This window comes from Sciurus vulgaris (assembly GCF_902686455.1).
Source record: "Sciurus vulgaris genome assembly, chromosome: 11".
NCBI lineage: Eukaryota > Metazoa > Chordata > Mammalia > Rodentia > Sciuridae > Sciurus > Sciurus vulgaris.
Genome location: NC_136472.1, coordinates 24,980,520 through 25,052,608, shown reverse-complemented (window position 1 = coordinate 25,052,608; position 72,089 = coordinate 24,980,520). Strand labels below are relative to the sequence as shown.

Here is a 72,089-nt window from a genome sequence, read left to right as displayed (position 1 = left end):
ATCTATGCTAAGCCCATGGCTAATATCATTCTAAACGGTGAAAAACTGAAAGCATTCCCCCTAAAAACTGGAACAAGACAGGGATGCCCTCTTTCACCACTCCTATTCAATATCGTTCTTGAGACTCTAGCCAGAGCAATTAGACAGACCAAGGAAATTAAAGGAATACGAATAGGAAAAGAAGAACTCAAACTATCCCTATTTAAGGCTGAGTTCATCTTGTTTCCCATTTTCCTGATTGCTACCAAAGTTGCCATATTTTATCATGTCTGTCAGGTGTTCATTGTTCTATGAAATGTGTTTTTATGACTTTTCCCAACTTTTATGTACATTGTTTTCCCATTATTATTAAAGTACTGCAGTTCTCTAGGTGTCATGTGTACTAATTCTTTAATTATTTTTGTAATACAGTCTTCTCTACTTGTGTGTTTTCATTTTTACCCTTTTTCATTTCATTTGATGAACAGTATTTCTTAATTTTTTATCTATTTATTTATTGGCACTGGGGATTGAACCCAGGGACACTTAACCATTGAGCTAATCCCCATCCCTTTTTATTTTGAGAGAGGAACTTTCTAAGTTGCTGAGGCTGACTTTGAACTTGTGATCCTCCTGTCTCAGTCTCCGGAATTGATGGTATTACAGGCATGGGCCACAGTGCCTGACTCTTTATGTATGTAATAAATTGAGAAAACTGCACATATTAGTGATGTATGCATGTTGCTTTGAAACATGTTTACATTATAGAATGGTTAAATTGAGATAGTTTAGACATGAATTACCTCACATAGCTTGTTTTCGTAGTAGGAACACATGCAGCCTCTTCTTTGAGTCATTTCAGGAACACAATAATCCACTGTTAGTAACTACAGAGAGCATGCTGCCCAGTGGATCTCTGGAACATTCTCCTCCTTATTCCTGAAGTGTCGTGTTCTTTGACCGCACATTCATTTCAGCCCTGGCAACCATCATTCTGCTCCCCTCACCACTTTTTAAAAATTTCCACATCTAAGTGACGTCATGTGGCCTCTTCACTATTGTGGGCATATAATTTTTTGAACGTGTTTGTTATTTTGTATTATATGTCTAATTTTTGAGCCATCTAGAGTTTATATTGATATAAGGAGTTTAATTAGGGATTGGATTTCAATTACTTTATCTAGGTGAATATTGTATATATGCATAATTATTTTTTCCACTGTTTTATTTTGAAATTGTAACTTTATTGTATTCTAACATCTTGCATGTGTTTGGATCCAATCCAGGATTCCATTCTCTTCCACTGATGTATAAATACATCACATACGTATATCTTCTGATATAAACTATACTTTGACATTTGGTAAATCCAATAATCCTCATTTTCCCTCATCATAATTATGACTATTCTTGCATATTTGTTTTAAATGAACTTAAAATTTTGTATCTAGTAAAAATCTATCAATAGTAGTTTCAGTGAAATTTGATTTAGAAAGAATGATTTAGTAATAGTTTATAACTTTAGAGAACTTAGATTCTCCTGCACAAAGAAGGACTTCTCATTTAACAAGTATTCTTTTATAGTTACTGGTCCTTTATATTTTATTGATGTATATCTATGAGATTTCTTTTAAATCCATTCTTTTGGAATTTGTCTTTTATGTTAGTTTTGTAATTGGGGTCTTTTCTTCTATTTTCTTAGTGTTTGTTGTTTAAGAGTAGGGATTTTTTCATTTTCAATACTCTACAGCATTCCTAGTGTACAGCTCATCCCTTTTAGTCTGCAGTTCTATGGATTTTGACACATAATTACAGTCATGGAGCCATCAGGGTAATAATGCCCACTGTTTCATCATCCTAAATTATTTCTCTGTAACCTTTTGTATTCAACATTTCCCTTTCCTCCATGTCCTGGCAACACAGATCTGTTTCTGTCTGTGTCGTTTTGCATTTCCCAGAATGTCATATGTAAATAGCTATGAATGAATCATGCAATAGGTGGTCTTGGAATCTGGCTTCTTTCTCACGGTATAACTTATTCATTATACTGGGTATGGTAGACCATTTAATTTTATTACTGGTTAGTTCTTTCATATTAAAATGTATCTTTTTTTAAAACCCTTTTCAAGTTAGAGTTACTTGGGTTGTTTTTAGATTTTTGGAATTATGAAAAATTGTACATATATACATACCTATACATATATATATATTGTGGATATACATACATAAATATATATATGTATATACATTTTGTTCAAATGTAAATTTTTATTACACTTGGGCAAATACCTAGGAGTTGAAGACCTGAGTTTTTTGGTAAGTGTATGATGTTTAAGTTCATAAGGAACTGCCAAACTATTTTCTGAAGAGCAGACTTTCATTTCCCAGTTAGCAAGAAATAATATTTTCAGGTAAGGTTCTCTCCAACTTTGTCAGAAAATGGTATTGTTAAGGCTTTTAAATTGTAGTCATTCTTACTGGTTTGTAGTGATATCTTGTTTTGCTTTTAATTTTCATTTTTGAATAACTAAGAATATTGAGCACTTTTTCACATGCTTAATTGTCACTTATGTATCTTCCTAGGTTAAATGTTGCTTTTATTCTTTGCTCATTTTATGTTGAGTCATTTACTACTATTGAAAATTGGGAGTTTATCATATATTCTACAAACACGTCCTTTATCAGATTTATGATTTGCACATATCTCTGTGTTGACTTTCATACTCTTAAAAATGTCTGAACAGTAGAATCTGTCTTTTTTTTGTAGAGTACAATGTATCATTTTTTTCTTTCATTGATTGTGGGTTTATTTCCACATTCAGGAAAACATTGCCTAATCTGAAGACATAATATTTTTCTTTCATGTCGTCCTTCAAAAGTTTTATAATTTTAGGTGTAACATTAAAGTCCATTAGCCATTTGGGGTTAACTTGTTTGTGCTGAGGTACTGATCAAAGTTCACTTTATGCAGATGAATATCCAATTACCTCCCCATCGTTTGTTGAAAGCCTTGTATTTCTCTATTGAATTGTCTGCACTTTTGTCAAAAGTCATCCAATGCGTGGGTCTGCTTCTGGCTATCCTGTCTCATTGATCTATATGTACATCCTTTCTACAATGCACAGTTCATGTTACATGTAGAAATCCCTTGGTGCAAGTCCTTCAACTAAGACCTGTTTCGAACTGACTTTAGCTATTTTAGTTCTTTTGTCTTTCCATAGAAATTTCTGAAAAAAACTTGCTGCTTTCTACAAAGAATATCAGTGGGTTATTTTTTGAATGACTTTGAAGCTATAGATCAATTAGAGGAGATCTGAGGTCCCGATGAGTCTTCCAATTCATGGCTATGACACATTTCACTGCATATTTTGACTATTTTGATTTCTATCATCAGTATTTTGAGGTCTGAACATACTAGTCCTATAGCAAGTCTGGTCCTCTTCTTTTCAAAAGTTTTTTGAATCCTCATTCAACCTTCTTATTTATTATCAGTCTGTTTAGGCTATTTCATCTGAATTCAGTCCACATAGGTATTGTGTTTCTAGCACCATATCCATTTCTTTTTTAATTTTTATTTTAATTGTTGCATTATAATTATACATAATTGTGGGATTACTGTTGCAATTTCTTTGATGTTATCTAATTTGTTGGCGTAATGTTTTAGAATAATCCCTTCTGATCCTTATAATTTCTGAGGTTTCTATCATAATGTGTCTTCTTTCTATTCTGATTTTATCTATTTGAACTTTACCCTTTTTTTTCGTAGTCTAGTTGAGGGTTTTGTCAATTTTGTTTGATTTTATGAAAAATCAAATTTTTGCTTTATCAATTTTCCTGTTATTTTAAAATTCAATATTTGATTTATCACTGTTCTAATCTTTATTTTATTTATTCTGCTTTTGAGTGATATGTTCTTTTTCTTTTTCTCCTCCTCCTCCTCCTCCTACTCCATTTCTTCTCCTTCTCCTACTTCTTTGCTTTCATCTTCCTCTTCTTCTGTAGGATTTTATTGCAATAAGCATCCCTGTTAGTACTATTTTCCCCTTATTCCATAAATCTGGTAAGAGAAGAATACCAAAACATTTTTCTTAAACCAAGAACTCATAAAACGTAATAGCAAGAAAAAAAATCCATCAAAGAAACAGAAACAAAAGGGTAGGAGGAAGAGAATAGGAAAAAAATGAGAGGAAAAAGAAATTATTTCCATAGGTATTTTCAAAAGAAAACATATAAATGACCAGAGGGTATATGAAACAGAGGTCAATGTCAACATTATCAAAGGAAATCAAACTCAAAACTGCAAGGAAATATCACCTCACATCCATTAAAAGAGTTAGTATGAAGAAGAAAATAAAGCAAATGTTGTTGAGAATGTGGATAAAAGAAATCCTCATGCAATGTGATCGGAAATCAATCATTGTGGAAAATAATATGGAAGTTCCTGAGAAAGTTAAAAATAGAACTAATATATCCTCCAGCAATCCTCCTTCCAGATATTTATGCAAAGGGAACAAAACATGGATGCCAAAGAGATCTGCAATTCCGTGATCATTGCACAATAATCTGCACATGAAAACACCAGCATGTCCGTTGCTAAATAAATGGATACAGAAATATATAATACATACACATCATGTAATTTATCCTTAAATTGTGAAGATAATTTGTCATTTGTGACTACACATGTGTACACAGAGGACATTATGCAAGTCAGAGACAGAAAAACATCTAATGCCCATCTAACTTAAATGTAGAATATAAAATGCCAAACACATAAAGGCAGAGAGCAGAGTGCTATTGTTAGGGCCTGGGGAATAAAGGAGATCTGAAAGGCTCTAAGGAAGCCTTGGTGCTTCGTAGGTTGTGGTAAAGGCTACAGAGTTCCAGTGCATGAGATAAATAATATACAGCATGGTAGCTATAGTTAGCAAGATTATTTTGTATACTTAAAATTTTCTAAAAGGATAGATTTCTAGTGTTCTAACCACAAAAATAAGTGAAAGAAAATAATAACACTCTGAGGTGATTAGCTTAGTTGTGGTGATCTTTTCACAATGCATACAAATATCAAAAAATCCAGTTGTATACTTGAAGTATATGTGATTCCTATTTGTCAATTATCCATCAGTAGAGTTGAAAATTTAAAAACAGAAAAAAATTACCGATAGTACTGGTTAAAATATGACTACTACCCAGTGCAAATTAACATTTCTACACAGGTTTTTATAACTGTAAAATATATTCCAGTGAGATTTACAGTTAGATTATTTTTTAATTTATAGTTGCTGAATTACACAGAATGGTGAGTTTTGTTGTGGTGTAATTGCACAAACATAAAAGCAAAACGGGTCAATTTTACTCCCCAGTTCCCCCAAACCTCTTCTGTCTCCCCACCAACCTCCTCTCTCTCCCCACTCTCTCCCTGGACTTCAGTGGTGCTCACTCTTCTACCTGCAGTTAGATTATTGTGTTTCAAATTCACTTGGGTTGCTGAATTTGTAAATGATTAGGGAAAATTTAGTTATGTGTTTTGATCAATAACTAGTTAAGTTCCTTATTATCAGATGTATGTTCTATATGAGGGAAGTACTTGGAAATATTTATCAATGGGCGATATGCCCCAGTCTATTTTGGTGAACATTCTTTGAACACAGAGAGATATTTAGAGTCATCTTACACCTGTTTCCTCATTCCCAGATCCTGTACTAATACACGTTTTAACAATTGGCTCAATTGAAACTATGTGATAAATGTGAGTTTTTTCTTGGGGGTGAACCTTGCTTCATGTGCACTCGAATGGGCTTTTCAGTGACTTGTCTTGTTCTGAAATCAGTTTCCCTCACCTTCTGATTGTGGGTTCAGAGGTCAACTGAAAACCCAGAAGTTAAACTGTATATTCACTGAATTCATCTATTTAGGTCATGATTTTCGTAGGAAAGTTTGTATGATTTCATTTCTGTCCACACTAGACTCACTCTTTTTGGTGATTTGATCTCAAGTTGTTCATTTAGGATCTTTTCCCCAGAGACCATGTTTCTGTAAATCTTATTCTGTATAGTTATTATTTTTGTGGCATCTCTGGAGATGTAGAGTCTACACTAAGAATTATGTTGAAGGTCCCAATGAATTTAATTAGAGAAAAGTCACCCTCGGAGAGGCCGCTCTTGCATGATTGGACAATATCTGCTGTGGTTCAAATCTAAAGCACTCAGACCTCTGCCCTTACCTCAGAGAGTGTAGTCTACATCAGTATTCACCTGACTGCTTTTTAAATTGAAATGATAAAATAAAAACATGATAAAACAGGGATTAAAATTATTCTTCATTCTTTAGACAACCCAAAACTCAGTTATGCTGTATGAAAACAGACTAGTATCCCTGACAAAATCAAAATGTTTTAAAGGTATTTCATTATTTCACTTGTATTGCTATAAAACACAAATTGCAAATATTTATCTTAAAATATGTGATTCTTTCACAAAATTCATCTTTTTTAACCTCTAAATGCTTATTCAATAATTTTTTTTTTTTTTTTTTTAATTTTGAATAATTTTGCCAACAATGAAGGTTTGGGGTTTCTTTGTCCATTGTCAAGATTCAGATATCTTGAAATAGTGGCATCTTTTTTTAAAAAAAATTTTTTTTGGTTGTTGATGGACCTTTATTCATTTATTTATATGCGGTGCTGAGAATCAAACCCAGTGCCTCACACATGCAAGGCAAGTGCTCTATCACTGAGCCCAATAACAGCATTCATGATATTCATTTTAGAAATGTCAACAATTTAAAATGCAGGACTTTTTTTTCTGAAAATATTTAGTCATATTTCCTGCAAGCACGGGAAGACTTGGTCATGTGGATGCATCTCAAGGTTCACAGATGGTACATGTGAAACTGTTATCATGTAGGACCAAGGAGAAGGCACCACAATCCAGACCTTGGAGGGAATGACTGCTTATACAGGTAGTGCAGGAAGTGTATTTATCTGTAACCTTCTGAACTTAGCTTTAAGTATACAGCAGTAGATTGGGGATGTAGGAACACACAGATTCAAAACTTTCAAAATTTTCCTATTTAATTTTAATAATCTGTCATATTAGGGGTCCTTTGTGATTGCTAAAATATATGTGGCTTGACTCAAATTTATAATATCATTTTTGGATATTTTAATGTTATAAAATCCCAGAATAAACTTTTCTTCTCTAACTGCAATGTTCTTAGAAACTAATTTCAATTGTAACCATTTGGGAGATATTTTAATATACCGGTAGGTGGTCAGAAATCTCTTCATAAGATCAACTGAATTATTTTCTAAGTATGCCAAAAATTAGAGGATGATGTAGCATCTGTAGAAATTAAATAAGTGACTTTAAAGAACCCGTTTTAAAACTTAAGTCAGCAAGCCGTTACTTTAGATCAGAGGAATGGCAGCTCTGCTGACAAGACTGAAGGTGATTATTGAACTCAGTAAAGCAAAGGGGTGTGTACACAGGCCCCTGATGTGGAGTGCTTGCCTGAAAGAGGTGGGGGCCTCCACGGATCCGGATGTTTCTTAAATAGGCTGAAAGAGTTACGTAGAATAGGCAGGAAAGCCGATGGTACAGGAGATGAGGTGCAAATGGCAGGAGCAGTGTACTGAAGAATGGTAACCGAGACCAGATCTGTGGCCTGTGCAGAGAGAGGGGCCGTGGTTAGGAACACAGGCGATCCATGTTTATGAGGAGCCAGCCGGGCAGACTCTGCAGTCGGAGGGAAGTGACCCTCAAGAGAGGATTCTGAGCACTGATCGTCATGACTAGAATTATTTTAGGAGATAACTGGGCTAGTGAATATTGATTGTACTTATGTAGGAGTGTGTGTGTGTGTGTGTGTGTGTGTGTGTGTGCAGTCTCTCTCTCCCTCTCTCTGACTCTCTCTCTGGGTTGGATTCTCCTCTCCTGTCATTTTCATCCCTTCACACTCAGTCCCTTGCTTCTCCCTGCATCAGTAGCACAGATGTAAAGCACGTTTGCTACAAATCACATATCCCTCCATGGTTTTCCAAGCTCATATAACCATAGACATTTATAAGTGGATGATGTATGATATTTTTATTACTACTTTATAACAAGATCTTATTATAAATAATTCTATGCTTATTTATTTCTTACTCAACAATCACTCGGGAAAATGTCTTCAAGAATTATCAATAGCTATAATTATTATTTTAAGAGACTGTTTTCCATTTAATAGAAGTTCTATTTTATTCAAGCATTTCTTTAATAGCCTTCACTTTGAATTTGAAAGGTTTTTTTGAAAAAGCCATTATAAATAACACCTCAAAACCTGCCATGCAAATGTCCTTATGTACTAGGGATTTAATTTTTATGAGATAGATTTTATGGAATAGAAGTGTAATTACTGAGATAAAAGGTACATATATTTTCACTTTCAATAAAGCTTGTCAAATTATGTCCAAAAATGTTATACAATTTATGTTTCACTAGCAGTTTAAGAAAATTCCCTTTTCATTTTTACCAGCTACTTTTTTGTCAGTCTGATGGTTATAAATTAATGCCTGTTTATTTTAATTTTTTATTTTTTGTTAAGAGTTGAATTTCAGCATCTTATCCTGTTTTGTGGCCATATAAACGTATTTTTTCCTTTAATCACTTGTTTATATCCTTGCTCTACATTGCTATTGATTTGTCATTTATGTATTAATTACTTAGAGTCCTTTGTCTATTTTAGATATTACCTCTATGTATGTCTTTTAAAATGTACATCTTGGCTCCAAGTAGATTTTGTCTATTGGCTTTAATGATATCCTTTGCTAAATTATTGAAAATTTTTGATTTTGTCAAATGTGTTTATTTGGAACTTTATTATTTGAGAAAATTGCTCTTTTCCCTCTCTTCCTTTCCTCCTTCCTTCCTTCCCTCCTTCCTTCCTTCCTTCCTTCCTTCCTTCCTTCCTTCCTTCCTTCCTTCCTTCCTTCCTTCCTTCCTTCCTTCCTTCCTTCCTTCCTTCCTTCCTTCCTTCCTTCCTTCCTTCCTTCCTTTTTTATGGGACTGAGTTTGAACCCAGGGTCTCATGCATGCTGAGCAAGCACTCTATTGATGAGCTCCCTCCGTAGTCCACAGAGATTTTTCTAACCCTAGAATGTACAAAGGCATCTCTCTTTTATTAACTTGAAAATAAATGTAAAGTAAAGCTTGTTTAAGTTTATGTTAGACCTTTAATCCATTTTTATTTTATTTTTACTTAGAGTATTAACCATATGTGCAATTTTAATAACTACAGGTGGAAATCTAATTGTGGAAGACCTGTGTATTGAATAATCATTTCCCACATCTGCCTTTAATTTCTTATTCCTCTTTTCATTAGTGTATAAGATCTCTGAGGTTATGCAATATGTTTTAATCAGTCTTGTAATTTTAACATCTGACAGCTCTGAAACATAGTGAGTCATAATGCCTATTTATGTAATACACAAGCAAATTATCCTAAACTTTCCTAAAGTCACTAGTAATAACTATATTTGCAGATAATTTTGTTCCAATCAGTGAAATAAGGACATCCAGAAGGACATATGGCGCAAAGGAACAATGTGACTGAATTTGTTCTCTTAGGGCTCACTCAGAGCCTCCAGGGTCAGAGAATATTATTTGTGGTGTTCTTGGTCATCTACATGGTGACAATGGCAGGCAACCTACTCATTGTTGTGACTGTGGTGGTCAGCCCGACCTTGGATGCTCCTATGTACTTCTTTCTTGGCTACTTATCATTTATGGATGCTGTGTATTCTACTACGGTTACGCCGAATATGATTATAGACTTACTGTATGAGAAGAAGACTATTTCCTTCCAGGCTTGTATGACCCAGCTTTTCATAGGACACTTATTTGGTGGTGCTGAGATTTTACTCCTGGTGGTCATGGCCTATGACCGTTACGTGGCCATCTGCAAACCACTGCATTATCTGACCATCATGAACCAACGGGTGTGTGTTCTGCTGCTGCTGTTGGCCTGGGTCGGGGGCTTTGTGCATGCGGTAGTTCAACTCCTCTTTGTTTACAACCTTCCCTTCTGTGGTCCCAACATCATCGACCACTTCATCTGTGACATGTACCCCTTATTAAAACTTGCCTGCACTGACACCTATGCTATTGGCCTGACAGTGGTCGCCAACGATGGGGCAATCTGTGTGGTCATCTTTGTTCTTTTGCTCATCTCCTACGGCGTCATCCTGCACTCCTTGAAGAATCTCAGTCAGGAGGGGAGGCGCAAAGCCTTGTCCACCTGTGGCTCGCACATCACCGTGGTGGTCCTCTTCTTCGTTCCCTGCATTTTTATGTATGTGAGACCTCCTTCTACCTTACCCATTGATAAATCCTTGACTGTGTTTTACACTATTATCACCCCTATGTTGAACCCCTTAATCTACACTCTGAGAAATGCAGAGATGAAAAACGCCATGAAGAAACTGTGGACTGGAAAACGAACGCGAGGTGGCAGAGAAATGTAGACTTAATTTCAATGAGGAGATGCTCCTTTCGGGAAAGCCATGTGTGATTATTTCATTGTAGTAAGATTTCCCTCAGCTGTAGTAATTGTACATGATGAAAAACTTTCAGTATGTGGATTTTCCAATGAGCAACATAGGTTTTTAAGGTTGTCAGAAATTTTTATGGAAAAAACATGTTCATTTTGGGGGTATAAAATAGTTCTCTTGAGACTATAGATTTATGTGCCATAATTGATATTGTAAACTTATTTTACTTAATAGAAGATGTCCTCAATTTTTTCTTAAATAAAATTAATCATTTTTCAGAATAGTGCTCATCACACATTTTAAAGAATAAAATAAGAAATTGTAAATATTTTGTAAGTGTTTGTTTTATTCCTTCCCTCACTGACACACCTTAATAGATCATACTAGAGTTGAGGTACATACTTTATTTTTGTAAGACACTTCAAATAAAACCTTTTGTTCATATTACTTAGCATATTAAGATTGAAGAGGTATAATACTTCAGTTTTAATGTTCATGGTAAAAAGTTAAGTATACGAAAAGAATGTGAATGAACAAAGGCAGCAAAACAGCTAAATCTTACTTTACCATTTGGAAAATCACATGAATTCCTCATGTTTGGTGTCATATTTTCATAAGAATAAAAATACTCCATTAATCTTCCTGGACAGCTAGAATATCTGATGATGCCTCTGCCAGTTTTCAACATGCCCATCTCTTTCTTATATGTTTATGGCCATCAGAAAGGGACCAGGCTCTGCCTTTCATACACAAAGTTATAATCCTGGTGTTACAGGAATATAATGCAGAGATTGACACTAGATATTTTGGAAAATATTGTCAAGAAAGGTGTTGGCAATATATGCTGTTTTCATTCTAATCTCTGTATTTTAATTTCTTCAAAGTATACAAGTTTATGATTTATCCTAAAATTTTAATTCTACATATTTCTAGAAAATGTGTGATAATTTGATACAAGCATACAATGTGTTTATGTATTTCCATTTCTTTAAACTTGAAAATAATTTTGATTAACATGAAGAATTGTATGTATTTATGGGGTACAGTATGATTTTACACAAGCATACAATAAGGTACTTAATGTTCTATCTCCTTGTCATTAGTTTATGTTTGGAGATTTCAACATCTTTTATTAATGGAATGCGGATTATTAGGCAATAAAGAGTTTAGACACATTGTTTTATTTGATATAAATCTCATTTGTGTAATTTTTGTGAACCTTTTTTCTGATTCAGGCTTGAAATAAATATGATTTGCTCCTAATCTGGTAAAAAAAAATCAAAGAAACTAACTTTTCCTGTTTCCCCTGTTTAGTTTACATTCATAAGGAACTAAGACTTTGGAAAAATGAATGTTTTTCACTGGTAAATAACACTGTCTGAGTAATTTGTAGTATCATTTTTATCAACATCTTTATTACATGGGAATTTCTTAAATTATTTCAAATTCTTTCCAAATACAGTACTATTTCCCAAATCACATTCAATCATACCAATGTTTATACAATCAAGTCCTCCATATTTGGATATGCAATAAATTTTCAATTTTTTTGAGTTATAATGAATGATGAGATAAATGTCTTATCCAGTTTTCTATTTATGTTCATTTGTCTATAAGTTTCCTGAAGTCAGGAAAAATGACTTCTCTGTTCACTCTGTTCCTTGAACAACATTTGGGACATAAAAAACACTCTTATGAACTTTGTTAACTGCTTGTATGCTTGAATCCTTAATTTGTTGGAGTCAGAATTAATTTTGACTAATTTCGCTGATTAAATTTGATGAACTCTTTCTGTGTTAGATATGCATATGTATATATTCGTCTTTAACATGCGTGATAAATATTTACCTTATTGTGTTATCATTGAGTCTTTTTTATACAGATGTTTTTACCTTAATATCTTTTAATTTTCAGTGCTACTATCAATACACATGAGAAGATTCCATTTCCTGCCAGCAGTGTTATAAATTTTAACATCCAATTTAAAATAACTTCTCAGAAAATTTTGTGTTCTAACCCATGATTTATTTTGTTTGTTATAAGGATATATCTAAGCTTATTTTCCTCAAATAGGTAAGATAATCTGTCAATGCAATTTATTCATCATTAATTTATCAGAAATAATATGAAATTTCTTTTGTTATGTCAACATTTTACATCTAGAATGTTTAAACTTGGACAATTTCTTTTTTCTTTTTTTATTTCTTTTTAATTTTTTAAAAATATTCATCCCACTACCGCTAACACACCATTTCAATGGTCAAGGATTTTTCATGCTTATTTCTAAATGTTAGAGCTAGTTTCTTCCAAATACTCACCCTTCCCTTAGTCTTTCTGACAAAGCTCTAGGTTGTTTTGTAAAATTTAAAAACTTCCAATATAGTTAAATTTAGAACCATAGGACCATTCATATTAATTTTGAAGAATGCGGTATATAACATCTAGTTTTCCCATCCAGAATGATACATCTATTATTAAGCCTCGATTGATAAAATCTCAACTAAGTTTTTAATCATGGTCATACATCTACTTATTTGCCTTTTTGTTTTCTCATTTAAAAAAGCATTTTATTTACATTTGATTTCCAGAAAGGACTCAGTAACTTTTACTGCCATGAATTGTAATATAAATCTGTGTGTACATATATGTGTCTGGTGACCTGGCAGTCTGTATCTGACTACATGCCTCTGTCTGTGTTTGACCTCATATTAATCTGTATGAGCACACACAGGAGTATTCAATGATACTTTGGACCATATCCATCTGAGCACAAGCACCTTTGTATGAACACACATGTATCTATATTTGATAGCATAGATCAGCATGTAATTTTTTTAAGGTATTACCACACTTTGAAATCCCACTTTTAAAGATTATTTCATAGTACACAACACAAGGCTCCAGTCTTTTGTACTTAAAAGGATCACCCTTTCATTTTATTTCAAACTTGGTGGGGAGGAGTGTTAATTTGGCATTTCTTCTGCTTCATGTGGCATGGACTTAAAATGTTCTATGTTATTGAGCTAGTAAGTGGGTGAATCTAAAAAAAATAAAATAAGTTGAAAAGGTCAAGTGCATACAGTAGAGAACAAAACAATAAAATTCAGGTTAAAACGTAAATGTTATAAGGGAGGAAATTGGGAAATGTGTATCTAAGAATGCAAACTATCAAATATGAACAAGTTAAAAGATCTAATGCACAGCTCCAGGATTTCAATTAATAATAGTGTATTATGTTTGTAATTTTTGCCGGATTAGATTATACTTGAAATAACACCATGTTGTTGTACCTTAAATATATATAATAAAATTTATCTCAAGCATTACTCTATGTACTTTGGGCAAATCCATACTTTCCACTTCAATCTTCCCTCAGAACACAATCTGTTCCAGCATTTATTAATCTATTATTCATTGCAACCTTGATTGCTTTAGCAAATGGTCTAGTCCAGATCAAGACTGAGCAGGCCTTCCCCTGCTCTGGGTGATATTCTTGGGTGAGATAACCATGGGTGAGCTTCCTCCACCTAATATACGACCATTGATTCAGAGACCCCCGATTCAGATTCAGATCTCAAGATTGTCTAGACACGGCTGGAGCAGTGAACTCAGATAACTGGGAGCATCATAGAGGAGGCCGCTCAGCACAGCGCTGGGACTCAGAGCAACCTTTGGGGCTCCGGCGGCTGCCCAGGGGAGGAGCGGCGAGGAGAGCTGTGTGGACTCAAAACACCGGGGCCTGCCCTGAGGAGGAGGAGGAGGAACGTGGCCGCTTGGATTCGGAGTGACTATACCAGAGATACAGGCGGTTGCCAGAGGAGGAGCCGCGTGGCAAGCTGTTTGGACTCAGACCACTTCTGAACACCAGGGCCTGCCCAGAGGAGTAGGAGTAGGAGGAGGAGGAGCGCGGCGGGTCGTTTGGACTCACAGTGACTTCATTAGAGCTCCAGGCGGCTGCTCAGAGGAGGAGGCGATTGGTGAGTTGTTTGGACTTAAAGCGACCGCTCCTGAACACAGGGGGCCTGCCTGGAGCAGAAGAGCGGTGGGTTGCTTGGTCTCGAGCGGTTGCACCAGAGCTCCTGGCGGTTGCCCAGAGAACACGTGCAGTGGGTCACGTGGATTCAGAGCACTCAGAGCGACCGCTCCTGAATACCCAGGGGTTTACCTGAAGGAGGAGGAGGAACGGGGAGGGTCACTTCAACTCAGAGTGATTGATTGCCCAGGGCTACGGGTGGTTGGTGGGAGGAGGAGGCACGCAGTGAGTTGCTTGGACTCCTAGTCACCGCACCAGAACACCGGGCGGCTGTCTGGAGGAAGAGGCATGTGGCAGGTCTCTGGGACTCAGAGCGATTGTACGGGGCCCCAGGTGGCTGCTCAGAGGAGGGGCCCCATAGCCAGGTGATTAGGTGCAGAGCAGGGTCCCAGGATCTAGGAGGCTTCTTGGTGGAAGAGCCCCACAGAGACACGCTTAGAGGTGGAGTGAAGGTTCCAGGACGGTGGGTGGATTCTCTGAGGAGGGGCAGTTTAAGGAGATTCATCTGTGATGGGTGAGGCTCCCAGGCCCAGGAGGTAGGGCCAGGCCCCTGGGAACTTTGCAGAGGAAGGCAGCCCAGCCCAGGCGGTAACTTTAAATTGAGGGGAACCCTCTAGGAGGGAACTGACCAGCGAGAACTCCCCACCGGGTGAGTCTTCCCTGCCGGGTGAGGTTTCCCCCCAAGGACGGTAAAACCAGAGACACAGGCCCAAACAGGCCTTGCCTCAGCCCGCAGCCTAGTTCCCCTTTGGATGACAATTGGTCAACAAGTGGAAGCACCTCTGCCCACTAGCAGGGAATATACCCCACCTGAAGGCCACAACTCCTAGAGAGGCAGCTTCCTTGTGGAGCACTGCATTATCAACTTCCTATAAGAATTCAGCCTACTGAAGGCTAAGAGGGGATATACTAGAAATCTTCAAGGACATTGTAAGTCAATAAAGGAAATCTGCAATATCTCAGCGGTCCACTGATACCTGAACAATATGAGAAAACAAGGAAAGAAAATGCTGCAAACAAATCTAGATGTTACATCAATAAAACCCAATGACAGCATGGCAGAAGAAATGACAGAAAAGGAGTTCAGAATGTACATAATTAAAATGATCAGAGAAGCAAACGATGAGATGAAAGAGCAAATGCAGGCATTGAATGATCACACCAATCGACAGTTAAAAGAGCAAATACAGGAAGCAAAAGATCATTTCAATAAAGAGTTGGAGATATTGAAAAAAAACCAAACAGAAATTCTTGACATGAAGGAAACAATAAACCAAATTAAGAACTCCATAGAAAGCATATCCAGTAGGATAGAACACCTGGAAGACAAAACCTCAGACATTGAAGACAAAATATTTAACCTTGAAAACAAAGTTGAACAAACAGAGAAGATGGTAAGAAATCATGAACAGAATCTACAAGAACTATGGGATAACATGAAAAGGCCAAATTTAAGAATTACTGGGATTGAGGAAGGCCTAGAGAAACAAACCAAAGGAATGAACAATCTATTCAATGAAATAATATCAGAAAATATCCCAAATGTGAAGAATGAAATGGAAAATCAAGTTCAAGAGGCTTATAGGACTCCAAATACACAAAATTACAACAGACCCACACCAAGGCACATTATAGTGAAAATACCTAACATACAAAATAAAGACAGAATTTTAAAGGCTGTGAGAGAAAAGAACCAAATTACATTCAGGGAGAAACCAATACGGATATCAGCAGATTTTTCAATCCAGACCCTAAAAGCTAGAAGGGCCTGGAACAACATTTTTCAAGCCCTGAAAGAAAATGGATGCCAACCAAGAATCTTATACCCAGCAAAACTTACCTTCAATTTGACGATGAAATAAAATCCTTCCATGATAAACAAAAGCTAAAAGAATTTACAAAAAGGAAGCCAGCATTACAGAACATTCTCAGCAAAATATTCCATGAGGAAGAGATGAAAAACAAAGAAGCAAATCAGCAAAGGGAGGAATTATCCTAAAGGAATTGTCAAATAAAGGAGGAAACAAGTTGTGTCAAACAAATAAATAAATAAAATTTAAAAAATGAACCAAATGACTGGGAAACCAAATCATATCTCAATAATAACCCTGAATGTTAATGGCCTGAATTCATCAATCAAAAGACTTAGACTGGCAGATTGGATTAAAAAGAAAGATCCAACAATATGTTGCCTGCAAGAGACTCACCTCATAGAAAAAGATACCCATAGACTAAAGGTGAAAGGATGGGGAAAAACATACCATGCACATGGACTCAGCAAAAAAGCTGGAGTATCCATCCTCATTTCAGGTAATGTGGACTTCAAGCCAAAGTTAGTAAGAAGGGATAAAGAAGGTCATTTCATACTGCTTAAGGGAAGCATAAATCAGCAAGATATAACAATCATAAACATCTATGCCCCAAACAGTGGCTCATCCATGTATGTCAAACAAATCCTTCTCAATTTCAGAAACCAAATAGACCATAACACAATAATACTAGGTGATTTTAACACACCTCTCTCTCCACTGGACAGATCTTCCAGACAAAAATTGAACAAGGAAACCATAGATCTCAATAACACAATCAATAATTTAGACTTAATGGACATTTATAGAATATGCCATCCAACCAAGAGCGAATACACTTTCTTCTCAGCAGCACATGGATCCTTCTCTAAAATAGACCATATATTATGCCACAAAGCTAATGTTAGCAAATACAAGAAGATGGAGACACTACCATGTATTCTATCAGATCATAATGGTTTGAAGTTAGAAATAAATGAAAGAGTAAAACACAGAAACTATTCCAACATCTGGGGATTAAACAATATGCTATTATATGATGAATGGATAAAAGAAGATATTAGGAAGGAAATTAAAAAATTCTTAGAGGTAAATGAGAACAAAGAAACATCATATGAAAATCTCTGGGACACTATGAAAGCAGTAGTTAGAGGGAAATTTATTTCATGGAGTGCATTTAATAAAAGAAGTAAAACTCAACAAATAAACGACCTAACACTATAGCTCAAAGCCCTAGAAAAAGAAGAACAGACCAGCACCAAAAGTAGTAGAAGACAGGAAATAGTTAAACTCAGAGCTGAAATCAATGAAATTGAAACAAAAGAAACAATACAAAAAATTGACAAAATAAGTAGTTGGTTCTTTGAAAAAATAAACAAAATTGATAAACCTTTAGCCACACTAACAAAGAGAAGACGAGAGAAAACCCAGATCACTAAAATTCGGAATGAACAAGGACATATCACAACAGACAGGATTGAAATACAAAACATAATTATAAGCTATTTTGAAAATCTGTACTCCAACAAAATAGAAAATTTTGAAGACATCAACAGGTTTCTAGAGACATATGAATTGCCTAAACTGAACGAGGAAGACATACATAATTTAAATAGACCAATTTCAAGTACTGAAATAGAAGAAGTCATCAAAAGCCTACCAACAAAGAAAAGTCCGGGACCAGATGGGTTCTCAGCCGAGTTCTACAAAACCTTTAAAGAAGAGCTCATTCCAATACTTCACAAAGTATTCCATAAAATAGGAGGGAACCCTCCCAAACTCATTCTATGAAGGCAATATCACACTGATACCTAAACCAGATAGAGACTCATCAAGGAAAGAAAATTTCAGACCAATATCCTTAATGAACATTGATGCAAAAATTCTCAACAAAATCTTAGCAAATCGCATACAAAAACATAGTGAAAAGATAGTGCACCACGATCAAGTGGGTTTCATCCCAGGGATGCAAGGTTGGTTCAACATCAGGAAATCAATAAACGTAATTCACTATATCAATAGACTTAAAGTCAAGAATCACATGATTATTTCAACAGATGCAGAAAAAGCATTTGATAAAATACAGCACCCCTTCATGCTCAAAACACTAGAAAAAATAGGGATAGTGGGAACATTCCTTAACTTTGTAAAGGCCACTTATGCTAAGCCCACGGCTAATATCATTCTAAATGGTGAAAAACTGAAAGCATTCCCCCTAAAAACTGGAACAAGGCAGGGGTGCCCTCTTTCACCACTTCTATTCAACATTGTTCTTGAGACTCTGGCCAGAGCAATTAGACAAACCAAAGAAATTAAAGGGATATGAATTGGAAAAGAAGAACTCAAACTATCCCTGTTCGCTGATGACATGATTATATATTTAGAGGAACCTGGAAATTCCACCAGAAAACTCTTAGAACTCATAAGTGAATTCAGAAAAGTAGCAGGTTATAAGATCAATGCTCATAAATCCAACACATTTTTATACATAAGTGATGAATCTTCAGAAAGAGAAATTAGGAAAACTACCCCATTCACAATAACCTCAAAAAAAAAAAATAAAATACTTGGGAATCAATCTCACAAAAGAGGTGAAAGACCTCTACAATTAGAACTACAGAACACTAAAGAAAGAAATTAAAGAACACCTTAGAAGATGGAAAGATCTTCCATGTTCTTGGATAGGAAGAATTAATATTGTCAAAATGGCCATACTACCTAAAGTGCTATACAAATTCAATGCAATTCCAATTAAAATCCCAATGACATACCTTACAGAAATAGAGCAAGCAATTATGAAATTCCTCTGGAAGAATAAGAAACCCAGAATAGCTAAAGCAATCCTTAGCAGGAAGAGTGAAACAGGGGGTATTGCAATACCAGATCTTCAACTCTACTACAAAGCAATAGTAACAAAAACGGCATGGTATTGGTACCAAAATAGACAGGTAGATCAATGGTACAGAATAGAGGACATGGACACAAACCCAAATAAATACAATTTTCTCATACTAGACAAAGGTGCCAAAAATATGCAATGGAGGAAAGATAGCCTCTTCAACAAATGGTGCTGGGAGAATTGGAAATCCATATGCAACAGAATGAAACTAAACCCATATCTCTCACCATGCACGAAACTAAACTCAAAATGGATCAAGGACCTCGGAATCAGACCAGAGACCCTGCAGATTATAGAAGAAAAAGTAGGTCCAGATGTTCAACATGTCGGCTTAGGACCAGACTTCCTTAACAGGACTCCCATAGCACAAGAAATAAAAGCAAGAATCAATAACTGGGATAGATTCAAACTAAAAATCTTTCTCTCAGCAAAGGAAACTATCAGCAATGTGAAGAAAGAGCCTACAGAGTGGGAGAATATCTTTGCCAATCATACTTCAGATAGAGCACTAATCTCCAGAATCTATAAAGAACTCAAAAAACTACTCCAAGAATTCAAATAATCCAGTCGACAAATGGATTAAGGAAATGAATAGACACTTCACAGAAGAAGATCTACAAGCAATCAACAAACATATGGAAAAATGTTCAATATCTCTAGTAATAAGAGAAATGCAAATCAAAACCACCCTGAGATTCCATCTCACCTGAATTAGAATGGCGATTATCAAGAATATGAGCAACAACAGGTGTTGGCGAGGATGTGGGGAGAAAGGTACACTCATACATTGCTGGTGGGGCTGCAAATTAGTGCAGCCACTCTGGAAAGCAGTGTGGAGATTCCTTAGAAAACTTGGAATGGACCCTCCATTTAACCCAGCTATCCCATTCCTTGGTCTATACCCAAAGGACTTAAAATCGGCATACTACAGAGATACAGCCACATCAATGTTCATAGCTGCTCAATTCACAATAGCCAGACTGTGGAACCAACCTAGATGCCCTTCAATTGATGAGTGGATAAAGAAATTGCCAGAGCAATTCTAAGCCAAACAAGTAATTCTGGAGGCATCACAATGCATGACTGCAAATTATACTACAGAGCTGTAGGAACACAAACTGCATGGTACTGGCATGGAGACAGAAACATAGGTCAAAGGCAGAGAATAGAAAACACAGAGACAACCTCACATGTCTACAGTCATCTGATCCTTGAAAAAGGTGCCAGAAATATACATTGGAGAAAAGACAGTCTTTTAACAGATGGTGCTGGGACAACTAGTTATCCATATGTAGAAGAACGTAACTAAATACTTATCTTGCACCCTGCCCAGAAGTCAATTCATGGATCAAAGACCTAGGAATTAGACCAGAAATGATGCAAGTCCTGGAAGAAAACATAGATCAACATTCCAGATTTAGGCACTGATTTTCTCTCTCTCTCTCTCTCTCTCTCTCTCTCTCTCTCGCTCTCTCTCTCTCTCTCTCTCTCTATATATATATATATATATATATATATATATTTTAAAAAGAAAGTCCATCTCTGATTTTCAAGCACTCATTTGTGGCCTTAAAAATGATCTAGATGCCCTTGAACAGAAGAATGGATAAATAAACCATGGTGTATATATATATATATACACACACAATGGAATATTATTCAGCCACAAAGAAGAATAAAATTATGGCATTTGCAGGTAAATGGATGGAATTAGAGAATATCATGCTAAGTGAAATAAGCCAATTCCAAAAAAACAAATGCCTAATGTTTCCCCTGATAAGTGGATGATGATACATAATGGGAATGGGGGTGGAGGATAAAAGAAGAATGGAGTAACTTGGATTATGTAGAGGGAAATGAAAGGGAGGAGGGAGTGGAGGTATAAAAGATGCTGAAATGAGACAGACATCATTACCCTACGTATATGTATGATTATATGAATGGTGTGAATCTACATTGTTTACAACCATAGAAATGAAAAGTTGTACCCCATTTGTGTACAATAAATCAAAATGAAATCTGTAAAAATAAAAAAGAAAAAAAGAAAAAAATTATCTCATATCATAGAGAAAAGAGACCCTAAATGCAGTTTACACTCTGACTTTCCTTCAAAATATTGGCCCCACAGATACTTCATTCCTTGGTAGTTTTTTAATGTTGTCAAGCATGTGCAGTGTACATTTTTTTTCTAGCTCTTCTGGTTTATCATGCTTAAAGATTTACTGCAGAACAAGTTATTTTTGCTTTTATTTAAGTTATATTTATTTTCAATAGATATATATATATGCACATATACATACATATATACACACAGTGTTCTGCATTTGACAATAGATATGAGTTAAGAGTAATTATGATATATTATAGCATATGTAGAGGAAGTATGTGTAACTTGATATTTTCATTGTATTATTATTTCTGGAGTAAACAAATTCTGATTCTGTCATAGGCATCATCTGGTCTGGTAAATGCTTTGTACCTCATTCAGATAAGCAAAATAATTAGTAATTCTTTGAAGTTAGCAGAAGTCCTCTGCTTTGCAGTTACAATTTATTCTGCAGTTACTAAGATGGTACAATACAGTTCTCCAGAATTAAATATATGTTCATGTGCATTTTATCACTTATGAATAAGTGAGGCACAATGCTTAGATTTTTTTTTTATATTAGAAGAAATGCATATACATTTGAAGTGGCTGAATCTAATCAATTTGTTAGGTTAGTTGAAAAGAGTTAAATTTTGAGGGAGCTCATCACCTGATAAAGATCTTTACCTGGTTCAGAAAGGCATTTAAATGACCCCGTATCTAAGGCATTATGATCTGGTACATGATTAAATATACAATGATATTTGATTGGTGAAGCCAATGGAAAGCCAGGTTTAGGCAATGACAGAGGAAACCTTTAGGCACTGTTCACTTGCTGGAAAATAATTATTTTCATGTAGAAACAGTTATTTGATTAATAGTGGAATCAATTGAATGGAGATCATTTTAATTCCATCTGACACAAATTCAGGTCTTGATCAAAAGTCTCCACTCCAACCAAAAGTGCAGAAAAACGATGACCTTTATTTTCAAGAATTTCATTACCCTATGTACATGTATAATTTCATGAATGTATGAATCTACATTGTGCATAACCATAGAAACGAAATGATGTTCCCCATTTGGGTACAATGAATCAAAATGCAGTCTGTAAAAAATTAAAAAAAAAAAAAAACTAAATTAAAAAAAAAAGAATTAGAACTTATTGACCTCAACAGACCCTCCAGTTCCAAGCTCCCTGCCTCTTACCATTGATGCTTCTTGGGCAAAAACACAGTAAGGCTTTCCTCTGCTGGGGTGTGATTGGGTAAGAAAACTGGGGCCACTTCTTCCTTCAGCCTGATTAAATGTCACTGGCTTCACCTAAATGTTTCATGATCTTGAAATCATAGTTTACTAGTCGTCACACTCTGGAATTTTTCTTTTCACATGGGATGTTTTTCATAGCATTTGGCAGTCAGTTATTCTTTCTTGGCAAGACCCAAGTCTTCCTCTAGGGATTATTCAAGGGAAGGAACTTGCTCAGGAGAGATTACTTCATTTGAATTTGTTCCAAATATGCTAGCAAACTTATCTATTTAAAGGAGCAATGGTGAAAACATTTATAGACTGCATTTGCACATGTAAGTGGGAAGATTGGTTTCTGAAAACGTAAATTCTGCCCACGCTGCAGCATGTCTTTAGTTGGTGTCTAGATTTCAGGTGGACAAATGTTGTTTTGCTTGATTCATTGCTGCCCTCAGAAGTTTGTGGAAGGTCTCTCTTTCCTGGGATAAGATTACAAGAGATTCAGGGACAAGTTTTTTAAATTAGAAGGGAAGGGGCCCTTGGCAGATGCTGTTTGAGTGACTACAAGATTGAAGAGATCAGCCTCTACCTGTGAGAAACATGCATCATCAACCTTTTCATGAGATTAAGTCCCAGCCTTTGCTTTGTTAGCTGTAGAACTTAATAGGTAAGCACCTGAATTACCATGAGTACTCAAAGTCAAGTCCATTTTGCTTTGCCATAATTGACTGAAAAGAGAAAAATCGTGTAACTAATTTTACTATTGTTAAATGTTTTATTCATTTATTTGTGCCACAGAGTGATAATGGGTTTAGCCAGATTAATTTGCACTAACTAGGTCTATTTTCATGCAAACATAGAAGTTTTGTTTTCCCACAAAAATTTTTCCAGCAGGTGAGAATACTCAACTACCTTTACACAGTAATTATTTTTGAAGAAACCTGTGTATTTATTTTTATTACTGCATTCCAACTATAAAAAATATTGGGTTAACTCGTGACTTATTTGTACATGCATGTAACATACTTAGATCATTTCTACCACCCTATTGTCCCTTCCTGACCTCTCTAGTAAATGACATTTAAATGTCTTTATGCCTTAGGGTTATACTTTTTTTCACACTTCTCTGAAAGGCTGAGATAATGGGATGTCAACATGGAAATATGAAAATCTATAACCACTTGGAAATATTTATAGATTCACTGATCAGCCATACATTATCATATGTTCTATGATAACATACAGCTACAAGATATATATAGTCACACTCAGTGAAAGCAGTTTTCATTTTTCTGGACCAAGGACAAGCCCCATGATGTGAATTCATGAAACAACTGACAATGGATACTAGTTGAAAATTACTGTGATGTACTGAAATACGACTAATGTCTTAAATGAAATATGTTCTCATTGGAGGTATCTGAGTTGGAATAATGAAGGTAGCCAAACACAGAAATTAATTAGAATTTCAAAGTACATTTGTCTTAGTATTGCTCTTTATCTGTACATTATTTTCCCTTTTGCCAAATAGGATATATATTAAATGTCTAACAAAGAAACCAGTGAATTTATTGCCTTAGTTTATGGGATATTTTAGTCTGCATAATATGCTAACAAATAAGTATAATTGCTTTTAGATACATTTAAATTAAAAAATTGAAAATCACATAACATACCAAGTATGTTAGAATGTAAAGGAATAAATTTCTCTTATGTTCTGGAAAATTATATGATCTTTTATCTGTGAATCTTAAATTTATCTGGGCAAATGTGTTGGTACATATACACAGAGAAAGTCATTCTCAGGAAAGTACCTCATCCACTATTACCTGGAGAGATTTATTAAATTGTTGTAAGGAACTATATATGATATTTTCCTATTATAGTTTTATGTTTTGAAAAAAAATTATAAAGCACATTTTGAATATCCCATTTTTAACATGTAAATAATTTCTAATAGGAGATTTATTCTGGTGAAAGCCAGCATTAATGATTAAAGACATTAACATTATAGGAAGTAAGATGTGAAAACAAGAAATTTGATCATGTACTATACTATACTCTTAAGTTCTCCAGCAGGTCTAACTTTATTGGTCTATAGCTTCAGCAATTCCTGAATCAGATGGAAGCATTAATACGACCAAGACATGTAGAATGCTCATCAGAACCAACTTCTAAAGGAAACTGAGACTCTTTCTGCACATGTCCTCTTCCATTGCCAAGTCCGTGTGAACAGAATCCTCTGTTTCTTTTTTTTTTCTTGTTTATATATGTTCCCTCACAGGTAAATATCTCTCTTGTGCATACATATATATAAGATATATATATGTTAGATATATATACTTAGCCACTTGGAAAGTAGATACAAATATATATTAGATATATATTAGATATTTTCTAATATTATTTATCCTATGTCCAAAAGGTGTTCATGTATCATAGGAATACCATTCTTTATACCCTAGAGTATGTCTACTAAATTGACTGAGATCCTGATGATTTATTCTGATCCAATGCTCACAGTGAAACATTCAGAAAATTAAATGGGTATTGTTTATTTAGATTTTACCAAGTGTCCATCTGCATTGTAGGCACTTTGTATGTAATAAAAAAGCAAACTTCAGAGGCAGATGCTAGGGCAATCCCTATGCTAAAAAGATGAAGTGCAGACACAGGGAGGTTTATTCAGTTGCTCATGCACGGACCTAAGTGACATAACACAAGCAATGCATCTCCAAAGTCCCTGGTATTCTTCATGGTGCTTTGTTTTCTCTCCAAGGAAGTCTTGGGTTCCATCTGGTACACAGTGAGAAACTTAAGAGTCATTATTTGGTCACTATAGTTATCATACCCTATAACTACTGTCTGGCATCTATCAAGCAATAGTTATAATCTTGGAAATTGTTATTTGATTATAAAATACCAAAAAAGAACAAAATATCAGCAGAAAAAACAAGTTTGAACTGCACTAATAATGTTGGACATAGTTGGACTAGAAAGGATTCTGGGATCATTTAGGTCAATTCCTGTATTTTCCAACATGCAAACTGAGACAGATTTGTAATTGCATTTAGAACATGACTGATACTTGTGCTTACTTACACTGAGTATGGATTTTCCACTTGAGGATGCTGCTTCTCAGAGTATGTACACTGAAGTCCTATTTTTGAGCATTCTTGATTCCTAGGAAACTTTTCATATACAACCTTGTCCCACTATTTACTACATCTATTTTCAGTTACTATTTCTTTTTCCTTTATTGCCTATGTCAGTCTAGGAGTTCTGAAAATAAAGTACTAGCACCTAATGTAGAAGTTGATAATACTCATGAAATAGTTCAGTTGGGTTAAAAAATATTTGGTATAACTTCTGAAAAGGATGATAGAGTCAGATGAAGTGAATGCCATAGGCAGCAATGTGACAATTACTTGTGTATCTATATGATACACTTCAAAGTCCATTTTTTTTTTTTTTTTTGAAATTTAACAAGAGATTCCCAAAGACTAAACATCCTTTGTGAAGTGAAAGACTGGTCATCCGATTAATCACAGTGGGATGCAATTGGACTGAGTCAGATATTTCAGAAGTATTAATTCTGATGTTATACAGATAATATTGTAAAGTTACTCCCCTCAAATGAGACCAACTCAAAGGACTATGTCACTGTATATTTTTAGAATTTATTGTTACTGATAGAGAATAGGTATTGGAAAGCAGGAAATCTTTCCCTATCCATTAATGTTGAGAAACATGTTTTCAATATGCATTATTAAATATGTAAATGACTGTTGGCTTTTGACTACTCTCCTCTATAGAGTATCAACTAAGGCTGAGACAAAAATCATTAAACATTAGATCCCAAGCAATCATTAGGAGAAATAGAATAGTCTATAGAAAGTTTACTGGGCTCCTTGGAAAAGGATTTCAACAGATGCTTACTAACCATTTTTGTATTTTCACCACTGTAGAAGATAGAAAGATGAAGGTGTGCTTCGTGACAGAGGGAACTCAGGGACCTGCTCACAATTTCATGGCAGCTCCTATTCTCCTGAACCCTGGTCTCTGAAACAAATCTCATGGGAGAGTAAATGGGACAGAACACCAATGTCACAGAATTTGTCCTCCAGGGCCTCACTCAGGATCCTGATGGCCAAAAGGCATTATTTGTCATGTTTTTGGTCATCTACATTGTGACAATGGTGGGCAACCTGCTCATTGTGGTGACTGTCATTGCCAGCCCCTCCTTGGACTCCCCCATGTACATCTTCCTTGCATTTCTGTCACTCATGGATGCTGTCTATTCCACTGCCGTCTCACCCAAGCTGATTAAAGACTTACTCTGTGATAAGAAGACAATTTCCTTCCCAGCATGCATGGGCCAGCTCTTCATAGAACACCTGTTTGGGGGTGCTGAGGTCTTCCTCCTGGTGGTGATGGCCTATGATCGCTATGTGGCCATCTGTAAGCCACTGCACTACTTGAGCATCATGAACAGGCGGGTTTGCATCCTCCTGTTGGTGTTGGCCTGGGTGGGAGGTTTCGTACACTCCGTGGTTCAACTTGCCTTTGTGTACAATCTCCCCTTCTGTGGTCCTAATGTCATCGACCACTTCATCTGTGACATGTACCCATTACTGGAACTTGCGTGCACTGACACCTACTTTATAGGCCTCACTGTGGTTGCCAATGGTGGAGCAATCTGTATGGTCATTTTTATCCTTCTCCTGATCTCCTATGGGTTCATCCTAAACTCCCTTAAATCCTATAGCCTGGAAGGGAGGCGCAAAGCCCTGTCTACCTGCAGCTCCCACATCACGGTGGTTGTCCTCTTTTTTGTTCCCTGTATTTTCATTTATGTCAGACCTGTTTCTACCTTTCCTATTGATAAACCCATAAGTGTGGTTTTCACAGTTATCACTCCCATGATGAATCCTTTAATATACACCTTGAGAAATGCAGAGATGAAAAACGCTATGAAAAAACTCTGGTGTAAAAAGTTAACTACAGGGAAAATAAGAAGGGATCTGCCACACTGAATCCTTTTGGTATGAATTCTAAAACAAGTAACAGGTGGCAAATTCTAACAAAGATTGGTGTGGTCAACTCAATGTATTCTCCAGGGATGCTTTTCTCTATAATCATCAGAGAGCAGAATAAATTATCTTTTGAATGTAGTATCAACTTTGAAGAGAATTTGTAATGATGTATAAAAGGTACAGGTGTCTGTTCTTTTATAAGTAAAAGTAAAATGCACTTCACCTTAAAATTCATTTTTTCAATTTATATTAAAATAAGACTTTAAATAAAGTGTTTATTTTTAAATAAAAAAGAAGCAACTTTTGAAAATTTGATATCATCCAAAAAATGAGAAAGTAATTTGGCTAATAGATAAATTCACGGAACCAAAAAAAGTAATTCTTAAATCTTAATATTCATTATTCTATCAGTATGGCACATTTCTGTAGCTGCCTATATATTTTTGTTTTAAGATTAATTTTATTTGGTAGTCAATATAATTTTTTTTTGTTCAAGACATTAGCAGTGGATGACTTTTATTAGAGGGGATGTCACTGAAGAAAGCCAATTTGAGTTCTTGAGTACAAAGCAGGTACTTGGTTTTAGAAAAACCTCTAATCCAGGTTGTAAAGATTTTTGTCTTTCTCTGCTTTAGTGATCATACGTGGTTTTACTGTTCTTTGAAGAATAAGTGAAGCTTATTTCGTGTCTGATTGAAAATATCTATCCCTTGGCCAACATCTTCTCATCTCCCTTAGTCCAATTTCGGTAACCACCATTCTGCTATTTCTGAGTTTAGCCTTTTAGATTCCACACATAAATGTGAATTTGCAGTGTTTGTATTTGTGCACCTGACTTATTTTAACTAACATAATGCCCCGCAGGCTAATACATGTTACTGTACATGAAAGAATATCCTTGTTTTAGTGGCTGAGTAATATTCCCTTGTGTGTATACCACCTTTTCTTTATCCATCCATCCACTGATGGACACTTAGCTGATTGTATATCTTTTCTATTGTGAATAATGCTACAGTGAAAATAGAAGTGTAGATTCTCTTTGAGATACTGATTTCATGCTCTGTAGGTTTAGACCTAGGAGTTGGATTGCTGGATCTGTGGTGATTTCCCTTTACTCACTTCCTCAGCAACATCTGCCTTTCATATTTTCTTATAACAGCCATTCTATTGCTAATTCATTTCTGTGCTGATCTTGAGAAATGATCAGATTCTTTGCCCATCTTAAAATCAGGTTTTTTGTTTCTTTACCATTACTACTGTCATTATTAATTTTCTTTTGTTCTAAAACCATTTGTAACACATTCCTAAAAAAATCATCCCGTGCTCATTATATCTAATATTTAATATTTGTGCATTCCTACATAACCTTCTTCAGGTTGATTGTCCCTATGCCAATGTCCTTTTAGTTTATCTAAGCAGATTTTGATAAAAGTGGCACCCCCAAAACTCTTATTAAAACAATATATTCCAACATCGATATTAGCATTTCATAAGGTTACATAAATCTACTAGGATTTTGGTCATAATGTATATAATGTATAATTAATTTGGAAAAGAAGACATCTTGATCACATTCAATCCTTCTATTTGAAGGCATAAACAATCTATCTTTTTATTTAAGACTTTGAGATTCTTCAGCAATTCTTTGTGTTTGTTTCCATAATATAAATCTTTCACTTTTTTGTTCGAGTTTATAGTTTGTAATTTGGGTTGCCTTAATTAAAGATATCCTTTCTACATTTTATTTTTTACATCACTGTTACTTGTATTCAAGAAAGTCTAACCTCGAATTCAGTCACTTTACTCACCTCCCTTAGTAAAATGACAGATTTTCAGTTTACTCTTTTGGATTTGCTTGATTAAAAAATGATACTGGGCTGGGAATATAGCTCAATTGGTAGAGGGCTTGCCTTGCAAGCACAAGGCCCTGGGTTCTAACCCCCAGCAAAGCAAAAAAAAAAAAAAAAAAAAAAAATATCATCTTAACTACTGATTTTCTTTCCAGTATTCGTCAAACGTCTCATTATTATAATATTATAATAGTTAGTATAGGAAAACAAGGATTCATAACTGCAGAGTTCAAATTCCCATCTCAGCTGGTCCTTTTCCTTCATTCACCTTTCTTATTCCTGCCTGGGTGCTCATGAGGAATATGAATTAAATTTTTACTATACAAAATTTAAAATTCTGAAATAATAATGAGAATATCTTGATATTTATTGTTCTTTGTTTCCTCGGGACCCTTATTTTCTCTTCTCCTTCTTTTCCTTTGCCATCGAGTCTCCCAAGAGCACTTTTCACTTGGGCTCATTCTCATCTTCCCCAGAAGTTAAGTCTTTTTGAGAGCGACATCTCAACGAGACTTGCTCTTTGCTCTTAGATTAGTATTTTTTCTATTAATTTTCCTAAAGTTTTCATCCAGGAGAAGCATCTGAAAATATAGAATGCACTGGAAGGATCCTGTGAACACGTATCCATTCTCTGGGGCACACTTCCTCAGTGAATTTAATTTGGAACAAGCAACCTTGGGGACGAGTTGAACATCTCAGTGAAGTATGTTCATATTCATTGTTTATTAAGTGCCTCGTCATATCTTACCTTACCTGGGAGAAAAAATTCTCTTTGGGTATTAACGTTACTGTCAAGAGGCCACTCCAATTGCAGATATGAGCCATATCAACACTGTCAGGATGATGCTTTCAAAATTTCCAAAAAATTCCATGTTTTAGATTCTCTAGTATGCACACTATTGACTAAAAATAGGCTTGTTCAGTTTGATCAGAAAACGTAGTAGTGAAGTCTAAATTTTTTTGCTTCTTGATATAAATTCTCAATAGCAACTCTCAAATTTGGTGATACTTAAGCTTATTGACTGATTATTCTTGAAGCCAACTCTGGATAAATTCATGATTTAAACTGTAAAATGTTTTTGAGAGTACATGCAGGCTACAGGAGTTATATTTCTGTGTGACAAAACATTTATTGCAGTCACATCTGGATTCATATGGTGGCAGTCCTGACTTATCGTCATCAGACTGAGTCATCATCTTTTTAGCACCAACGGTAAAATTGCAGAAGCTTGGATTTGGAGCAAGTGACCAAAGAAGAAATAGAAACCCCAGGTAACATATTTATAAGAGCTCATCACAGCAATTATTAATAGGACAATAGAGGCTTACTGTGAATGAATTGCATACCTTTCTTAAGAAGCAGACTTTATAATTCCCCTCAAAAGTTTTATGCCACAACCAAGAAGAGAGTAGACGCATTTTCTTTATTTTATAAAATGTTCCTAGAATAAGTACAATGGCAATAATTTTCTCCAAATTTTATATTAGAGATATTTTAAATACATACCAAAATAGATAAAATACATGGCACAATATAACAATATAGCATGACTCATAATTATTATCTTTATAATATATTTTATAGTATAAAACATCATATACGTTTTCTTTAGAGCATCTAACAATTATTTGTTTTTACAAATGGTGACCTTGCATATGATATAAAATATTACTTCACTCTAGATATATGCCACAATTTATTTATCCATTTATTAGTTGATGGATATTTGGGTTGTTTCCACTTCTGTGCTATTGTAAAATATGCTGGTAAGAACATGAGTGTATGAATGCTTTTTTAGGTCTTTATTTGCTGTTCTTTTTTAGGCATATGCCACAACTGACATCTAGATATGTAAACTCCATATTTGCATATCAATTGAATATCAAAACTTATTGAAGGGTAAGTTAATAGCCTCTCATTATAAAATGTGGAACCTCATGTTCAGAGAAATTTGGAGGGGGTACTGGGGATTTCACTCAGGGTCAATCAACCTCTGAGCCACACCCTCAACCCTTTTGTGTATTTTATTTAGAGACAGGGTCTCACTGAGTTGCTTAGTGTCTTACCATTGCTTGGTTGGCTTAGAACTCATGATCCTCCTGCCTCAACCTCCCAAGCCTCTTGGATTACAGGTGTGCAACACCGTGCCCTGTGAAATTTAATTTATGAGCCCACTTTAACCTATTTCAAAAGATGTTTCAATATGAATAGAAGTTCTGAATTTTGTTAGGTACAAACTCTACAGAATCTTAAAGAAAATGCATATTTTCAATGCATATTTTCTCATGTCTAGAGTCCTTACAATATAGTGAATGCAACTGGGCACATGACATTAGGTACTCCATTAACCCTTTGAGTTTATATTTACTTTTAACGACTAATTTAAAAGATGGTTATGAGTTGTTGAGAAAGAAAAAACAATGGAGTTTTCTACAGGAATGTGATTGGTAAAGGAAGGACAGACTTCATAAGTGTACAGAATAATGATCTAATTAATCCATCCATCCTCCAGGAATGCTCCACTGGGTACTTAGGAGAGTGGGAGTGGGGAAAAATTTATACAACTCTACAAAGATATGGCTTTCATTAGTTATATGGGGTAAACAAATAATAGTAAATAGTATTTTGAACTTACTATGTTCATTATTTACCAGACAGTTTTCTGAGACCTTACTTGCATTATGCTATTTGATCCTTAAAATTCTGCTACATGTTAGATGCCCTAATAATTTTCATTCTGTAGACAATGTTCCACTTGGGGAAACTAATTCTAAGACTCAAATTCCCAAATCAGAATTTAGAACCTGACATTTCAAAAACTACAGTAATGCAGGCATCCCAGCCTAACCATGCAAAATTACTAGGTAAAGCAAAACGTAACTGGCAATCATGAGACAGGCAAGCCATACCTCTTGGTTATCACTTTTCTCTATTGGTTCCAAAAGTCCATTAGACTGCATACAGGTTTTTCAACCAGCAATATAATTTTCTGTGAAGAAACTGACTAGGAAAAAATGTGGTAGTTCTTTAAAATCATCTTGTTTTAAAGATACCTAATGAGCTTATTTGATTTTTATTAGGACCTGAAATTTTAGCCGTCTCATTACTATTATTGTTCAATCTTTGGAAAAAACTGGTGTTTATAACAAGTTTTATCACCACAATGATGAGTATAGAATTTTATGACGTTCAGATAAATCGATGATTTGCAACAGTCCAGAGTAATAATTTCCTTAAGAATATTTTTAATACTGAGATATTTTTGGAGCAGTTACAAAGCTGAATATAAAGAAGTGCTGTAAGGATTTGACAAGTCAACAGGAGAGACCCTCCTATGAGAAGTTACCTCTAAATGCTCAGAAAACATCTATGAATGGTCCTTACTTTCCATTATGAATATAGATATAGAATCATAACTGTGAATGAAGATATTTAGTCTTGTATACATGGAGTATCAGAAGACATAAAGATGAAACTTTTTCTTTAGGCAACTGGTCTTTTCTGTTGATATACACCTAAGTTCATAATCTGATTTTTCCATTTTTCTCTTACTTGTAAATATAAAGATTTCCAGGAATAAGTGCTGGTATTAATGCTCCCTTTAGGGAACCTCCTGATTGATAGCTCAGGAGATCTGAGACATCTCTACTCTCTATTAAGGCAGTTCACAGCCCCCTCACCTCCCAAAAAACTGTTTACCAATTTTAAAGCATGTTTCTTTCATTAGCTTATGTTCTTTGCTGGTCTATCTGCTTTCTCTCAGTTATCTCTAATTTCTTTATGCTCACAATTTTACTCCCCCTCAGATGCTTGAGTGTGGTTTTGGGTACATAGAAACACAAAACAGAATATTTCCCTGGCTTTCACACATGACCATCCAGAAAAGAAACATTGAAAAAATATTAAAATAATCCTGCCAACAAGAAATTGCACATATCATACCTAAGACTAGCCCAGGATCACATCTGAATGGTCTGATACAGGATTTATTTTCCTCAAATAAGAATGTCTTTAATTCAGCATGAACTCAGATAGCCAAGAACTACCATTATAAACAAAACACTTCATGAAATGATGACTTGTAATAAAGTAATCTTTAAAGTAGGCCTAGCCAACTCAATTAATAAAAAGATGATCTACCGGAAAAATGTGACCATATCATTTCAGAGAAAGTTGTCAATGGTAAGCATTCTGAAACTCATACATGTAAAAAGACCACAGTGTTTCCAATTAGGAATAAAGATGGGACACAATTTTCACAGGATAACTTAGCTAAAATCAACAAATATTTCCAGACTATTAGTATAGAGTTTCTTCTACTACCCATGATTCTACTTCAAATATTTGACATTTGGAATTGATTCGTGGCTAACCATTATTAACTGTAAACAAACTTGAAAAGTGGAAGAAAAAGTGCAGTGTCCATTTACTTTGATGTACATATACAGTTTTTCCCCATGATTCTGTTTCAGATCTTTGACATTCTGAATTGATTCCTGTTTAGTTGAAGTCATTCTCCTGGTGGTGATGACCTATGATTGATATGTGGTCATCTACAAACATCTGACAGGTTTGCAATAACCTAGATTGCAAAAAATTTCAATTCAATGTGTGTGTGTGTGTGTGTGTGTGTGTGTGTGTGTGTGTGTGTGTTAACAAAATCCTTTGCTTTAATTGAATTTCATGACTAGGAATAAGTTAATTCATTTATCTTTGCTCATTTTATCTCTGATGAGCTTTGAAATTCAGTATAATTAAATAAAGTCTTCATGAGCACTCACAGTGTCCCTGGATCTTTAATTGCTATGAGTTATTGCTGGAACTTATAGGAAAATAGTAGGTGGGCAAATATCTACAAATTGGCTTATAATTTTATGCTCTATTTATTTATAGGTATTATTTTACATAAATACAGAAGTGAAGTCATTACTCATGAGCTTGTTTTCACTGTAGATCTTGGAAGATAAAAATATCATAAGGAAAATAAAAAAAAATATAATGCTATACATGCAATCTTCTTGAGACATGTTCTGGAGAAAGTGACTTTATGGCTATTCAGGAGATAATGTTGCAGACATATCCCCTAACATATCTCTGTCATCTAGAATCTTGAAGTCTCATTTTTGATTTTGAAGGAAGAAATTTATGAAAATAAATCAATGATTGTGGGAAGAAATTCAGAAAGCTCCTTTTCTAATGAGTTCCTCTACATGAGATCATGGGGAGGAACTACTGTTGAGGAAGGCATCTCATTTCTCTTTTCATAAGTCTCCTTTTTTATTAGTGCACGGTGATTGCACAGAATAGTGGGTTTCCTTTCTACCAGCATACACTACATGCTCAGATCATTTCCATTTTTGATGTACAACTTGGGATCATCCCAAATTCATTATTGGTCCTCTTCTTTGTAGGCTCTTCCACCCGAGTTTACCATCTTCAGAAGAACACATGGAAAACAGGAACAATGTGACTGAATTTATTCTTCTGGGCCTCATCCAGAATCCTGATGGGCAAAAAGTTCTGTTTGTCACATTCCTGCTCATCTACATTGTGACCATAACTGGCAACCTGCTTATCATGGTGACCATCATAGCCAGCCAGTCACTGGGCTCCCCCATGTACTTTTTCCTCACTTACTTATCTTTTATAGACACTGTCTATTCTACTGCCATTGCTCCCAAAATGATTATAGACTTGCTTTATGAGAAAAAGACCATTTCCTTCCAGGCCTGTATGGCTCAAGTTTTCATAGATCATTTATTTGCTGGGGCTGAAGTCATTCTCCTGGTGGTGATGGCCTACGATCGATATGTGGCCATCTGCAAACCTCTTCATTACTTGGCCATCATGAATCGGCGAGTGTGTGTTCTCATGCTGTTGGTAGCCTGGATTGGAGGTTTTCTCCACTCCTTAGTTCAGTTTCTCTTTATTTATCAGCTGCCTTTCTGTGGCCCCAATGTCATTGACAACTTCGTGTGTGATATGTATCCCTTATTGAACCTTGCTTGCACCAATACCTACCTCATTGGTCTTTCCATGATAGCTAATGGAGGGGCAATTTGCACTGCAACCTTCTTAATTCTCCTAGTTTCTTATGGGGTCATATTACACTCCCTAAAGACCCATGGTTTAGAGGGGAAACGCAAAGCTTTCTACACCTGTGCGTCCCACATCACTGTGGTCATTTTGTTCTTTGTCCCCTGTATCTTCCTGTATGCAAGGCCCAATTCCACATTTCCCATCGATAAATCCATGACTGTGGTTTTAACTTTCATAACTCCCATGTTGAACCCCCTAATCTACACCCTGCGGAATGCAGAAATGAAAAATGCCATGAGAAAACTTTGGAATAAAAAAGTGACAGTAGCTGGGAAAGGACTATATCCCTCCTGCAGAACCTGACCTTCCTTCCTTCTTTCTCAGAAGCAAAGAATATTTTCACTTTCCATGATTCCATTTTTATGTCCATTCTCTTTTGGTAATTTAGCCTATTTACTCTGAATCAGTCATACAAATTAATCTTTAAGTGGAATATGTTATGCCCATCAAGATCATTTGGTGGACAATATTACCTTTTTATTTCAAGTTCTTTTAATTTTCTTTCCTCTTTTTGAACTTGAAAGTTTATTTTTAATTGACATATGATAATTGTATATGTTTATGGTATATAATATGGTGTTTACATCTATGTCTTTATCATAAAATTTCATGCAAGTTAATTAACATTCATTACCTCACTAAGTCATTTCTTTTTTGATGAAAAGGCTGAAAATCTGTTCTTGAGTGTGGGTTATGATGCCTCCTTGCACACAAAAAATGTGACCCAATAGAACTTGTTCTTCTTGATTCAAGAGAAGGATATTTTAAATGTCCTTCTGATTACTGAACTGTTAGTCTAAAGTCTGGGGATATAATTCAGTGGCACAGAGCTTCTCTAGAAAGCATGAGGTCCTGAGTTCAATCCCCAACACTGAAAGAAACAACAATGAAATTCTGTCAATCTAACCATAAACACAGTTCTTGGTCATGTGAATAGATTTCACATTTCATGCCAACTCTTCAAAGCATAGGAGAAACTCAAGAGAAATTAACTTAATTAACTTTTTACTGTGCAGAAATAAGATGCTCAGGCAGCAAATGGTTGAATTTGTACCTTCTGACCTGCTTTTAGAGATTCTGTTCAACATCATTGTGTATTTACAGATCAACTGGGTTCTTTGAATAAGAGCCTATTTAAATTTCTTAAACCACAGTGGAACGCCAGACCTGCCTACCTTAAATCCAGCTCTTTGGGTGCACTTATTTATGCTTTAACACATAAATGTTAAATGTTTTGGGAACAGATAGTTACATTTTACACAATGAATTCCCTTCTGATGCTCTATAAATTTTATTTTATTGTTGACTTGAATGGTAAAACAAAGATGTTTCTATGACTTTGCTCTGCAGTGCATTTGGAGATCTCACACTGTGTTACAAAGACCATTTTTTAAATATGCTCTGGCATTACATGTTAGACCTTGTTGAAAAGTCAACATATAACGTAGATGATGAAAAATTGGCATTTCTTTCTTCATCCTTTCCTCAACTTGTAATGGAGTTACTTAAGGTACTTAGCAATATTCACACCTACAGTTATTCAACACATATTTAGTAAAAAGCCAGAGTGAAATTTCATTTCTTATTTAATGGATCAAATAAAAAAGTACTCTGGTTATTTTCATGAGAAAGGAATTCAATAGAGAATGAAAAACTTTGTAATCATTGGAATTAGAGAATCTGGCACCTGGATACAGGTGTGAACTCAGTTGAGTTCTAGGATCAGAGCTGTGCATGATACAGAGATGACGAAGCTGGACTCAGAAGAAAGCTCTCATCCCTAGTTCTTGAAGTTTTTCCTTGCCATGGATTGTATATAATGTTAACTTTGTCTAAAAATTTAAAAATTTGCTTTCCAAATTTAGTCCTTATAACATTTGAATTTTCCAATACAATATGAGATGGAAATACACTTTGCTTTCTTATAAAAGACATCAATTCTCCCAGCATGTTTATTGAGTAGACAGTTTCCCACTACCCTGAAATGCTACCTTTCCATACATAAAAGTCTATGAATCAATTCTTCTCATTCTTAGTTTTTCTGTTTTGTTCATTTAGTTTGTATATTTTTGATACAATACTATAGTACCTACATTAGTGTAAAATTTCACATACTACTATTGCTGTGTATAAATCTCCCCAACATTTCATGTCCTACAATCACCCTGTTACTCTATCAGATGGTTTCTATGGGTCAGGAATTTGTGAGCAGCTCAGCTGGGCACTTCTGTCTACAGATATTTCAGGAGTTTCAGTCAGAAATTGGTAGGTGCTGGTTATTTAAAAGGCTTTTACAGGTATATCTTGAACAGTGGGGGGCTCAAATAACTGGTACTCTCCTTGGGTATCTCTCTCTTTTTTAAGTGATTTCCACATGCTCTCTCCAGCATGCTAACTTCAGAGTGATAGAACTTTCCTTCTGGTGGCTCAGAGGTCTAAAGGTCATGAGTCCCAAGCAATTGAGCCAAGTAGAAGCTGTATTGTTTTTTAATTTTCATTTTGTATTGGTTCTTTTTAGTTATTCATAACATTGGGGTTCATTTTGACATATTTATAAAAGTGTGGAATATAATTTGCTCTACTTAGTCCCCAGTACTTCCTCATTCCCTCCCTTCCCCTGACCCTTCCTTCTGCTCCACTGATCTTTCTGCTGTACCTACCAATGTAGAATAGTGTGGCAGACATGGGATAACCCCAATAGATACTTATGTTGAGAAGGAAGAGGAAACAGCATGCACACAGGGGTGACTGTTCTACAGCAATTTTGAAACCACTTAGGTGTATGTTAACATTCCTTGATTATCACCAGTCCTCCTTCTGGGAGTGATTTTCTATGACTCTGGGTTTTCCCCTTGGGCTTATGAGTATGTCTTCTGAGCTCTCCATTGTTTCCCCATAAGGCATAACATGTGTCTGTAGGTTAGTAGTTTTCTCAGTCTGCTTCTTCTCATAGAAATTTAGAGGTCCAAAGTCTGTTTGCATTTCAATAGTTCATTTTGGTCTAAACTGGGATAAACCTTGTAATTTTTTTTGGTGAATTTCCTGCAAGTATTGGAGTATATTATATTAGATAAATATCATTGAACTATGCTTTTCTTTTTCATAGGATCCCAGTACAGAGGCTGTGAAACACCAACTCATAGACTCTTACAAGTCTTATTATTTAGACCAAGACTCTAATGCATGTCTCCAATAGCCTTAAAGTCTCGTGTCTATTTAAAATGATAAAAAAACAATTTTAAATCGTTCTGTGATTTCAACCTGGTGTTTTAGAGTCTCAGCTTTGTTTTCATATTGCCCACACAGCTCTGGACTTGATCTCTCCAGGAATCGATGTTTCCTAATTTTAGCATATTTTCTTATCTGAAGAGGCTATAAGTGAGATGTAGCTTTATATTTTGAGTAAAAAAAGAACTGCTTCCTTCATTTTTTGTTGTTTATTCTTTAGCATGTTTCAGTCTCATTTTCTTCTTGAATTTCACTAGAACCTGGAAACATTCTTGTATTTCTACCTAGGAATCTTCTTTGATTTTGCATCAGAGATATTTTTCTGTTTTTCATGTTTCTACAGTGTAGTCTATTATTGAAGTTCTCAATTGCATTTTTATTTCATTCATTGAGTTCTTCATTTTCATGATTTCTGTTTAGTTCTTTCCAATTATGCCTGTTTTTAAAAATTTTCTCATGTGGATCATTAATTGCTTTCCTTGCTTCATTGAGTTGACCAGCTCTCCTCTTGTATCATTTAAATAATTTTTAATTCCTTTTCAGGAATTTTATAATTCCCCCCCCTTTTTTTTGTACCTGTTACTTGAGAATTATTTTCCTCTAGAGGTGTCATGTTTCCTTGCTGTGTAATATTTCTTGTGTCTGTACATTGATATCTGTGCATCTAGTGTAATAATCAGATTTCCAATTTTATGGAGTAGCATTCTTGTTTATGGGTCATGGGCACTGATGGAATAGTGTCCTTTTGCTTTGGCCTTGTGTGAGTGCAGTATTATAGTCTTTGATTTTTCTGTAGTCTCAGTAAGTGCTTAAGTGGCATAAACTTTAGGTGTTTATAGAGGCAGTTATGCATCTTTGTTAGTGGGGTTCACTGATGGCCTAGTTTGAGACCTTGTGGGACATGTGTGCACAGCATGGCCACTGGTGTTGGAGGGTGGTATTCCTTAAGTCAGGGGTCACTGAGTGAACTGGTCCTCAGACACTAGGCAGGCATGTTGAATGCTGGGGTGTGGCAGCAGCGTGGTCAGTCCTCAGGTCTTGAGGTCTTGTGCTATGCTGAGGTAATCACCAATCATGGGGTCCAAGACACCACAATTGAAGTTCTACTGTACCACTATCTTAAGGCCCAACATGGGGATTGTTCTTTCCTTCCTGGATCTTGGTTTCTTTGCATGCAAAATGAAAATAATCAATTATGTATTCCCCCAAAACCCATTCAAATCTCGATGTCCAATATTTAAATATTTATTTACTTATAAGTCATATTCTGGCCTCAACACTCTTTTATTATTCATTTATAGGTCATATTTTGACCTCTATGGACTTGAACTCTCATAAAACTCTTGTTACCATATGATATGAAACCTGGTGTTATTACTTTGCTGAAGATGAAGAAAAGTCCGGAAATTTCCAGAGATTTTGGATTTTTAATAGGTCTTAAATCAGGCAGGAAACATAGTACAAATGAAAAAGCAGAAATTAAAGCACATGTCAGTGATTCACTAGTTGCAGGATCCTGAGTAAATAAATCATTCTAAGCCTCAGCTTTTCCATTGAATTGAAGTAATGTACTCATATCACAGGGTTTTTTGTAACTGATATAAAAGTGATTTAAAAAATAATGTAAGACCCGCATAAAATTTCTTTTAATAATGAATTTATGACAGTTAACTAATGTGCTATTATTTTACTTAGAAAAATGAGTAAATAAATAATTCTACATTGGTAATTCTAAATTCTCCTGACAGTATACATGAGACAGTCTTAAAGAATCTGAGAAGTTGACATATTTCACATTCCCAGGGGTTTTTAAAATTAGTTTTTAATGATTCCATTAATTAGACTGGAAAACAGTCTTCTTAAAGTTGATGTGAAAGGTGATGTTAAAGAAGGATAATGCTATTCAGGTAAGTGGTTTCATGGGAGGTATTGTGGAGCCAAGTCAAAGTGGGGGCTTGAGGCCAGGCAGACCTGAACTCTACCTTCAGATCTGCTCCTCAATAACTACATGCCCTGAGCACTGGCTTGCCCTCTCCATGTCTATTTTCCTATCTGTGAAATAGAAGGAGTAAACATCCTGCCACAAATAGCTCTTTTAAGAGCATATTAAATGAAATGATTTATGTTAAGTGCTTTGCACAGTGCTAGCACACATGAAGAAGTCAAGAATATTATTTTTTGATTACCAGAAACAGTGATAATGCTTAGCCTTCACACAGAATTTTATAGTTCTCCAAATTATTCACATAACTTATGAGGAAAGTAGGCAAATTTCCTTAGTCCTTAAAATTCTCAGAAAGTGTAATATTTCTGAGATTACAAAAATGGGGGTGAGGTAGGGAGAAGATGAGAAAGAACTATTGGAGGATTCAGAAGTGTACTAAATTTCTTTAAAATCATCCTTTCTAAAACAGGAATAATATATGGTATTACAGAAGAATATTAAATACAGGTAAATACAAAGAAAGATTAATGTCTCTTAGTTTTATAGTAAACCATAAGGTAGCAGGGCTGTTTTGATATATTTATTTTCTAGGTTTTGCAATGTGTAATTTTATATAATTGTCTTTTTTTTTTCCAAAATAGTACAAATTTTAATAATATAGGAATGATTGTATTTCTATTAAGGAAAAACTTTTGAAATTCTTTTTAATTCCTGAGGTCAGAGGAGGATGACTTTAAAAAAACTCATTGAAACAACATAGTGTTTGCACATATTGAATGATTAGAGTTTTTCCTTCTTGACGTACTGTGTAGTTTGTTTCATAATAAGAGATGTTGCTTGGAAAGCTGCTCTTGATTGTTCAGTGTGTGTTGCTGTGTGAGGAGGTTAGTGAAAACATCGCAGCTGATGAGGATGCTGCTTCTGGCATCACTTTTGAATCCATGGACTTCTCTTTCCCCCAGAGTTCAGACAGTTTTACTTGATTAATCACAGAAGATGATTGTAGCCTCACTGTTTCCAAATTCTTAATCTCTTTACCTAAGAAATCATTCTCTTGCCTTTCAAGAGATGGGAAACAGATAGCTCTTTCAAGATTAGGCAGCAAGAACACTATTCTCTAATTTCACTGTTTACTTTTTTTGCATTAAAAAAAAGCCCCATAGTATATATATACCACAGTTTCTTTATCCACTATGGAATATTATTCAGCCATAAAGAATGATAAAATTATGACATTTGCAGGCAAATGGATGAAATTGGAGAATATCATGCTAAGTGAGATAAGCCAATCTCAAAAAGCCAAAGGACGAATGATATCGCTAATAAGTGGAGGTTGACACATAATGGGGGGGAGGGAAGGGTTAGAGTTAGGGTTAGGGAGGGGGGCAAGTATGAAGGAAGGAACTACTGTATAGAGGGTAAAGAGGGGTGGGAGGGGTGGGGGGAAGGGAAAAAATAACAGAATGAATCAAACAACATTGCTCTATGTAAATTTATGATTACACAAATGGTATGCCTTTACGCCATGTACAAACAGAGAAACAACATGTATCCCATTTGTTTACAATAAAAAAAAAAAAAAAAGAAAAAAAAAAAAAAAAAGCCCCAACAAAGACCCTAGAGGTATTTCAAGTAGATGGAGAGCAGCGGTGAAGAAGTATAGATTGCTTTTATTTGTTTATTTGTTTTTGATTTTGTTTTGCTGTGGAGGGAGTTTGCTGAGCAGTAAGTAGAAAAAAATGGGCTTAATCTTTGTAAGTAAATATGTTTATGACAAAATTATATTTGACACTCACCTTAGAAATGTAATCATGTGACACAAATACTGCTTCTATTGCCTAATGTCAAAATCAATAATCTGATTGTATTTGTGTGAGTGTGTGTGTGTGTGTGTGTATTAAATAGCTTCTAAACAGTCATTTTGAATAAGAAGGAAAAAAATGATCCTCGTCAGGTGGTGGAAAGCCACGCAGAATAATGATAAACAAGTGTGTTATTCTTTGAGAAAAGTCACTGCTTTGGGGTAGCATAAGTAGATGTAGCTCATAGAAAGAACACTGTAATTTACCATCTCGTGGCCACCATTTTCACAGTAAGTTGTGACTTCCTATGCTTCTAAAAATTTCCAACACAAATTAAAATAGCTGATGTTGGCAGCTGCATACATTACACCTACTTTGTGCCAGTTAGTGAACCAGTCTCCATTTCATTACGGTCACTCCATTCAGCTTCACTTTACAGAAAATATTTAAGGATCTGAGTGGTTAAACACATTGCACAGAGTTACCTTGACTATTTATTTCACTGTCAGGTTGGACTGCAGCCCATTAAGCAATCATGAACGACTTCCTTCCTGTCTCTAAGACTCATTTCACATCTTAAATCAGGATAAAATGGTATCTGACTCAATGTTGAGGTAAGGATTGAGCGTGTCAGACACTTGGTGAGCCCTCGTGATATGTTGGCTCTGTGAGTTGTGGCTTCTGCACATGAAATTTCTCAATAAATGGCCTTGTTTAATTTAGGGGATATGGTCAAAAACTGGAGTAAATTTTACTCTTTTCCCCTTTTGCACCCCATTTCAAGCAAATTCTACTAGATCTACCTTCATATTATGACCTTTTCCACCACTACCAACCTGGTTCAAATCCCAGTCACCTTTCAGCTGGATCACAGTGACATCCCAACTAGCCTCCCCGCATTCTTCATTCACTGGTCAGAAGGTCCCATTGACATCTAAGTCAGATCATGTGGGGCAAAACCACCCACTGCTGTGCTTGTCACTGAAAGCCATGCTCCTTACAATAACCTACAAGCCCTGGGAGAGCTGCCCTCAGTCCCCATCCCCATGGCCCCTGGTCACAGATACTGAGACTGACCCCTCCTTGGGGATTTGCCCTTGCTGATGCTTCTGTAGGGAGCCGTCATCTAGATACCTTCTTGGCTCTTTCCTTATGCCCTTCCAGTCTGGTTATGTATTCCTTTTCCATGAAGCCTCCTCTGGAAATGGCTCCTCTTCTCAGACTCCATGCTTCATTGATCTTGCTTTCTTTTTCTGATAGCAGGTGTTACAACCTGACATACTCTATCATTCCTTTTTTATATTTGCCATCCTTTGTCTGTCTCAACCCACCCAACAATAGAATATATTTATATTTTTCACTGCTATATTTCTATGAGACACATAGTAGATAATTTAGAAAAATGGAAATGACCATAAGAAGGAATCATTAAACAGATCTGGAAACTGGAAACGGTATTGCACTGAGGCAGCCCTTCCCCTCCATATACACACGCCTCTCTGGGATGGGGGGTGGAGTTGGGAGGTTCACAAAAATGTTCTTTAATAGCATATTTTGAGTCCATTTGACTCAAATTAAAATAAATCTCAAATATAGTAAAACAGAAAAATCCATAGTGAAATACACAGGATAAGAATATATGGATTTAAAAACATTCTTCCAGCTTTCATAAGTAATTTTAATACCTAAAGACAAAAGAATTTTTAAAAAGCAGCACAATCATGACTCTGATAAAAATATAAAACATGTGACAAAGATCATATTTTGTTCATTCATGATGAAATTATAGATTATTATCATTAACATAAAGAAAAGTGCAATGTATCACATATTGTTTAATCAGGGTTTTGTAACGAATTCACAAATAAATGAAAATGCTTTATGTGTAATACTCCGGAAAATCATGTGAACTTCCATCAGGCAGCATTTGTAATTATTTCAACAAGAATTATTTGTATCATTAGCAGTTCTCTATAATCTAAAGGATTTGTAAAATAACTCCAGGCAGTGAAAGACAGAAATTCCACAGAATCCTAGAATCAAAGACTACTTTGGAGTGCAGATAAATTATGGGCATTTTGTCTTTCACAAGAAAGACTGAATGTCGTACTTCAAAGTCTTTCCTGACAAAAGGTAAATTTATTTTTCAGTTACGCCACAAAAGAAGTATAAATGACTCTTGAATGAAACACGTTTGCCTGAAAGCAAAATCATTTTCTCATTTAATTGTTTGCAAACAAAAAACACAAATTTGTTTGCATCCTTTTTAGTCCTTAAAACAAAATAGGATACTCAAAGGAGAAAATTAAAGAGTTTAATCAGGATTACTTATGAAATAAAATTCCTAGGGTTAAAAGAAACCAACAAGGGATAAGTAAGGGGTAGTAATAATAGGCAATGATGAACACAACCCAAGCCTAAGAGAGTGAGGTGAAGATGACTATGGAAATCCCAAACTGGAGCTCTCATGATCTCTGCCTGAAAGAGCTGCTGTCTTAGTTAAAGTGACCATCATTCAAACCATAGAAGGGAGCCAGGTAAAAAGATCCCCTGGTGTCCTTCCCTTTCCCCCTGGCTTTTTTTTAAAAAAAAAAATATTTGTTTTAATTAGTTTTACAACAGTAGAATGCACTTTGATACATCATATAAAATGGAGCATGATTTCTCGTTCTTCTGGTTATATGAGATGTAGAATTTCACCTGTCATATAGTTATATATGTACATGGGGTAATAATGTCTGATTCATTCTACTCCCCTTTCTACCCTCAGACCTCCCTCCCTCCCTTCACTCACCTCTACCTAATCTAGCTAGCCCTGCACATTGGCCAGATGTAAGGTTGCTGTTGAAACCAGAGGTGGAACACAGCCACCCAAGGTGGAGAAGGACGAGAGGAGATCCGGAAACCTGAAAGGAGTATAGGATCATGAGCTCTCCTGTTGGGAGTCAGCAGGAAAGAAAGAAAAATGAAGAAATAAGTAAAGAGTCCTTCAACTTATTTGTTCATTTGATCAATATTTACTGACTACCTCTATGAGTCAGACTTTGAAACAAAATCTTGCAATGAAGAAGTAAACAAGTTAGAAACAGCCTTGTATCTCTGTAACTTCTTTAGCAGTTTCTAAATAGAAGGGGCCTGATTAATCGGTGTTTCAAGTGTGCAGAATTAGAACAATAGATTTTGTAAAAGCTTTCTAACATTTCCTACTGGCTGAGAAGAAATCAGGGTTATTATCAGGCAGAGTCGTTATGCCTAGATGTCTTCCAGCAAAGGTCTAGTGACCATCTGTCAAAAGCTGCTGTTAAAGGGGGTTTCAGCTGAATTAAGCACCTGCAAAGGCTTCTTATAAGGTCTTTTTATAAAATAGAAAAGATGGTTTGTTTCTTCTCTTCCAGGATACGTGGAAGAACATAGTTCATATTCTTAAAGAGTTTTGAGGCTTGACTGAAAACTCTAATGAATATTGAGCATAACATTTGCTAATAAGAATATTGCTTTTCCAGGTTAATGCACAAACTCTGAATTCATCATCAACACTGTAAAGAAAGAAACGGAATGAATGTTACTGAATTTATCCTGCTGGGACTGATACAAAATCCTCAGATGCAGAAGACCCTGTTTCTGGTGTTACTAGTCACCTACATTGTCACAGTCACAGGAAACCTGCTCATTGTGGTTACTGTCCTCTGCAGCCAGACTCTGCACTCCCCCATGTATTTCTTCCTGGCTTTCCTGTCTTTGATAGATGCATGCTATTCCTCTTCCATAATTCCTAAAATTCTGGCTGATTTGTTTTCTGAGACCAAAGCTATCTCATTCATTGGCTGCATGTTGCAACTTTTTCTTGAACATTTCTTAGGAGGTTCAGAGATTGTCCTTCTTGTGGTCATGGCCTATGACCGCTATGTGGCCATCTGTAGACCTCTGCACTACGTGACCATGATGAGCCACCGCATGTGCTGCCTTCTGGTGGGGCTGTGCTGGGCAGTGGGTTTTCTCCACTCTTTTGTGCAGATTCTAATTACTTTCTGGCTCCCGTTCTGTGGGCCCAACACACTGGATCACTTCATGTGTGACATTTTTCCCCTGATACAGCTTGCCTGCACGGACACTTTCCTCCTTGGTCTCTTGGTTGCTGCCAATGGAGGTGTAACCTCCATGATCACCTTTGTGATGTTGTTGGTGTCCTATGTGGTCATCCTGTGCTCCTTGAGGACTCACAGCTCTGTGGGGAGGAAGAAGGCCCTCTCTACCTGTGGCTCCCACATCACAGTTGTTGTCTTGTTCTTCGTGCCGTGTATTTTTATGTACATGCGACCAGTAGCTACATTTCCCATGGATAAAGCCGTAACTGTATTTTATACCCTTGTCACTCCCATGTTAAATCCTGTTATCTACACAGTGAGGAACGCAGAGGTAAAAAAATGCCATTAGAATGTTACTACACAGGATTGCGATTCCAGACAATAAATGATCCAACATGAATATTTTATTTCTGACACAACCTTTGCAATTTTATCACAGAGTCCACGTTATCATCCATGGGGGATAGATTTCAGGACTCCCAGTGGGTGCCTGAAACCAGGGGTATTACTAAATACTATAAATATACTATGTTTTTTCCTATATGTATGTATTGATGATAAAGTTCAATTTATACTTTCTGTCCCATGTTAACAACTGATAACAAAATAATAAAACAATGGTAACAATACAGCATAATGAGATTTTGCAGTTTGGGACAATTATTAAGTAATATAAGGGCTACCTGAACACTTTCACTGTGGTACCTACCTTAACAAACCTTCTGATAACCTAGACACTAACTAAATGACTAATGGGTGGGGAGTGCATATAATGTATATCTGCTGGACAAGTGGGTGATTCATGTCCCAGGCCAGACAGGATGGGATGATGTAAAATTTCTTCATACAACTAAGAATAGTTTGCAATTTAAAATTTATGATTTATTACTGACATTTGCCATTTAATATTTTCAGAAGATGATTTACCTTGGCATAAATAAGTGAAAATTACTGTACTATAAAAAGTCTTTCTCACATCTATCAACTTACTCTTAAAGCACTTTTCCAAGATAGGTGTTATTATGATTATTCCTGTTTTATATATTATTATGATTATTCCTGTTTTGTAGATGAAGAAAAACGCAGTTTGAGAAGTTTCAATAAAGAGGTCAATGTGAGACACAGAACTAGTGTTCAGACCTGCATTCTTCTAGATCCAAATGCAGAATTCTCTCAAACATTTCACAGGGTAATAGAAAAAGGGCAGTATTTACATCAGAACTTCTCATGTTTTGTATGTAGTGAGTTGAAAATGTTTCTGTTGTAATTTCAGAGTTGTACCATATGTTGAATATATAAGCAGTTGGTTGTCAGAAAACTACTGCTTACCTGGATCTAAGACAATGTGGAATAAACACCCTGGACCCTGAGACCTTGGAACACACTTGATATATCTGATTTTAAAATTATGTTTGACTTCTTGTTCTGTTAAGTAAATATTGTCAGTGATTATAAAAATGAATTGTTTGTAAACCTATGTGAAAATTGTAAATGTCCTCACAAGGTCACAATGAACATATACAATTGAAACCTATTGTTCTATCATACAGAGAAAAGTTAAATAACTAAATCATACAACACACACATTCACCTCAAATCCAAATATTCTTACTATGTATCCTGTGGTATTTTACACATAAAGAATTCCCTTGGGCTATATTTAACTATTATTTGTCATATAAAATATTTTAACATATTTTTAACTTAGAAGTGTCAATTTATTAGATTAAAATTATGAGTGATAACAAAATCCAGATTGTTGTTCAAAAGCACATAATAAAACAGATCCAAAAAATGATTTCACTGTTAAAATATTGTTTTTATATTTAGTTCATTGAATCTGGAATCCCCTTTGAAAACTACTTTAGGAGATGGCTTATATGTATATAAAAATAAAAGTCCATAGTTGACCAAAGGAAATATTTCTCAGCTTAAAAACTCAACTAACAATCTTTGTCGTGAATAACTTTTGGGTCTTTTAGAAACTGCAATCTGTGACTACAGAAGAAATATGAATGTCATGCTTATAGATGTGTTTATAGCTGCCACTTTGGATAGAGTTAGTCTCCCACTTCACAGCTACCACATGTTTTGTTGAAGAAACATAACAATATTTAGCCAGCATATTATGATTGCAGAGACATTCAGGAGAAGAAGAACATAGGCTTCAGCATCAGGAAGGCTGGGTCTATCTCTTATTGAGTCATTATCTCATTCCATGACCTTAAATAGCTCATCCTATTTCTACAAGCAGGTTACTTAGGTCATTTAGAAAGTGTGTAAGTTCTTGATTCTGTCCATATTAATATGTTTATTACCTTAAATATTATTTTATTCTACTTCGCTAGAAGAAGTCAAACTGGAAGGTTTTTGAGAGATTATATATGATAGATGAATGACTGGCCATGCTTCTAGACTTTTTCATTTTTGTGAGCAGTATAGGAGTGTCTTCCCGGGGCAAAAGGGGTTTCGGATTGGACTAAGGCAATATGAGCCCTGCATGTGGTGTTCTGTTGCCCTGAGGAGTGTCCTCGGCCTATGAAAGGCCATGGAAATGCCTGCTAGGCTTCTACTTAGGGAGGTACCTGGTTTTGTTGTCATGAACCTGTCAAACGCCATGCTAACACTTCAGTTGGCTTCTTACTGACTGCTATCTGATCCGTATTTAATTTCTCCCATTTTTCTTTCTGGTTTGCATTATGTTTGAAATATCTGTGGTGCTGTCCTTCCAGAGTTTTTTCTACTTACTCCTTGGATTGTCTTCTGGAATCAGACTTTCCCTTACAACTCTAGGAATTCCTCTATTTAAAAGTTCCCTTTGTGTACAATGCTCACTGATCTGGACCTCACTCCATAGACTCTGTTCTATCTCCAGTTCATATTATTTTATGCTCTGGGGAGCTCAACTAGACAGCAGTAGGGAATCCAAACTACTCTCTACACATCAGTCTTTTCAGTAGAGGGCGGACGAGCAGTTAATGGGTCAATATGAAAGGATTTTAATTTTTATTAGGTTGAGCACGGCAAAATTAAGTATGTACTCAATCTCCAGTTAGACTTTGTGCTTTCATTGCAGAGCTGAAAGGCAATTTAAGAAATATTCACTTATGATGCTTAGCAAAATGCATATTCATTATAGTTATTTACATAGTTTCAAACTCTCATTCAATTTTCTTTGTCACCTACTATCACAAATGTAATAGCATTTAATGCTATTATTTAGTAATAGTGCTATTACACTATAATATACAAGTATCTGGTCAAACTAGCTTTGATCTTATAGTTTCTAAAACTAAAACTGTTTTTCTACCCTGATACACACTGCTCACAGTGACAGGATTCTCTCAAACCAATTCAGAGGTATGTACAATTTCCTTGTCTCATTGTAGAAAATACAGCTGAATATGGATGAGAGAATAGAGTTCTATATAGGACTATTCCTGTATTTAATTAAATTAAATTTGTTCTTAAAAATAATTTTAAATACTGACATGTATTTCTATTAGTAGACGATCCCAGTAGGTCTCACAATTGGCAACAGCATACAAGTGTCAAAACACATTAGTTATAAAACAAAATAATCTAGGAATAAGGACCCCAACCCAATGCTTTTGTGTTACCTGGGCAGATAATGTTTATTTTTTAATGTCTTTGTTTGTTCTAATTGGTTATGTACATGACAGTAGAATGCATGTTGACACATTGTACACAAATGGAGCATAACTTCTTATCCCTCTGGCTGTACTTGTGCTGAGTCACATCAGTAGTGTAATCCTACATGTATATCAGGTAATAATGTCTGTCTCATTGCACCATCCTTCCCATTCTCATCACCCCACTCCTCCCCCCCTCCCTTCTGCATAATCCAAGGTTCCTTCATTCTTCCCTACTAGTCCCCCAACTCTGGATCAGCATCTGCTTACCAGAGAAAACATGTGGCCTTTGGTTTTTTGGGATTGGCTTATTTCGCTTGGCATGATATTCTCTAGTTCCATTCACTTACCTGCAAATGCCATAATTTTATTCTTCTTTAAGGCTGAATAATTTTCCATTGTGTAATATGTTCCACATTTTCTTTATGCATTCATCTGTTGAAGGGCATCTAAGTTGGCTACATATTTAAGCTATCGTGAATTGAACTATTATAAACATTGTTGTGGCTACATCACTGTAGTATGCTGATTTTAAGACTTTTTTTGGTGTAAATTGAGGAGTGAGATAGCTGGGTCAAACAGTGGTTCCATCCCAAGTTTTCTAAGGAATCTACATACTGCTTTCCATAGTGTTTACACCAATCTGTAGTCCCACACCAATGTATGAGTGAACCTTTTCCCTCAAATCCTCACCAACACTTATTATTGACTGTATTCTTGATAATTACTATTCTGACTGGAGTGAGATGAAATCTTAGACTAGTCTTGATTAGCATTTCTCTAATTGCAAGAGATTATGAATTTTTTTCATGTTTGTTTATTGATTCTATTTCTTCTTCTCTGAATTTTCTGTTCAGTCCCTTAGCCCATTTAGTGATTGGGTTATTCATTTTTTTGGTTTTAAGTTTTTTGACTTCCTTATATATCCTGGAGATTAGTATCTGAAGTGCATGTGGCAAAGATTTTCTCCCAATCTGTAGGCTCTCTTTTCACATTATTGATTGTTTCCTTTGTTGAGAAGAAACTTTTCAGTTTGATTATGAAACCATTCATTGATTCTTAATTTTATGTCTTGTGCTTTAGATGTGTTAAGGAAGTCAGGTGCTAAGCCAACATGCTGAAGATTTGGCCTACTTTTTCTTCTCTTAGACACAGGGTTCTGTTCTAGTGCCTAAGTCTCTGATCCATTTTGAGTTGATTTCCATGTAGGTGAGAGATAGAGATTTAATTTCATTTTGCTGCTTATGGAATTCCAGTTTTCCCAGAACCATTTGTTGAGGAGGCTATCTTTTCTCCATTGTATGTTTTTGGTGCCTTTATCTAGTATGAGATAACCACATTTATCTGGGTTATCTCTGTTTCTTGTATTTTGTACCATTGATCTACATGTCTATTTTGGTGCCAATACCATGCTGTTTTTCTTACTATTGCTCTGTATTATAGTTTAAGGTCTGGTATTGCGATGCCTCCTCCTTCACTCTTCTTGCTAAGGATTGCTTTGGCTATTCTGGGTCTTATTTTTCCAAATGAATTTCATGATTGTTTTTTCTAGTTCTATGAAGAATGTCATTGGAATTTTAATAGGACTTGCATTGAATCTGTATAATACTTTTGATAGTATGGTTATTTTGAAAATACTAATTCTGCCTATCCAAGAGCATGGGAGATCTTTCCATCTTCTAAGGTCTTCTTTAATTTCTTTCTTTAGTGCTCTATAGTTTTCATTATAGAGGTCTTTCACTGCTTTTGTTAGAATGATTCCCCAATTTATTTTGGAGCTTGTTGTGAATGGGGTAGTTTTCCTTATTTTTCTTGCGGTGGATTGATCATTTATGTATAGAAATACATTTGATTTATGGGTATTGATTTTATATCCTGTTATTTTCATGAATTGATTTATTAGTTCTAGAAGTTTTCTGGTGGAATTTTTTGGATTTCTAAGTATAGAATCATGTAATCTGCAAATAGTGATAGTTTGAGTTCTTCTTTTCCTATTTGTATCCCTTTAATTTCTCTTGTCTCATTGTTCTGGCTAGATTTTCAAGGACAATGTTGAATAAAAGTGGTGAAAGAGAGCATCCTTGTCTTGTTCCAGTTTCAGAAGGAATGCTTTCAATTTTTTTTCCATTTAGAATGATGTTGGCCTTGGGTTTAAAATAGACAACTTTTACATTGTTGAGGTATGTTCCTACTATCTAGCTTTTCTAGTGTTTTGAACATGAATGAAAGATACAGCAAGGAAAGAAAATTTCAGACCAATATCCCTAATGAACATAGACATAAAAATTCTCAATGAAATTCTAGCAAATCACATACAAAACATATTAAACAGATAGTGCACCACCATCAAGTGGGGTTCATCCCTGGGATGCAAGGTTGGTTCAACATACAGAAATCAATAAACATAATACATCACACCAATCGACTTAAAAATAAGCATCACATGATTATCTCAATAAATGCAGGAAAAGCATTTGACAAAATAATGGCAGATGATGTTTTGATTCCCTTAGTTTTCCATGTTATTAGGCAGGAACTTTGATGCCTTTGTTCATTACAGATGAATTGTATTACATTACATTTAAATGGTTGAAAAAATGCATTTTACAGACCTGTAACAATGAAGCATGGGTTGATAAAGAAAATATAATAAAATTTAAGACGTCAGATAATTTCCTACTCAAACATTCAAATTATACCATACCAAATATTCAAACTCCATACTAATATACTAAGTGCCTGTATTATCAAATATCCAAATTGTGTAATGGCGCTCATTTTTACTTTGTTTTCTCTTGACAGAGTGATTTGTCTTTGTGTGGACTTAAGGAGAAAGTTAATGATTAAACATGAGTGCTGTGAAAGTTCTCTAATATTTAGTTAAGGTGAAATAATTGGTTTGTGGCAAGCTCTGCTATTGACAATGAAACACCCCTGAGGTCTAATTAGCCACAGCTAAGATAGGTCACAGAATTTGTCTGCAAACAGGATATGTGGCAGCTCTTGCTAAGACTCCAGAGAAAGGCCCCATCCAGAGGTGCACTTATAAATCAACAAGGGCTCATTGTGACTGAGATATGTGGCTTTTTACCCTCACTTTACCTCTTGATGAACTAGCAGTTGCTTGTGGTCCTGGCCATGGAGCTATGTCAGACAAGCTGATAGGTGAGAAATCATATAATTACAGATTCTCAGGATTTGAAGTAACTTAAAAATCATATAACAACCTCTCATCTCCACCAAAGTGAGATTTTAATCTCTTCTTCAGCATGTCAGTCACCAGGAAAAATTGAATCGACTATAATCCCACCAATTTAGAAGTAAAAGTATTTTGAATCTTTTTTCCCCATGGATAAAAATATGTAAGTTAATCAGAATTATATATTAAATTTGCATTCTGAATTTTACCCATGTATTATTACAACAAGAATATATTACACAAAATTTTCAAGTCTCTGTTAAAAACTACCCATTATGGGATGCACTGTATCATAAACTTCTCTAATGTTCGATTTTATGCAGTTTCTAATTTTCCATGGGTCTTAAAAATTGTAGATATATTTTTACATAACAATTCTCCTCTTCTGAAAATATTTTCCTTTAAGGTTTTTTTCTTGAAAGAGTAGTGCAAAGTCAAAGGAAAAAGACAAAATGGTTTCCATTTCTTCATAGTTATTTCTCAGTCACTTTTATTCAAAAGGCTTTTTTTCTTGTTCCAGTCTATTGGAACTAGAAATTTAATGAATGGGACTACATTAAATTATATGTAGAACATAATTTTGAATAATAAGTGCTATTAATTAACCAATATCATAATTATTTTGAAAGTCAAATTACCCAAGACCACACAATTTTGGGGAGCAATTAATATTTTCCTACTTACCCTACAAGTATGCCAAGAAATTGGACATTTATGTTTATGTTTATGTCTATGTTTCAGACATTTGAGTTTTTCATAAGTAGATGGTATAGGGAAGCAGATTGGGAAGACAAGGGTACTTGAGTTCTTGGTTTATGGCCAGGGAAGAATGTGTATACCACACATGGAAATGTAGGAAGTGAGGGAATTCACTGTGCATTTATTCATTATTTCACAGGTACCAGATGCTGAAGACACTGTGCCAGACGCTGTACTAAGTACACCAAGGAAAGAGACGAGAACAGCATATTGCTATAAGGTGCCAGAGAAGGCAAGTCTCCTGTGATTTATGTATATTTCCTATCTGCCTGCTCTCTTGTCCATGTCCTTTCACAGGTAAAGCTGTGGGTTCAGATGTAAATTTTGGAAGAGGGACTAGACTTTACCAGTGTGTAGCACTTTATAGCTTGCGAAATACATTTCAGAGTTATAATTTGTGAATTCACAGATGCAGAGGGGGCTCAAAGGCGGAGGGCACTTGGATTACTTAGCAGGGATCACATGGAGCTGGAAACAAGAGAATCGAGATCTTGTGTGTGCAGCCCAGTGTTTTTTTCAGTAAAATACACAATAACCATCAATCCATGGAGGCTATTGGTGACATGTAGGTATCTGAGGAGAGGAGAGGATCATGGAGGAGAGTGAAAAAGAATAACTGAGGCAGTTACCCCCACAGGGTGGGGGGTTGTGGGCAAGAACATGCTCTGCAGTAACAATGACTGCCCCATCTCCATACTATGACACTCAGCATGCAATACATTTATAACTAGTTGGCTATCTTTCTTTATCTTTTTTGCAGGTAATTCAGGCCCCAGGAAGGCATTACTTCCTGCAAGGATAACCTCATGCCTCCCAATAACGTGACTGAATTTGTTCTCCTGGGGCTCACACAGAATCCACACCTGCAGAGACTGCTCTTCATCATCTTTTTGTTGATTTTTCTCTTTACTGTGCTGGCTAATCTGTTCATCGTCATCACCATCTCCCTCAGCCCCACGCTTTCCGCTCCTATGTACTTCTTTCTCACCTACTTGTCCTTCATAGACGCCTCTTACACCTCTGTCACCACCCCTAAAATGATCGTCGACCTGCTCTACCAGAGGAGGACTATCACTGTGGGTGGCTGTCTGACTCAGCTCTTTGTGGAGCACTTCCTAGGAGGCTCAGAGATCATCCTCCTCATTGTCATGGCCTATGACCGCTATGTGGCCATCTGCAAGCCCCTGCACTACATGACCATCATGAGGCAGGGACTCTGCCGCCTCCTGGTGGTGGTAGCCTGGATTGGAGGAATCCTGCACGCCACTGTGCAAATTCTCTTCATGATCAGCCTGCCCTTCTGTGGTCCCAATGTCATTGACCACTTCATGTGTGATCTCTTCCCATTATTGAAACTGGCCTGCAGAGACACCTACAGGCTTGGAATGGTGGTGGCAGCCAACAGTGGAGCCATGTGCTTGCTCATTTTCTCCATGCTTCTCGTCTCCTACATCGTCATCCTGAGCTCCCTGAAATCCCACAGCTCTGAAGGACGGCGCAAAGCACTCTCCACCTGTGGCTCCCACTTCACAGTTGTTGTTCTCTTTTTTGTGCCTTGCATATTCACCTACATGCGTCCTGTGGCCACCTACCCGGTGGACAAGTCGGTGGCTGTGTTCTTTGCAATCCTCACTCCCATGCTGAATCCTATAATTTACACAGTGAGAAACACAGAGGTGAAAAGTGCCATGAGGAGCTTGTTGAAGAAAAGAGTTATGTAGTCCATTCATCGTGCCAAGTGATGACGACCCTAACTATAGAAGATCGAACCTGCTGCACACACAGTGCAAGAGGAGTAGCACATTTTACAGATCATTAGGAAAAAAGTAAAAGCTCCCCCACACTAACATTCATCTGGCACTTAATAGTGGCAAGATCTTTTTGCTCAGTGCTTTTGGTAGTGTTTAATGTGTTTTACTAAGTGCGATGTTCACATGCAGATCTCTGGTTTGATGATTCTGGGGTGTACAGTTTCAGTGGGTCTTTAGTAAATTCTTCATAAATGGGCTATTTGGGTAAAATTGGCTTTGTGCAGAACCTTGGTCTCAGAACTTTAAAAAACTGTTTGCTTGGCCTTTTGTGGTGAAGGAAATCCTTAGATGAATATATGAAGGGAGTGAAAGAACCATTGTTGATTTTCTTTATTTTGCATTTTTTTGGCAACCTGAATACACAAAAAAAGAAACACCCACAAAGGATGAAAGAAATAATTCCTAATCTAAGAAGAAATTACTCCTGACCTATCTCTATTTCTTTTCCTGTCATAAGAATAAGTTAGAATGTTTGAAATTACTCTTAATTTCTTCTTCTTTTCTTGGATATCCTCATGGCTCACACTTTCTCTTGAATAAAACGTTTTTTTTTTTTTCTCTTACCAATACTTTAGGAACCATTTGCAGCAACAAGTGTAAACATTCTTTTATTTAATCTCACCCAAAGGCATGAGTTTGTGAAGCCATTGGATGATATGTGTCATACATAAATTTATTTTAAAAAAATACATCTATTTTTAGTGTATAGGACACATTTGCTTCAGTTAGATGACTTAATCCATGTACTACACTGGTAGTTTCATTAGAACTGTTCCCAATTTTTTTTTTTTTTTTTTTTTCGTGGTACTGGGGATTGAACCCAGGGCCTTGTGCTTGCGAGGCTGTTCCCAATTTTCCCAAAGAAGCAAAATGAAGTTCAGAAAATTTAACTTAATGTACCTTCCACGGTTCACACATCTAAGAGTTTTACCTGTGACATTGGAATTGCCTCTTCCAACACTCAGTCCTACTTTCCTCAATGAAACACAGTTGTGATAGGTAAATGTCTCTAGATAAGAAATTCACATGTAGTCTCAAGATTCACTTTGTCCTTGGAGAACAATAATGCCAAATTTGTTGTGGCCTTTCTGACTTGTAGCAAGGTATTTCAGCAGAAATGCTCCTGTACGAACTCAGAAAATATCAGGGCATTCTATGTTACTATAAAATCTTTGCAAATCAAAGCTTCTCTGATTATAACTGTCCGACTCCAACTTCTTCTTACACTTGTTCCCTTTCTCAAACTCACTGGTCATCTGGAACTATTTCTCCCATAATCTGACCATGCAGTAAAGTCAGATATATAACAACTATTTTGGGGGGTGACTGTCTGTTCTGACTTCTGCATGGATGCCTCAAATTCCTAAGAAATAGAATCTTTTCCCCATGAAGTCTATGTCTGGAGCTGATGTTGTCAGCCCTTGATCTAGTAAAAATGACCAAGTTTTCATTGCTGGTAAAAAATAAACGTTTCTACAGACTCCAGACTAAATAAGTTGTGATTCACTTTGTCTAATCATAGACAGGAGATAAGGATAATCCAGGAATAAGGATGGGACTGGTACTGAGAAAATTTTTTCTAAGGTAAAGGAAAGGGTTTGAAGGGGAAACTAAGGCCAGTGATTCTGTTTCTCAGGAGTGAGGAGATTAATGAGATTATAAATTGTCAACAGCAAACTTGGAAGGTGTAGGAACTAAAGGAAGAGATGTAAGTAAGCCTGACTTCCTCAGTAGACAGTTTTACTGATTTGTAAATAGTTTAAGGATTGTTAAGATGATCCTTGGCATCCATTATCAAGAATCTCTCATGAAGGTGGTATATCTGATTATTTCTAGTGCCTAAAAATAAAATATCCTAAAAAGTATATATATATATATATTTACATATATACATATAAATTTACATATTTTTTTTCTTCTAAAAACTCTTAAGAGAAACAACATTGGAATTTTATTTATAAGGTTTAATCTGGACACTTAATTCAGTGAAAATATTAGCCATTATTCAATGAGGAGAGTAAGTGACCTATAGTTAAGGCCAACTGTGAAGCATATATGTTGTTAGGTAGTTTACATATCTTAACTCTCTTAACTCTCTTAAGGCCCATATGGTATCTCTGAATATCATCCTTTGTTTTTGGTGGGGTGTGTACTAGGAATTGAACTCAGGGACATTCAACCACTGAGCCACATCCCCAGCCCTATTTTGTAGTTTATTTAGAGACAGGATCATATTGAGTTGCTTCGTGCTTCATCATTACTGAGACTTGCTATGAACTCAAGATCCTCCTGTTTCAGCCTCCTGAGCTGCTGGGATTAAAGGCATGTGCCACTACGCCTGGCTCTGAATACCATTTCTACAAGAGTAAAATGAGACTCAGTGAGGTTCCAAACTTTTGAACTCTACTCTCTGCCATTCTTGTCACAACACTTCTTGCTTGTGGCATGTAAAACATCAAAACATGGACCTGGTCCCTGGCTGGGCTGTTCTCAGATTTCTCTCTGTATTTATTTTGGGGGTGACCTTCCTCCCTTTACCTTGGCCTCCACTTTCCAGGTTTCCCACCCTCTCTTCATTCCTCTTGTGTCAGGGAAATGTCATCTGGACATCTCGTTCCCACCCATGTATGAGCATCATCAAAAGTGAGATGCACTGGACTCCAGGAATGAGTAGTTAGTGGTTCAATTTCAAGGAAGTTGACACATGGGTGAGGGAGACACTTGGAGGAAGATAAGCCATGCAGTCAGGGAGGTGGCCTGACACCTATGGATATAAGGTTGGGAACTTGAAGAGACAAATGAGTGTCTGCAGGGATTTCCCCAGACTCTTCCAGAGCATTAATGTGGTTACTTGAAAGTGGCTCTATGGACAGTTACAATCAGGAAATTTTGACATATTTTATTGATTTTTATTTAGTGCTTGTAGTAAGTCAGATAATTTCATGGGCTAAATATACAACATGTCCCAATACAAACAAGGGTTGAATTTATTCTTAAATTTCAACTGGAAATAGGAGTAAAATAAACAAATAAATATATAATAAATAACATAATTTTGTTAAAGCAGTAATAAATATGCTGAATAAATAGCTTTAAGATTGCAATGCAGAATCTAAGAACTGGGAGTAGACTTATTTTCTTCTGAAGCATAGCTAGAGAATTTTAGTTAGACCCCCTCCCCAAATAAACAACCACATTATTTTCTATTTCTTAAAAAATAAGTTACCTAATGCAAGTATTTATAATAGACATGATATTTCATGTCCTTACATATATAAAAATGGCATATTGGGGGATGAAAAAAACTTACTTATTTTCTACTTAAAGCTCAGATGTACATAACTGCTACATCTATTTCCTACCACTCCAACACTTGACATGGTTCTGTTGGAGTAGAGGATTCAATACTTGACACGGTTCTGTTGAAAGATCATCCTCCTTCTTGGGTCCATAGGTGTGGCATGTCTCCATGTGCAGTTACTTTTAATACTAATAATCAATATTTAGATTGATTTCATGGGAAGATTTCATGGTGCGGGGACACAAAATAACATTCAATAAAGTTTAATATTAATACTTAGATGAAATTATAAATAAGCCATTATGATTTGCTCAAATTTGTAGGGAGCCCATGATTTCTTTTAGTATACGAATTCTCTAAAAGTTATATATAGGTGTATGAGAGTGTATTCCTCTGAGCTTTGATGTAGTGTTTGGTCTTCATTGCTTTCTTAGTGTATATGATTAAGTTTAAGGATATTTTTCCCATGTAATAAAAAATAAATAGGTTAATCATAAGTACAATTTGTATCTTCCTATGACTGATTCTTTAAAGATTAAAATAGAGTTTTAGTCCACCATTGAGCACATGAAATAGAATAAATATTAACTATAAGCTGATTCCTCTATTCTCTGTTAGTAATAACAAAAACTTTCCACTGTTAATAACTAATATTAGAGTTCTTGGAAAGAGTAACTTCTATAGAAACTTAATGACACATTCTTTCAGGGAAATGAAAACTAAATTGAGTGTGGTGCCCTTTATCTTTCTGGGAACTGGTTTTTTTTTTTTGTTGTTGTTCTTTTTTTTTCTATTTAAGCTGTCATACAGTAAGAACATGTTTCTTGAATAAGATCATTAATTATACTCTTGAAGATTTTTTACTTAATATTTCATTGTAATAACCATGAAATGATATAATCAATACTAAAGAAAAAACATGCAAAAAGATTCTGTGAACAATAAAGATTCAGATTCAGCCTAAGAACACTTGGTATCTCTGTGTGCTCTTTCTCCACCACACCACCTCCACCTCCCATCCACCTAGGACCCCCAACCGCTGCTAGGGCTGGACTCCAGCACATAACATGCATAACAGGTAGATAGCGTGTCTGAGATATTAAAATTCCAGAAGCAGGCTGATTAGGGGAACAGAAGTCTTTAAAACTTCCTCAGGAGGTTCATAATAAAAAGGTAATGTTGAAGACACCTGCTCCAATTCATGTCTAAATGGTTAGGTAAGGACATGGAGGAAATTTAGAGAGTTAGTAAAGGAATCCAAATGCAGAGCTTAGCCTTTCAGCTCTGAGGGTCATATTTGATAAAATGGAATCACTTTTTTTCCCCTAGAAGACTCCTCAGGATTTATAGACAAATATGTTAAAGAACTATTAGTAATCTGTGCAATATGATATGAGTATAGTATATTACTATTTTTTTACTATTGAAGTTGAAAAGAATTCAGGCTATAAGTCCAAATATTCCCAGATCAAAAATGTATTATTTGAGAATGCTGCTGTGGAGTGAGAATTTTTTTTGGATGAGGTACTTAATTTATTTTTTTTTTAATAATGGAAACTATCCTGCAGGTAGATGTGACCCTGTTTCAATAATAGTCTGAAAAGATGGAGTAGCAGACTGACTGATAGAAAAATTTGATTCTGAAACTTGCTAGGTAGCCAAAATGAGTTATTCCTTTTTTAAAATTTTATATTATTAATCAGACATGGTGGTACATGCCTGTAATTTCAGTGGCTCTGGAGGCTGAGGCAGAAGGATACGAGTTCGAAGCTAGTCTCAGCAACTCAGAGAGGCCCTAAGCAATTCAGTGAGATCCTGTCTGTCTCAAAATAAAAATTTTTAAAAAAGGACTGGGGATGTGGCTTAGTGGTTAAGTGCCCCTGGGTTTAATCCTTGTATTAAAAATATATTATGAACAGATGGTACAGTGTGGCCATTCTCTATTGAAGAGAGTTTAGTCATGAAGCAAATAACTGAATGGTTAATACTGTGATCTGTTTTTTGCTTGTGGAGCATCAGCTTGGCCTAGCTTTAGTGAGGCTCTGCCTCAGGGGAAAGAGCAATCACTGCAAGTGGGGATGGGAATTTACCGGTGCAGTGATTAGTTCTGTCAGTGGAGAAACAGCCACCAAGGGATGCAAGTGGAATGATGCAAATATGCACATTTTGGAATTCTGTGCCACTTGAAACTGGTGCTCTGTCCTCCTTTACCCCCAGGTCTGTTACCCAAAGGATAACATTTGTTGATGGTGTTTCTTCTAAAATGTGGGCTGGAAATTGTTTATAAATTAAGCTGAATGTGCTGGCAAATGGTAGGCACAGTGCCACCAATTATTCTGTAAGCAGATTGTTGTCTGCCCTTCTTGTTTGTTTGTTTGTTTGGCAACTTATCCTATTTAGAGGAAATAAATTCTCTGCCAACTACAGTGGATGTTCTTATTTAAGTCTGTGGATACTTAGAGCACTTTTTTATAATTGTTCTTTTCATTAGAAAGTTTATTCCTATTGAAACAATGCCCTGCATGTTTGTTCTTTGGGCAGGTCCTGGCTTACTTCAGACCTCTAATTTGCTGTGATTTCTAATGCTGTAGAAGAAAGTTCATGTGAGTCTATCCTGGATGGGCTATGTCTTTGGTCAACCTGATGTGATCCTAGACAATTGACTCACACAATTTTTGCCTTCTACTTACTGGGATCATATTGTACCAGACCGAACCTTGAAGGTAGTCTTGAAATTTTACTTGAGTATTAGACATGTTCCTGTTAATTTGAGGAACAAGTTTGAGGCTGTGGTGATAATTGAAACCACCTAACATGTGCACAAGTATGTCAATTATGGGACATCAAGAAAAGACCAAATTTAAGAATTATTGGGATTGAGGAAGGCACAGAGATACAAACCAAAGGAATGAACAACCTATTCAATGAAATAATATCAGAAAATTTCCCAAACCTGAAGAATGAAATGGAAAATCATTTATAAGAGGCTTACAGAACACCAAATTCACAGAATCACAACAGATCCACACCAAGGCACATTATAATGAAAATGCCTAACATTCAAAATAAAGATAGGATTTTGAGGTCCGCGAGAGAAAAGCATCAGATTACATATGCGGGAAACCAATACCAATAGCAACAGACTTCTCAACCCAGGCTCTAAAAGATAGAAGGGCTTGGAACAACATATTTCAAGCTCTAAAAGAACATGGTTCTGACCAAGAATCCTATACCCAGCAAAATTAACTTTCAGATTTGAAGATGAAATAAAATCCTTCCATGATAAACAAAAGTTAAAAGAATTTACAAATAGAAAGCCTGAACTACAGAATGTTCTCAACAAAATATTCCATGAGGAGGAAATGAAAAAAAAACAATGTAGGTCAGCAAAGGGAGGAACTACCTTAGAGAAAAACCCACTCAAAGGAGAACCAAGCCAAGTTAAAAACCGAAAATAAGCCCAAATGACTTGGAATACAAATCATTTCTCAATAATAACCCTGAATGTTAACGGCCTAAACTCATCGATCAAAAGACAGACTGGCAGAATGGATTAAAAAGAAAGACCCAACAATATGCTGCCTGCAAGAGACTCATCTCACAGAAAAAGATATCCACAGACTAAAGGTGAAAGGATGGGAAAAAACCTACCATGCAAATGGACTCAGTGAAAAAGCAGGGGTTTCCATCATTATATCAGATGAAGTGTATTTCAAGCCAAAGTTAGTCAGAGGGATTAAGAAGGACATTTCAGACTGCTTAAGGGAACCATAAATCAGGAAGACATAATGATAGTAAATATTTATGCCCCAAACAAAGGTGCATCCCTGTATATCAAACAAATCCTTCTCAATATCAGGAATCAAAAAGACCACGACACAATAATTCTGGGTGGCTTTAACGCACCACTGTCACCACTAGATAGATCTTCCAAACAAAAACCTGCCAAAGAAACCATAGAACTCAATAACACAATCAATAACCTAGACTTAATAGACATATGTAGAATATTACATCCATCAATGAGGGAATTCACTTTCTTCTCAGCAGCACATGGAACCTTCTTGAAAATAGACCATATGTTATGTCACAAAGCAGCCCTTAGGAAATGCAAAAAAATAGAGATACTGCCTTGTATTCTCTCCAATCATAATGGGCTCAGAGTAGAAATCAATGACAAAATAAAAAACAGAAATTACTCCAACACCTCAAGACTAAATAATATGCTATTGAATGAAACATCAGGGAGGAGATCAAAAAATTCTTAGAGGTCAATGAGAATGATGATACAACATATCAAAATCTCTGGGACACTATGAAAGCAGTACTAAGAGGAAAATTCATTGCATGGGGTACATTCAAGAAAAGAATGAAAAGTCAACAACTAAATGACCTAACCTTAAGCTCAAAGCCCTAGAAAAAGAAGAACAGAATAATAGCAAAAGTAGTAGAAGACAGGAGATAATTAAAATCAGAGCTGAAATCAATGAAATTGAAATAAAAGAAACAATTCAAAAAATTGACAAAACAAAAAGTTGGTTTTTGAGAAAGTAAACAAAATAGACAAACCCTTAGCCACACTAACAAAGAGAAGGAGAGAGAAAACTCAAATTACTAAAATTTGTGATGAAAAAGGAAATATCACGACAGACACCACTGAGATACAGAACATAATGAGAAGCTACTTTAAAAATCTGTATTCCAACAAAATAGAAACTACCGAAGACATTGACAAATTTCTAGAGACATATGCTCCTCCCAAGCTGAACCAGGAGGACATACACAATTTAAACAGATCAATATCAAGCAATGAAATAGAAGAAGCCATTAAAAATCTACCATCCAAGAAAAGCCCAGGACCAGACAGATTCTCAGCTGATTTCTACAAGACCTTCAAAGAAGAACTCGTTCCAATACTTCTCAAATTATTCCAGGAAATAGAAAAGGAGGGTACCCTACCAAACTCATTCTATGAAGCTAATATCACCCTCATACCCAAACCAGGAAAAGTCACATCAAGGAAAGAAAAATTTAGACCAATATCCTTGATGAATATAGATGCAAAGATCCTTAACAAAATACTGGCAAACCCTATCAAAAAACATTGAGAAAATTGTGCACCACAATCAAGTGGGGTTCATTCCTGTAATGCAAGGATGGTTTAACATCCGTAAATCAATAAACGTAATCCATCCTGTCAATAAACTTAAGGATAAGAATCATATGGTTATATCAATGGACACAGAAAAAGCATTCAACAAAATACAACACTGCTTCATGCTCAAAACACTAGAAAAAATAGGGATAGTAGGAACATATCTGAACATTGTAAAGGCTATTTATGCTAAGCCCATGGCCAACATCATTCTTAATGGAGAAAACCTGAAACCATTCCCTTTAAAAGTGGAAACAAGACAGGGATGTCCTCTTTCATCACTTCTATCCAACATTGTCCTCAAAACTCTAGCCAGAGCAATTAGACAGACCAAAGAAATTAAAGGGATACGAATAGGAAAAGAGGAACTTAAGCTGTCACTATTTGCTGATGACATGATTCCATATTTAGAAGATCCAAAAAACTCCTCCAGAAAACTTCTAGACCTCCTCAATGAATTCAGCAAAATAGCAGGGTACATAATCAACACGCATAAATCTAAAGCATTTTTATACACAAGCGATGAAACATCTGAAAGAGAAATGACGAAAACAACTCCATTTGCAATAGTCTCAAAAAAAAAAAAAACAAAAAAAAACTTGGGAATCAATCTAACCAAAGAGGTAAAAGATCTCTACAATGAAAACTACAAAACATTGAAGAAAGAAATTGAGGAAGACCTTAGAAGATGGAAATATCTCCCATGTTCTTGGATAGGCAGAATTAATATTGTCAAAATGGTCATACAACCAAAAGTTCTATACAGATACAATGCAATTCCAATTAAAATCCCAATGACGTACCTCACAGACATAGAGCAAGCAATCATGAAATTCATCTGGAAGAATAAGAAACCCAGAATAGCTATAGCAATCCTTAGCAGGAAGAATAAAACAGGGGGTATCGCAATACCAGATCTTCAACTATACTACAAAGCAATAGTAACAAAAACGGCATGGTATTGGCACCAAAATAGACAGGTAGATCAATGGTACAGAATAGAGGACACGGACACAAACCCAAATAAATACAATTTTCTCATACTGGACAAAGGTGCCAAAAATTGTGAAATAAAGAAAAGATAGCCTCTTCAACAAATGGTGCTGGGAAAACTGGAAATCCATATGCAACAGAATGAAACTAAACCCCTTTCTCTCACCCTGCGCAAAAATCAACTAACAATGGATCAAGAAATCAGACCAGAGACCCTGCATCTTATAGAAGAAAAAGTAGGTCCAAATCTTTACCTTGCTGGCTTAGGATCAGACTTCCTTAACAGGACTCTCATAGCACAAGAAATAAAAGCAAGAATCAATATTTGGGATAGATTCAAACTAAATAGTGTTCTCTCAGCAAAGGAAACTATCAGCAATGTGAAGAGAGAACCTACAGAGTGGGAGAAAATCTTTGCCACTCATACTTCAAATAAAGCACTAATTTCCAGAATATATAAGAAACTCAAAAAACTCTACATGAAGAATAAAAATAACCCAATCAATAAATGGTCTAAGGAGATGAACAGACACTTCACAGAAGAAGATCTACAAGCAATCAACAGATATATGGAAAAATGTTCAACATCTCTAGTACTAAGAGAAATGCAAATAAAAACTACCCTAAGAATCCATCTCACCCCAATTAGAATGGCGATTATCAAGAACACAAGCAACAACAGGTGTTGGAGAGGATGTGGGGAGAAAGATACACTCATACATTGCTGGTGGGGCTGCAAATTAGTGCAGCCACTCTGGAAAGCAGTGTTGAGATTCCTTAGAAAACTTGGAATGGAACCACCATTTGTCCCAGCTGTCCCACTCCTTGGCCTATACTCAAAGAACTTAAAATCAGCATACTACAGAGATATAGCCACATCAATGTTCATACTGCTCAATTCACAATAGCCAGATTGTGGAACCAACCTAGATGTCCTTCAATTGATGAACGGATAAAGAAACTGTGGTATATATATACAATGGAATATTACTTCGCCATAAAGAATGATAAAATTATGGCATTTGCAGGCAAATGGATGAAATTGGAGAATATCATGCTAAGTGAGATAAGCCAATCTCAAAAAACCAAAGGACGAATGATCTCACTGATAAGCGGATGATGACACATAATGGGGGGTGGGAGGGTGGAGGAAGGAGGGACTGTATAGAGGGAAAAGAGAGGTGGGAGGAGTGGGGGGAAGGAAAAAATAACAGAATGAATCAAACACCATTACCCTCTGTAGGTGTATGATTACACAAATGGTATGCTTTTACTTCATTTACAAACAGAAACAGCATGTATCCCATTTGTTTACAATAAAAATAAATGAAAAAAAATGAATATCCATTAGGAGATGAATCCAACATGGAAGTTTAATAAATGTATGAGCCAAGAAGATAAATGAATTGTTGCTAATATGATCTATATAGGTGCATTTAATAAAGATCAAGATGACAGTGATGAAGCTGGTAGAGGGAAGAAGTAACAGAGAAGGAAAAGGAGATTTGCTAACAGGGCACAGGCAGAAGTAATAGAAAGCTGGGAGTTACATTGATTTTCCAACTCAGGCTGTGTAGGGATGGTATCATCTAGGTCATAGATCTGCGTTTCTGGAGCAGATAAAGATGCTTAGATCTTAAATTTCTTTATGAGCACATCTGAAAAATGATTAGAATACTTGGAAAGTTTGTTAATGGTTGTAAATCTGAGTTTTAGAATTGGAATAGGTAAAGGATAGGTAGAAATACAGATACCATGCACTTGAAATTATTATAAGATTAAACAAGTTGGATTGTTATTAGCATTAATTTTGGAACTTGGAAAATCTGGATTAGAATTCAACATAAGTATTTACTAGTTGTAGGAACTTGGTTTATTACATTTCACCTTTTTAAGTCTCATTAACTAATCTCTAAAAAGGAAATATTTCTTGGGATATTGAGACATAGTAGGGACTAGTTGAATATCAGAACTACACAATAATAATAATAATTCAATTTTTGAAGGGAGACATGTAGATGGAAAGAGTATAATCCATAATATATAGAGTCCTTCATATAGAATTTGTTTCAGTTCTTCAACTTGCACATTCTAAGTATTCAATATATATATATGAAATAAATCAATGGATATTCATATATTTTCTAAGATCTTGAGTGAGAGAAATGAAGGTCTACAACCTAGCATGATTGTCCAAAAACAGACAAACAGGAGCTGAGAGATGGGTTTGCATGCAGGTGGTTATTTTGGAAAACTGAATGCAAGCACTGGAGAGAATGAGACAGGGAAATAAAAAAAAATGTTAAGCTGGTTCCATTTATCCATTGACTCCTATCTACCCATGGTCAGCGGATTCCCCAAGGGTGTTAATGTTTCCTTGTCCACAGGAGTAGGTATGTGCAACCAGGATGAAGCAGAGTTTCTTAAGTGTCTCAGGCACAAGCAGTGGGACAGAGAGCAAGAGTGTGCCAGTGGGAGGAGGAGGTCCTGAGGGATCAGTAGGGTCAAGCTGCTGTCAGGCTTTGATTGTTAGCTGGATTCTGTGGCAGCAGCTGGAGACAAAGGCAGGTGAGGAGGGTCTGGGACAGCACCACCTAGTGGTTGCTAATTAAAAATGATAATCCTTCTGCAGATTTTCCAGTGCAGAGTGACATGCTGTCCTCAGCCCACATTCAATGGAGAATCCAAACAACGTGACTGAATTCATCCTTTTGGGCATTACAAAGCATCCGGAGCTGAGGAAAATGCTCTCTGGTTTGTTTCTAATCATGTATGTGGTCACAGTACTGGGAAACCTACTCATCGTGGTGACCATAAGTGCAAGTCAGAGTCTCAAGTCTCCCATGTACTTTTTCCTTGCTTCCTTGTCCCTCATGGATGTCACCTACTCTTCCGTCATTGCCCCCAAGTTGATCGTGGACTCCCTCTCTGAGAGCACTGCCATCTCCCTGGAGGGCTGCATGACCCAGCTCTTCGCAGAGCATTTCTTTGGAGGTGTGGGGATCATCCTGCTCACCGTGATGGCCTGTGACCGCTGCGTGGCCATCTGCAAGCCCCTGCACTACAGCAGCATCATGAGTCCTGAGTGTGCTGCCTGATGGTGGGAGGGGCCTGGCTGGGCGGATCCATGCACACAACAATACAGCTTCTCTTCATGTACAGAATACCCTTCTGTGGCCCCAATGTCATCGATCACTTTATGTGTGACTCGTTTCCACTGTTGGAGCTGGCCTGCATGGATACCCGCATCCTGGGTCTCTTGGTCATCCTCAACAGTGGGGGGATGTGTGTGACCCTCTTCCTCATCCTGCTGGCCTCCTACGTGGTCATCCTCTGCTCCCTGAGGTCTTACAGCTCTGAAGGGAGCCACAAAGCCCTCTCCACGTGTGTCTCCCACCTCACGGTGGTGGTGTTGTTCTTTGTGCCATGTATTTTCTTGTATGTGAGGCCTGTGGTCACCTACCCCATAGACAAGGCGATGGCTGTGTCCTTTACCATTGTGGAACCAATGTTAAATTCCTTGATTTACACCTTGAGGAATGCAGAGGTGAAGAGTGCCCTGAGGAAACTATGGGTGAAGTGAGGGGCCCTGGTGGTCACTAGATTGCATTCCAAGCAGTGCATTTTCCTTACAAAGCCGATGGAGTCTTAGTCACCAGATGACTCCAATCCATTGGGCACAGGCAACCCAATGCCTCATTTTATTTTAGTTTATGGTATTTTATTTTATTTATTGGTTATTTTAGTTACACTTCTTAAAAAACAAGATACCACAGTGTCCTGTCCAACGGTGAGTGACATGCCTCCAGGACCTCACACAGGTACATTTTGAACAGCCTCACCTTCCCCAAAAGCCAGCAGGCACACTTTTAAATTAAATTCTATTTTTAACAACCCTAGTCTTCCCAAATTTAGTTTTTTTCCCCTTTCTCTTTTTCTCTTTTTTTGAATTGTAAACAAATGGGGTACAACTTGTTTCTCTGGTTGTACATGAAGTAGAGGCGAACCATTTGTGTGATCATATGTTTATATAGGGTAATGATGTTTGACTCATTCTGTTATTTTTCCTTCCCCCACCCCTTCCAACCCTCTTTTCTCTCTGTATAGTCCATCCTTCCTCCATTCTTGCCTCCCTCCCACCCCACATTATGTATCATCATCCACTTATCTGCAAGATCATTTGTCCTTTGGTTTTTGGGATTGGCTTACCACACTTAGCAAGATATTCTCCAACTTCACCCATTTGCCTGAAAATGCCATAATTTTATTCTTCTTTATGGCTGAGTAACATTCCATTGTGTATATATACAACAGTTTCTTTATTCACTCATCTCTTAAGGGCATCTAGGTTGGTTCCACACTCTGGCTATTGTGAATTTAGCAGCTATGAAGAACATTGACATGGCTACATCACTGTAGTATGCTGATATTAAGTCCTTTGGGTATAGGCCAAGGAGTGGGATAGCTGGGTCAAATGGTGGTTCCATTCCAAGTTTTATAAGGAATCTCCACACTGCTTTCCAGAGTGGCTGCACTAATTTGCAACCCCACCAGAAGTGTATGAGTGTACCTTTTCCCCCACATCCTCGGCAACACCTATCATTGCCTGTATTTCTGATAATTACCATTGTTATTGGGGTGAGATAGAATCTTAGGGTAGTTTTGATTTGCATTTCTCTTAGTACTAGAGTTGTTGAACATTTTTTCATATATCTGTTGATTGCTTGTAGATCTTCTTCTGTGAAGTGTCTGATCATTTCCTTAGCCCATTTGTTGATTGGGTTATTTTTATTCTTCATGTAGAGTTTTTTGAGTTATTTACAGATTCTGAAGATTAGTGCTGTATCTGAAATATGAGTGGCAAAGATTTTCTCCTACTCTGTAGGCTCTATCTTCATATTGCTGATAGTTTCCTTTGCTGAGAAAAAGCTTTTTAATTTGAATGTATCCCAGTTACTGATTCTTGCTTTTATTTCTTGTGCTTTGGGAGTCATGTTAAGGAAGTCCGATCCTTTACAAGATGAAGATTTGGACCAACTCTTTCTTCTATAAGGTGCAGAGACTCTGGTCTGATTCTGTGGTCCTTGATCCATTTTGAGTTGTGTTTTGTGCAGGTGAGAGATAGGGGTTTAGTTTCATTTGCTGCATATGGATTTCCAGTTTTCCCAGCATGATTTGTTGACCAGGCTGTCTTTTCTCCCTTGTATGTATTTGGCACCTTTGTCTAGTATAAGAAAATTGTATTTATTTGGGTTTGTCTCTGTGTCCTCTATTCTATACCATTGATCTACCTGTCTATTTTGGTGCCAATACCATGCCGTTTTTGTTACTATTGCTTTGTAGTATAGTTGAAGTTCTGGTATTGTGATATCCCTTGCTTCACTCTTTCTGCTAAGGATTGCTTTAGCTATTCTGGGTCTCTTATTTTTCCAAATGAATTCCATGTTTGCTTGCTCTATTTCTGTGAGGTACATCATTGGGATTTTAATTGGAATTGCATTGAATCTGTATAGCACTTTTGGTAGTATGGCCATTTTGACAATATTAATTTTAACTATCCAAGAACATGGGAGATTTTTCCATCTTCTAAGGTTTTCTTTAATTTCTTTCTTTAGTGTCCTGTAGTTTTCATTGTAGAGGTCTTTCACCTGTTTTTTTAGATTGATTCCCAAGTATTTTATTTTTTTTTGAGGCTATTGTGAATGGGGAGTTTTCCTAAATTTTCTTTCTGAGGATCCATCACTTATGAATAAAAATGAATTAGGTTTATGAGCATTGATTTTATATCCTGCTACTTTACTGAATTAATTTATGAATTCTAGGAATTTTCTGGTGGAATTTCCCAGCTCCTCTAAATATAGAATCATTTCATCAGCAAATAGGGATAGTTTGAGTTCTTTAATTTCTTTGGTTTATCTAATTGCTCTGGCTAGAGTTTCAAGGACAATGTTGAATAGAAGTGGTGAAAGAGGGCATCCCTGCCTTGTTCCAGTTTTTAGAGGGAATGCTTTCAGTTTTTCTCCATTTAGAATGATATTGGCCATGGGCTTAGCTTAGATGGCCTTTACAATGATGAGTAATATTCCTACTATCCCTATTTTTTCTAGTGTTTTGAGCATGAAGGGATGCTCTATTTTATCAAATGCTTTCTCTGCATCTATCGAAATAACCATATGATTCTTGACTTTAAGTCTGCTGATACGGTGAATGACATTTATTGATTTCTGGATGTTGAACCAACCTTGCATCCCTGAATGAAACCCACTTCCTCATGGTGCACTATCTTTTGAATACGTTTTTGTATGCAATTTGCTAAAATTTTTTGAGAATTTTTGCATCTGTATTTATTAGGGATATTGGTCTGAAATTTTCTTTCCTCCATGTTTCTCTGTCTGGTTTAGGTATCAGGGTGATATTAGCTTCATAGAATGAGTTTGGAAGGGTTCCCTCCTCTTCTATTTCATGGCATACTTTGAGGAGTATTGGAATGAGCTCTTCTTTAAAGGTTTTGTAGAATTCGACTGAGAACCCATCTGGTCCCAGACTTTTCTTTGTTGATAGACTTTTGATGACTTCTATTTCATT

General features: G+C 36.1%; 5 protein-coding genes and 1 pseudogene across 6 annotated transcripts in view; all 6 read left to right on the top strand.

Annotated features, from left to right (window-relative positions):
* The window catches only part of LOC306638505 (uncharacterized protein), a gene marked incomplete at both ends in the record, with an annotated part of 14,568 nt that extends 4,082 nt beyond the window's left edge, over window positions 1-10,486 (top strand). The window contains 2 exons of the mRNA XM_079101748.1: window positions 7,375-7,430; window positions 9,534-10,486. Coding sequence (XP_078957874.1) covers window positions 7,375-7,430; window positions 9,534-10,486 — 1,009 coding nt within the window. The remainder of the gene's footprint in view (window positions 1-7,374; window positions 7,431-9,533) is intronic.
* Window positions 10,487-26,675: 16,189 nt separating this feature from the next.
* On the top strand, window positions 26,676-27,623 carry LOC306638941 (olfactory receptor 4A16-like; the record flags this gene model as incomplete). Its single annotated transcript, XM_079102395.1, has 1 exon — window positions 26,676-27,623. The coding sequence occupies one exon, from the start codon at window positions 26,676-26,678 to the stop codon at window positions 27,621-27,623; it is 948 nt and encodes a 315-aa protein (XP_078958521.1).
* Window positions 27,624-34,922: 7,299 nt separating this feature from the next.
* LOC306638931 (olfactory receptor 4A15) lies at window positions 34,923-35,876 on the top strand (the record flags this gene model as incomplete). The annotated part of the gene is made up of 1 exon (XM_079102386.1): window positions 34,923-35,876. One exon carries the CDS (start codon window positions 34,923-34,925, stop codon window positions 35,874-35,876), a length of 954 nt encoding a protein of 317 aa, XP_078958512.1.
* A 10,227-nt stretch (window positions 35,877-46,103) lies between these two features.
* On the top strand, window positions 46,104-46,982 carry LOC306639187 (olfactory receptor 4C46-like; the record flags this gene model as incomplete). Its single annotated transcript, XM_079102588.1, has 1 exon — window positions 46,104-46,982. The coding sequence occupies one exon, from the start codon at window positions 46,104-46,106 to the stop codon at window positions 46,980-46,982; it is 879 nt and encodes a 292-aa protein (XP_078958714.1).
* Window positions 46,983-55,050: 8,068 nt separating this feature from the next.
* On the top strand, window positions 55,051-55,965 carry LOC306639150 (olfactory receptor 4C3D-like; the record flags this gene model as incomplete). Its single annotated transcript, XM_079102562.1, has 1 exon — window positions 55,051-55,965. The coding sequence occupies one exon, from the start codon at window positions 55,051-55,053 to the stop codon at window positions 55,963-55,965; it is 915 nt and encodes a 304-aa protein (XP_078958688.1).
* Window positions 55,966-68,179: 12,214 nt separating this feature from the next.
* Window positions 68,180-69,087, top strand: LOC306639166 (olfactory receptor 4C6-like; annotated as a pseudogene). The gene has a single exon. The product of its transcript is annotated as an olfactory receptor 4C6-like (transcript).
* The last annotated feature ends 3,002 nt before the right edge of the window (window positions 69,088-72,089 follow it).